Below are 72,089 nucleotides of genomic sequence, written 5' to 3'. Positions count from 1 at the left end.
ATCCCTACCCTCCAGCGTATCTACCTCTCCCCCAGCTTAGTGTCATCTGCAAACTTGCTGAGGGTGCAATTCATCCCATCATCCAGATCATTAATAAAGATGTTGAACAAAACCGGTCCCAGGACCAACCTCTGAGGCGCTCCGCTTGATAACGGCTGCCAACTAGATATCAAGCCGATGATCACTACCCGTTGAGCCTGACAATCTAGTCAGCTTTCTATCCACCTTATAGTCCATACGTCCAATCCATACTTTTTTAACTTCCTGGCAAGAATACTGTGGGAGACCATATCAAAAGCTTTGCTAAAGTCAAGATATATCACATCCGCTGCTTTCCCCATATCCACAGAGCTTGTTATCTCATCATAGAAGGCAATCAGGTTGGTCAGGCATGACATGCCCTTGGTGAATCCATGTTGACTGTTCCTGATCACCTTCCTCTCCTACAAGTGCTTCAAAACAGATTCCTTGAGGACCTGCTCCATGATTTTGCCGGGGACTGAAGTAAGGCTGTAGTTCTCCGGGTTCTCTTTCTTCTCTTTTTCAAATATCGGCACTATATTTGCCTTTTTCCAATCGCCCAGGACCTCCCACGATCACCACAAATTTTCAAAGATAATGGCCAATGGCTCTGCAATCACATTAGCCAAGGGTGCTAAGGGAGTTGGCTGCATTAGATCTGGTCCCATGGACTTGTGCATGTCCAGCTTTTCTAAATAGTCCTAAACCTGTTCTTTCAGCACTGAGGGCTGCTCACCTCCTCCCCATGCTGTGTTGCTCAGTGCAGCAGTCTAGGAGCTGATCTTGTCTGTGAAGACCAAGGCAAAAAAAGCATTGAGTACTTCAGCTTTTTCCACATCATCTGTCACTAGGTTGCCTCTTCCATTCAGTAAGGGTCCCACACTTTTCCTGACCTTCTTGTTGCTAACATACCTGTGGAAACCCTTCTTGTTACCCTTCACTTCCCTTGCTAGCTGCAACTCCAGCTGTGCCTTGGCCTTCCTGATTACACCCCTGCATGCTCAAGCAATATTTTTATACTCTTCTCTAGTCATCTGTCCAAATTTCCACTTCTTGTAAGCTTCCTTTTTGAGTTTAAGCTCACCAAAGATTTCACTATTAAGCCAAGCTGGTCGCCTGCCCTATTTGCTATTCTGGTACAAGTGCTGGAGGAACCAACTAGGGGCCGTACTTTTCTGTGCCTGCGCTACTTGTTTTGTGGAGCTCTCAGGCAGAGACGTTTGGCCTTCTTGAGCCAGCAAGGAGTCCTATCTTTGGGAGCTCTGATGCCTATTACTTTGTCAGCAACTGACAGATTTGGGGGTTCTAAGAAAAAAATGTTACATGGACTCAAGGTACTACAGACCAAAAATGTGGTGCTTCCCCCTGGGGTAAAACCTATACACCAAAACTGTATCACTGTAGGAAAAAATAGCATTGAGTGAATTAAAAATAAATAATAACTCTGAGAAACAAAACACCAACTGGGGGGAGAAACTCAGGTGGTAAAGGTACATTTTCACTTATAAAACAATCATAAAGTCCCCCCAAATAACTCATGTTCTCTAAAACATGTTCCCTAATGATATAAGTTAAAACTAAGGATGGGTAGCAAATATTTAGTGGGATCAACTCTGAATGGAAACTAGCAGAATAACTCTGCTCCCTATACCTCAAAAGCAGAGACACAGCCAAAGCAACCCAGCGCAAACTTCCTAGTGCTTGGCAAATTCATTCCCCCAAGAACTGAATTCCCCTTACAACCCCATTGTGTAATAGTACCCCCACTCTGTGCTCAGACAACCTTGTGGTCATCCCAGCATTCAGCTATATACAGGCCCTCCCAGCATGAACATTTTATTGCTGTTTGATATCTAATCTTTTACATTCCTGAGTACAAATATGTCAAATCAAACAATGAACTCATGGGTACACCTGTAAGAGATGCCAGACTACTACACCACTAGCCTGATTCCTAAGGGGAGTGTCAAGTGTCTGTGTGGGAAATCCATGTTGCTTGGTTTCATTCTAGGTCTCCTTTGAGGTGTTGCACAAACTCCTTTACATTTTTGTCAATTATCTGGATTTTGATGGCTCTGTGACATGCTATCTGGCAGAACCTCGGCTGGATTCCATTTCTCTGCGCTCTAATCATTCCCTGGGACTGGTCACTCAGTTTTGCAGATCTCCCCCAGGTTAATAGCAATCCCTGTCTCAGCGATTAGGTACAATATAGATGAGAACTGATGCCCAAATAAACAATATTTAATAGGTTTTAGCTTTAATTTAGTAGTAAATAAGTGTTGAAAAACTCACCAGAGCCTATTTAGCACTGCCTGTACACTTTTCCCAAGAACAATAGCATCATCCAAGAATAGCCCTGCTTGGACTCTGTCCAAAAGGTGTTGGAATGTTACTAGGGCATTACAAAGTCCAAATAGCCTGATATTCCATTCAAGAAAGTCCTTGTGACTACAGATGTGGCTGCTTTATGTACTCTTGGGGTCCCTGTGACCTATCAGTAACCAGATACCAAATTCGGGGTGGAAAACCAGTGATTGTTAATGTGTTGAAGGTGTATTCCATTTGTGGTGATGGACAGACATCTTTAACTGTACCATCAATGAGAGCCTGGTTTTCGATATACAAGATGAAGATTTTGGTCCTTTTTATCTACTACTCTAGATAGATTCTTATGCCATCCTCAGCACTGTAGCATCTGAGCATCTTTAACTCCACACCATCACTAAGGCCCTTTGTTTTCACTTTTTATAGATTTTCTCCACAAATTCCTGGGATTTTTTAAAAAAAACATTATTTTCACCAAATTTGGGATGCTCCAGAACTTCCTGGACTTAGCTCCCCATTCCAGAAGGAAAGATGACAGCTCAGTCTCCTCTCACGGTGTTCCTGCTCAGAGGAGTGTAACTGCTATGCTGTGGTGGGGGAGCGAGATGAGCAAGGTCACCTGACTGCTGCAGCAACAGACCCGCAAGGAGAAAAAGGTTTCTTCAACTGCTACATCACAGTGAATACCCGGCAACCCCCACCAGTCCCACCTGCCTCCCCCCATGAGAACTGGGCATCCCTTCACTGGCCGGGCACCTGCCAACTGCTGCTTTCCTTGAGTGCTGATTGAAATTTTCAGCCATCATATGAAGTGCAGAAGAAATGGGAATCCTGTTCTTCAACAGACAGAACGTTCTCTAACAAAGGTGTGTGGCATTTTGATCAACAATGTCTCTGTGGAACTTTAGCACAAAGCACATCTGGGGAAAGCCCAGAAAAAAAAACAAATCTTTTCATGTCCTTTTTGCCAGTCAGTGAGCAGGATACGCTCGGAAAGGCTTTCCAAAGACCTTAACGCAGAGCTGTCAAGGAAATGGAAAGCTACTGTCACTCATAATATGTCCCCTGAAGCTCTTTAGAGCAAGCTATCATTCTGGAAAGTCATTGTGCTATTTGATCTCCCATTGCAAAAGGGTGTCCTCTACTGATAAATGTCATGATTATTTTTGTATTGGATTCCCCATGGCTCCTAATGAAAAAAGGGCTAAACTGGAAAGTGAATTCCATGTGCACATGGCGATGCTTCCCTCCAGACAACAGTGACATCACTCCATTTGACATATGGAAAACCCACTGCACCAAATTCCCAAAGCTGAGCCATGCAGTTTCTCACATCCTCACTGTCCTGCCTGGCTCAGCTAACATGGAGAGAATAGTTTTCTGAATTCGGCTACATCCAGGACTGCAGGAGGACGGACCTTGGAAAAGACACTGAAACAACTTGTTGTGAGCCTACACCACACAGGTCTTTTGGAATTCTCACTGAAGCCCTTTCTATCAAGAGTAAGAAACAGAAAACTGTTTTAAAAGGAAGCTTTATTTCTGCAATGGGGATTAGAGAAATGATTTCATAAACTCTTACTTTTCTCTTTTTGTTGCTTTTTTTCTGACCTTCTGTCCCCCAATATTTATCTATAAAACAGTGAAGTTAATTTTTTGCACTGAATATCACCCATTTTCTATTTGTTGTAATAAACACTGATCAACTCCTAGGAAATTTTAAACAAAATAAAAGCCAGTAACAAAGGGCCTTAACCATCACAAATGAAGAAGCCCATATGCTGTTGCTTCTCTGATTCTAAACTAAACTCAGTCTGATCAGCTATATCGTTCTGTTTTTGCTTAGCCACAGTTTCACAGGGAGCTCTCCTAGTTTGTAGGCCATGCTACACTATTCAAATCTTTAGGTCCTGTGGAAAACACTTCAGCATATATTGTGGAGCACCTGAGTCAATCCCAACTGTTCCTTGTAGCAAAGTTCTGTGGAACGGCTTTCCATCATTGTATTCACCAGTGCTCTGGGATAGCAGAGGGATTATCCTTACCATGTTGCTGAACAGTGCTGACAACTATTTCTTCATTGCACCTGTCAGTAAAAATACTTTCCACTTGTTCTATCTCCCTAGCCATAGCAACCTTCATTAAAGTTTATGGCATTGATCACATCTTGTAGATTTTTATAGGAACATTTTTTGCAGTCTATTTGCCAGGGTTCTGGGTTGTAGTACCGTGAAACTCTACATAAAACCTTAAGTAGTGCTGAAAAGAGCCTCATCTTTTACTTGGCCCTGGTAGTAGACATTTCTAGATACTACCTATTCCTCCCACCCCCACCAATAAACCCAAAACTACAGTTCAGACTGTGCAGAGTTGTGGGCTTTTCCTTTGTAGCTAGTGTAAAATTAAGATATTCTCTTCCCATAAAGATTTATTCTGTGATCTCCAAAAATATAACCATATTGTGGACTATATCGGTTCTCTGCAGTAACAGTCACAAGGAAATTTATATTGGCTGTTTGTGTGCCAGTTTGCACTGGCAATTTAATCTTGCCAGCCACCTGAACTGTAGCATGGCTAACAGGGCCGGCTCCAGACCCCAGCGCGCCAAGCGCGTGCTTGGGGCGGCATGCTGCGGGGGGCGCTCTGCCTGTCGCCGGGAGGGCGGCAGGCGGCTCGGGTGGACCTCCCGCAGGCGTGCCTGCGGATGCTCCACCGGAGCCGTGGGACCAGCAGATCCTCCGCAGGCACGTCTGCAGGAGGTCCACCGGAGCCACGGGACCGGCGACCGCCAGCGCGCCCCCCGCGGTGTGCCGCCGTGCTTGGGGCGGCCAAATTGCTAGAGCCGCCCCTGATGGCTAATACCCTAAAGAGGTATCTCCAGAGATCTCTAGCTGACATTTTTGGTAAACTGCAGTAATTTTGGAGGGGAAGCACATTTCTCTCTGCATCACTATCACCACAGAGCATATTTTTCTATCATGAAGTAAAATACGAACCCAACTGGCTAAGCACTGTCCTCTCCATGTCAGGGCAGCATTATTAATCCAGATTTAGGTTTTCATTCTATTTTATTTTATTTCATCTCACAGAAGTTTTTCCGTGAGGGTATTTGTCATAATGCCCTACCCCTGAGTTATGTGGCAAATATTCCTAGATCAGCCCTTATTTCAGCTAAGTGGTAATTAACATCCAAATATTTTGAGTTCTCTCTCTGACATTGTATTTACCTAGGAAAGGGGTTTGATTTTGGCCTACCCTTAACCAGTCTAAAATCAGTGGACACATGTTGAACCTTTGGCTAAAATCAGCAAGACAATTTGTCTCAAGTTTTCTTTCCCTTTGAGGGGATTTTCTGGGCCTCACCACGGGAACTTTATGTTCTGACACACCCTTCCCACTCATGTGGATAAACCAGCTAATCCTTTTCTCGTTTTGCCTAGTAGCTTGAAACTTGTGAAATACTTCACTGGCTTTGGCTAAAGTGCGTGGCTACATATCCTAGTGTGTGTGTGAACTTCTGATCTAAAGTTTCCTGCTAATGTTCAGGCATGTCTCAATACATAATAGAGGCCTTCTGATAACTATCCCAGGGAAATCGAAGCACTCCATGCGACTGAGGAGCTCTCTAACACAATTCTGTTGTTAGGGGCATAGCATGGTTAGAAAGCCAAAATTGGCTTCCCTCTCTGGAACCATCCATTGTAATCCCAAGCATCAGATTGAGAGGTGTAGGGCACACCAGACCCTGCAGCCCCTCACAGACAGTTTTAACTATGTGGCCGTTGTACCAGTAGCTGGTCTTTATGCAGCTTTCAAATCAATAAAGGTGTGATCCTGTGTCAGTGAGGATTCTCTCCTCAAAGGCTGAGTTCTCATCACTGCTATCTGGTGTGGTGTCACTATAATGATTAATCCCATGTCAGTGCTTGATTTGGAACTTTGGTTGGGGACGCTCACAGATCCAGATTAAAGAGGCATGTGCATATTTACAAAACAATTGTGAAGTCTCCCACCAAAAAATACCCATATGCTTCCAAAAATATTCTAATTCAGATCTTTTTACAACTAAAACTAAGGGTGTATGGTTAAGCAACATTTATCAGGATTAAGTCTAGATAGAAACTAACTCGACATGCCTCCTCCTTCTAGATCCCTAGCCCTCAACAAGAGAGGGAGAGAAGGGAACCCAGAGCCCACTTCCTGATGTTCAGCAAATACATTCCCTTCCCACCAAAAAGGTGAACTCCCTCTACAGGCCCAATCAGGTAATATGTTGCAGGGTCCAGTCACCATCAGTCTCTGTCCAGGGACCATGCACTCCCGTCTGCCTGGAGACATAGGTGCTGGAACTAAAGGTGCTGGGGGTGCAGCAGCACTCCCTGGTTTGAAGTGGTGTCCATCATATACAGGGGCGGCTCTAGGCACCAGCAAACCAAGCTGTTGCCTAGGGCGGCCAAATCTAGGGGGCGGCAGGCTGGGCCGGTGGACCTGCCGCAGTCATGCCTGCGGGAGGTCCACCGGAGCCGCGGACGACCGGACCTGCCGCAGGCATGACTGCGGAGGGGGCGCTCGTCCCGCGGCTCGGCTGGACCTCCCGCAGGCATGACTGCGGCAGCTCAAGCGGAGCCGCCGGACCCGCGAACCGTCCGCAGCCGTGCCCGCGGGAGGTCCGCTGTTCCCGCGGCTCCGGTGGAGCTCCCGCAGTCATGCCTGCGGCAGGTCCGCTCGTCCCGGGGCTCCAGTGGACCTGCCGCGGGAGCTCAACCGGAGCCGCGGGAAGAGGGGACCCGCCGCGGGACCGAGGAAGGGCGGCGCAGCGCTCCGCGCTGCCTGGGGCAGCCTAATTTCTAGAGCCGCCCCTGATCATATACAGGGTTTACAGTTTGGTTCAACAGTTTTCAGCACCCCCACTATACAAATTGTTCCAGCACCTATGCCTGGAGTAGGGTTGCCAACCCTCCAGGATTGTCCTAGAGTCTCCAGGAATTAAAGATTAATCTTTAATTAAAGATTAATTCATATGATGAAATCTCCAGGAATTTGTCCAACCAAAGTTGGCAACCCTAGTTCTGGAGACCTGCCTGAAGAAGCTCTACCTTGCAACTCTCCACAGCAGTCTTTCTATCTTCACTTGCAGCTGCCAAGCCACTCCAGAACCTAGGTGTGTGTGGGTCTGAGGCTTCATTCAGAATTGTCCTCTCCTCTCTCAAGTAAGCTTACTCCCGCACTTGGCAGTTTCTCCCAGCTTCTCTGAAGCGTTCCATTTCATGCTACTCCTCCATCCCCAGGAACTCCCAGCAATTCTGCAACAAACACCCATCTGTCCATTACTGGGGCTCTGCAGTGGCAGCCTCCCCACCTGTAGTAAAAGCACTGCCTGCTCCATTCCCTGCATCCTACAATTCCTGGGTGTGGTCTTCTTATAATGCTGGCCCTTCAAGCCCGCTCCCTTTTCCCTTCCAACCTCCACCCCTTTTCTCCACAGCCAGTAGAGGCCAACTACCCATCCTCCTCTCACCACCCACATCTCCTTCCCTTTCCTGCCTGTCAACTTCCCTTTGCACTATAGAGTTGGATTTAGTGGAGGGCAATCAGGATTAGGACTCATTCCCCCTTAATTAGTATCTTCTGCAGAATCAAGTGCTGAGATGTGCCACCAGTTAGCTCCTGACCTGAAATTTTTCATTCTCCACTCCCTTGCCACCTAGGTCATTGAGGTCCCTAAGGGTGGGATCCACAAAAGGACTTAGGTATCGCTGTGCAGAGTGCTGCAGTGCCTAAAATATCACAGGAACAATACGGTAATCCACAAAGCCTGCGTTAGAGGCTAGGCTTCTATATAATGCATGGGGAGACATAAACACCATAGAATGAACTCTGCAAAAACCAGCATGCTGGGTGGGGAGCAGCTAACATAACCAATGGGAGATACCAAGGAGAGGAGCCTGCCCCTCTCTTGGAAATTGGCATCAAATTCTGTTAGTGATCCATGAATTGGAGAGGAAGAGAGGTGCTGAGCCATCTTAAACTGTGTGCAGGACCTGAAACAGGACAGCCAGGAAGGGGGCCCTCCCTTATAATCTTTAGCTTTGTGGTTAGGTAGTCACCCAGGATGTAGGAGACCCACCTTCGCCGCTGATTCAAATCCCTTCCTTGCCAGAGAAGGAGGGACTTGACCAAGGATCAGCCACCTCTACGGTACACGCCCTAGCCACTAGGCTATGGAACAGTCTGATGTGTGTCTTTCTCAATCTCTCACCTTGAAGTTCTTCCACTTTAATTAAACAATGGAACATAGGTGCTGGAACTAGGGGTGTGGTGGGTGCTGCAGCACCCCCTGGCTTGAAGTGGTTTCCCTTATATACAGGGTTTACAATTTGGTCCAATGGCTCTCAGCACCCCCACTATACAAAATTTTCCAGCACCCCTGCGATGGAATATTTAAATATTAATTGGGTCAGAGAAAGAATTAGAATGACACTATTGCCTAGTACTGTCATCTCATGTTAGGGGGGCAGATTCTTATTCAAATCCCTTCTCCCCTTCAGGGGAAGAGGGACTTAAACCAGGGGATTCCATATCCTGGGGGAATACCCTATCCACACAATTTAAAAGGAAGGGCCTTCCCTCCCCTCTTACCTGTTTTGTGTGAACTCCCCTGAGGAGCCTGATCCAGTAGCCATGCTCAGAGGCCACCTAGGCACCTACAGGGTTAGGCAGCAACTGAGCAGGATGTAGGCACTTAAATACCTTTGTGGATCCCAGCCCAAAAATAAGGTCTTTAAAAGAAAGTTTCCCTCCGCCTAAAACCAGATTCCTTTCTCGTCCACTCAGCCATCCTGCATGTTCTGCCCTTCTTCGGCTTCAAGATCCTGGCAGAGCAGGCTGTCAGCCTGCATAGGGAAGGGAAAAACCTCTGTCTCTGTGATATCCCCATTTGAACCAGCTCAGCTATAAGGTAAATCCATGCTATATTCCATGCTATTACATTCTGTAGAATACTGTACTCCTGAAGGAGCCATCTTCTGTGTGGGCCATACAAGAGAGCTCCTAATCACCTTTGATCCCATGACACTTTTTTGAAAGAGTGGGGCGTTAGCCCTGGCATTTTAACCATGTTTCCTGCATGTATGCCAGTACTGGCATTCTGCCTACCTACAGGTCAGAGTCCACAGAGCTCCTAGGCACCAGTAAGTTCCAACCTGCTGCTCACTGACCCATTAACAATCACCAGAACTGGAAACTCAACTCTGACAGAGGACTTCAGTCCTGGGATCTGATTGGTGGAGCTCCAGGGGTCATGATTCTTTCCCTGTGTAACCCATTTGGAGTTTAGAAAGCACGGCCCCTTTAAATCTTTGTCCTGAGGGGTGGGGGGAAGTGCTAATTGTTCCAGGAAGAGGAAGTGCTGGTTTTTGAGGGGTTGGGGGGAAGTGGAGCGAGAGGGAGAGCAACAGGGTATGTGTGTCTGGAGCGCCACGCTGAAAGACTGCAGCAATAGGGTGGCCAGGTGGCCAGTTTTCGACCGGAAAGTCTGGTTGAAAAGTGGACCTGACATGTCCAGTCAGATCTAGTGACTGGACACCCCAAGTCCAGTTACTGCGAGCAGGGAAGGCGGGGAGGAGCAGGGTCATCACCCACTCCAGCCCCTACTCAGCCGAGGCTGCCTCCTACCTTTTGTCGGAGAAAAACTTAGTTCTCACTTTTTGGTTGGGTGCAGCAGAGTCAGATACTTTATTTTCTCTTTACAATTGTATAGCGGGAGGGAGTGCCCAAGGACACAGGGTTGTCCCAGTCCCAGGCAGGCCTCTCTCCAGGTAAACAATTACAGCAAGCATTTATACTTTTTGTTACCTACAATAATGAGCAACAGCTGCATTTTGTTTATACATAGGCTATTTTGTTATCTTCTTTTTCTCACTTCTATTTAGATGCCAATTTACATTCCTTATTATCGACACAAGGTCGCAGCGACTTCTCCCACAGTTCTTTCCCACTCGCTTCACACAATCCTCGCGTTATTAGGGTTACAGCTAGCCTGACTCTTGCTGACAGAGACTGTCATGCATTGAAATCCCTGTCAGTTCTTGCTCTACTTCCACACTTTGTTGGGCAGCTGCAGCTCCCAGCCCCGGCTCCGCAGGTGAGCCCCTCCTGACCCAGGCAGCCAGGGGTGGGAGGGGAAAAGCAATGAGCAACAGGGGGAGGAAGAGAAGGGGACCGGGGCAGGGCCTCGGGAAGAGGCAGGGCAGGGGCAAGAGGTTGGGAGAAGGGGTGGGGCAGGGACAGGACTTTGGGGCAATAGGCTGGGCAGGGGTTAGGCCTGGGGGGAAGAGACAAGGCAGGTGATGTTCCAGCACTCCTGCTGGAGTGTCCGGTTTTTAAATATTATTACCAAGTTGGCACCCCTATGCAGCAAGCAGGCCCTCACAAAGTAAAGCATCCGAGAACCTGCCCGAAGCCTGGGAGGGACAGAGCGGCTGACTGGGGACACCCCAGGACAGGAGCCAAGAGGAGCACTGTGCCAGGGAGGAAATTTCCCAAGAAGGACAAACTGGAGTTGGACCCAGTACCACTGCTGCCCAGAACTGTGAGTACTGGGGCGTGACACCTTGCATTGGGAATAAAAAGGGAGGCTGTTAGCTAGTTAAGTGGGGAGGTTGTCGCTCTGTGCTGGTTTGCAGAAAGTGGCAGAAGATGGCACCAGAAGGGGTTGTTTGTCGGGGAAAGTTTACTGGTGCCCAAGATACCAGGATCACCCAAGACTCACCACTGGATTGCAACTTTGCCCAGGACTCCTAAACTCAGAGTGCAGATGCATTGCTCAGTGTCTGCCCTTTCAGAGTCCACCACTGGACCTATGTGGGCCTCGTGTTGAATGCAACCCAGTTTTACTGTCTTTCCTCTTGTCTTTCCCCCGATGTCTTTCTCCATTCATCCCTCTGTAAATACATATTTCCCTTTCCTATATTCATTGTTCTATTCCGGTGTGTGTGTTCACTCTTGGGTGTGCTGGGGGGAACAGGTGTCCTTGGGGTGGAAGGGACTTTCCCTGCTACATTCCTGCACATGCCTTTTCTTGGTCAGAGCTGCCTGCAGGACAGAGACTCTAGCTTGGTCATGCGGGCACTAAAGTTACACCTGCTTCTGTTTAAACCCAGGAGAGGAACAGGAAGTTGTCTGTGCAACTCCTTAGAAGTGCTTCTGTTGTGCTATCTGCTCCTGCTGTCTGCTCTAACCTACTGGTATCCTAACCCAGCCCCCCAGTCTCAGACTTTGATCTTCTGCTACCTGACATCTGAGTCTGCCCTCTGGCACTGCTGCAGACTCTGATCCTCTGGTATCTGACCCAGCCTGGCTCCTGACTACAGCTTCAGCCATTAGGTCAGACTGCCTGCATCCTGGTAGTGACATAACATTTCTGATGCAATTTTAATTACATTAACTATTCTTGGTGTTCTATCATAAAACCTAACGCCTGGCTTATGTTGTATTGTGCACAAGGCTGGCTGTGTCTCAGTGATGGGAGAAGTGGTTCTCTATATATAATCTGTAGAGCAGTTTAAATTTGTCAAGTGCTTTGTAATCCTCCAGGATGGAAAAATACCATATAAATGTAAAATACTCTGTTATTGTTTATTATTCCATGCATGGTAAGCACCCCTGGGATGTTCTCTTTGCTGTGCATTAGATGTAGTGTGTTATGATGCTGATATGCTACCCAGCATTGCACCTTGCTACAGCAAAAAGAGCTTCACACATGAAGAAATTAGATAAATAAGCCAGCTCTCCACCAGCCAAGCATTTTGCATTTCTTATATCTTGTAGTTTATGCTTCTTAAGGTGTCTGGAACTGACACTCTCATATTCAGTGAATGAAATTCCTCTGCTTTGTCTGTCTTCCTTCAGTCACTGCTGCTCAGTTCGACATGGATGAAAGTAGCCTGTGGTTCTAAATATTTGGGGTGTGCTAGCCTTGAAGCTCTGCTCTGAGAGTGACACTGATGAATTTTTGTTTCTTGCCACAGAAGGGACAAAGGAATGGCAGAGAAACAATATACATTTCAGTTTTAAAATGAAGTTATATGATGTTTTGGAAAACATCTCTGGAACACTTTGTTCTGTTTTGCCATCCCTGGCCTGTGCACATAGGTGAAGCAGTCAGTCTCTACTTCATACAGGTATGTGTTTCAGATGTGGTCTTGTCACATGACGATCCAGGCTTTCATCACTACTAGCCAAGCCCAGCGAGGTCCACCCAGGGCTCAGAGTGAAGGTGGTATGAAAGCTTCAGCTTGTTCAGCAGGCAGATGGCTACCTTTTAGGTCAAACATCCCATGAGATTAGAGTCTATCACATGCTGTGGTTTACAATGACTGTTTACCTCATTTCTAATCAGTTTCAAGTTCCTCGTTCTTATCTTTAAAGTCCTCAATGAAATATTGTTGAGAGAATCTGAGAGAAACCTGTCCACGGGGTTAAAAGATCATGGGGCAGAGTGTTCTGGGTAGGGTACATAAAAACATAAGAAAGGCCATACTGAGTCAGACCAAAGGTCCATCTAGCCCAGTATCCTATCTTCAACAGTAGCCAATGCCAGGTGCCCCAGACAGGGCCGCCCAGAGAATTCCGGGGGCCCGGGGTCTTTGGCGGCGGGGGGCCCCCACTCAGGGGCGGCTCTAGAACCCAGCGCGCCGAAGACCTGGGGGGCGGCATTTGGCTCCGGTTGAGCTCCCGCAGGCATGCCTGCGGCAGGTCGACCGGAGCCCGGGATGAGTGACTGCGGCGGGTGCCGTGGTCCCGCGGCTCCGCTTGACCTGCCGCAGTCATGCCTGCGGGAGGTCCAGCCTAGCCGCGGGACGAGCGCCCCCTCCGCAGTCATGCCTGCGGCAGGTCCACTCATCCGGGCTCCGGTTGAGCTCCCGCAGGCATGCCTGCGGGAGCTCAACCGGAGCCGCAGGGGCCCCGGAAAACACTCGTGGGGGCCCCTGCGGGATGCGGGGCCTGGGGAAAATTGCCCCTCTTGCCCCCCCCTCTGGGCGGCCCTGGCCCCAGAGGGAATGAACAGAACAGGTAATCATCAAGTGATCCATCCCCTGTTGCTCATTCCTGCTTCTGGCAAACAGAGGTTAGGGACACCATCACTGTTCATCCTGGCTAATAGCCATTGATGAACTTATCCTCCATGAACTTATCTAGTTCTTGGTTGAATGTTGGAATGGGTAATGTTGACTATAGAATACCCTGCCAGCAGGGAGCATGATGCACCTAACTCGTGGCACTTTTAGGGAGCAATGTGATACTCCTCTCTCCAGGCCTGATCCAAAGCCCATTGAAGTAATTGAAAAGATTCCCACTGACTCCAAATGGATCAGGCCCGCTGTGGGGCTCTTCAACCTGCTACTGTGAATGCAGCTGCTTGAAGCATTTATCTGGGAGACAAATAACAAGAGGGCTCCCACTTAATAAATGATTGTAAAACAGGGGAAGGGGGGTAGGGGTATGGTCCATTTGGATGGAAACTATAATTATGAGAGTGCCTAGAACTAAACGCAAAACTCACCTCTTTGATTCTGCTTTCCCTCAACAAGTTGCACACACACACACACACACACACACACACACACACACACACACACACACACACACTTATAAAGGAATACAAAACCCACTGCTATTCGAGTTCTTTCTCCTGAAGGCTGAAAAGGAACACAGCTTATTTCTACCATCAATAATATAATAACCTGTGTTGTATGCAGTGTTGTTGTAGCTGTGTTGGTTACAGGATATTAGAGAGACAAGGTGAGTGAGGTCATATCTTTTATTGGGCCAACTTCTGTTGGTGAGAGAAGTAAGTTTTCAAGCTTACATAGAGGTCTTCAGGTCTGGGAAATGTATTCAGAGTGTCACAGCTGAACACAAAGTGCAACAGATTGTTTAGCATAAGTAGCTAGGATATATTTCAAAGGAACAACAAGGTGAAGTGATCTGTTAACACCTCTCCAATCACAAGGGGGTGGGGAATATGCCAACCTCTTCATGAGCCACCTTGAAGAAGAATTTCTGGACAAATACACCACAAAACCAGTGATGTACTTGAGACACATCTATGATATTTCATCCTCTGGATGGATGACCTAAATTCTGTCTTGGATTTCCACCACAACTTCAACAACCACCACCCATCCATTAAACTCTCTCTGGAACACTCCCACACTAGCATCAACTTCCTGGACACCACAGTCAGCTTCAACAGTGGAACCCTACAGACATCTATATACAAGAAACCCACAGATCACCACACCTACCTTCACAGATCTGGTAACACACCAAGAAATCTGTTATCTACAGCCAGTCACTCATACCACAGAATATGCTCTGAGGAGAAAGTCCAGGATATACACCTTAACATTTAAACTGCCTTCACCAAACAAGGACACTCCACCAGAGATGTAGATTGCATTGTGGAACAGATGACCCAAATACCCTAAGAGAACCTGCTTCAATTTAGGAATAAAACCGTCTCCAATCGCACACCCCTAGTTGTCACCTACCATCCAACACTGGAATCCATATGGGGTATCATCAAACAATTACAACCCACACTCAGTGGGGACCACAGCCTGAAAGAAATATTTCCTGGCTCCCTCTTCTGGCCTTCAAACGTCCCCCCAACTGCTCCAAGTATATCATCAAAAGCAAGCTTCCCCTAGATCAGGACACAGCAACTCCTAGCAGCACCAGACGCTGCCAGAACAACAGATGCAAAACCTATAGACATATCTCCTCAGCTAGGATGAAAAACCCACACATAACACACCTTTCAAGATTCATGGGTCACACACATGCCTATCACAACATGTGATGTACCTCATCCAGTGCACTAAATTCCCCAATAAAACTATATGGGTGAAATGTATCACAACACTCTCGTATGAACTCACACAGGAAAATGACAAAAGACAAAAACACCATATCACCTGTGGGTGAACCCTTTTTAACAAGTATCAGAGGGGTAGCCATGTTAGTCTGGATCTGTAAAAGCAGCAAAGAGTCCTGTGGCACCTTATAGACTAACAGACATATTGGAGCATGAGCTTTCGTGGGTGAATACTCAGTTCATCGGATAAAGCTATCACCCTGTATCTGACTTCTCAGTCCTCATCCTCAAAGGAAACCTGCACAATACCTTCAAAAATTTATAACATTGCTAGCCACTAAAAATCATGGCTTGAATAGACAATGAATTTATGGCTTATTACAACAATCTATAACCAGCTACTCTCATACCCCACCTCCCCACTCCCCATGACTGGAAAGCTTGTCTCTCTTGCCCACAGAAGTTGGTCCAATAAAAGATATTTCTTCACCCACCTTGACTCTCTAATAATATAATAACATAGATATAATCTGTTTTATAACTGGCAGGGAAGGAATATGTGCAAAAATGAGGGAGTACAAAGAAGGGAGTAGTAGTCAAATATTACTCCTTCATGGTAGATTTTAATTCATATAGTCCAGTTTTGCTGTCTCTAGGAAATGTGTTGGATTTGGATTGGGAGGCTGGGAAGAGAAGTAGTCTATAAGAGCAGTCCATTATATGAACATTTTTGCAGATTATTTACTTGGGAAGCAAACTCTAATTAATAAAGAAATAGAAGCAAGTAGCAGAAAATATAACGTGGAGATGAGTGAATCCCCTCACATAAGCTACTTGTAAACAGAGTTGGAAAGATTTTTACTTAATACGGTTTTAAAAGTTGCAGCCTATTGATCTGCAAAAGCTTACCCTAGATGTAGTAAATAAGTAGGTACATCAGTTTTCACCCCTTCCAGCTGTTGGACCAGAGAGTGGTAATCATGTAGCATCTTAGTAAAATTAGTAGACTATGATAAAGACAATTTTTTCTTTCAGGAAGCTGATACATAGAAGCAGATTTGACCTTCCTTTATTTTTATGCCCAAGTCACTAAAAGTTTGCACGAATAGTAGGGAATGCCATTAATCCTTAGAGCCATGTGGGCTCAGCTGTGACACTTAGGCATAGCCCTGAGTCAATGTGGCACAGCCCTGTATTGGGGTTGTGAGGAGCTGGCCGGCCCCTGGAGCAGCTCATAAAGGAATTCTCCACAGTGAACAAAAAGAAGCATGCCTTTGTGTGGGCTTTGCAAGTGAGGCAGACTCTCTGCACCATCCCCATCCCCATCCGAGCAAAAAACACACTGACTTTTTATGGCATCCAGATGAATGAATTTAGTATCCATAGAGCTAGAAATTGGTATCCAGAAGCGGTGAGGTAGGCCTAGTTTAGGTGTGTGTCTTGAGTCAGCAAATAGGCCCAAGGTGTTTAGGATGCTGAAGGCATCTTGGTCAACCTGAGAAATGTTCTGGATGAGTGCAGTGTTTAACTGACAGGGTTATGAGCACTTTATCCAGATGTAACACATTTATCCCAGGCTATCTATCTAAGGTATTTATATGGCCCCCATTACCTGAGGATCTGAGTGTCTCACTACCTGTGAGGTAGTGATAATCCCCATTTTACAGATGGGGAACTGAGGAACAGAGAGACTAAATGACTTACCCAAGATCACACAGGAAGTGCAGGGAATAAAATTCAGGTCTCTTAAGGCTAGGCTAGTGCACCTAATCACTAGGCCAGCCTTCCTCTCTAAAGCGTACACCAAACAATTTTTTCCCCTCACTGCCAAAAGCTACATTTACTTTAATAACATTGAATACCCTAAACCTCTTTAAAATATATAAAACTACATGAAAGGTAAATCCCACCAGCCCTTTCCCAGAGTTGATTTTCATTTTGGATCATGCAACAGTGTTCCGGCAGAAACATCCGCAGGGACCTCATTACAATAGTGACAGCAAAATCCTCCCATCAGAGCCAGTCCAGGTATGGCAAATTATCTCAGTCTTAGTGTGAAAATGCTTGTTTTCCAGATGCATCTGTGCTCTAAAATATAGATTTGCAGTGACTGAGCCCTTTCGAATCTGCATTGATAACACTCTGAAAAAGGGTGTGCTTTGTCCAAAAAAAGAATGTTTTTACCTCCATTCCACCTCTGTCACAAGTTCTGCTGAAATGAATATCCTGGGAGGTGCAAAATTCACTGTGACTCTTCATAGGTTCTTTTAGGGTGTCCATAAAAGATGTACAATAGATAGTCCAGATGTGGTGCTACTAGAGCAACAGAATGATGTGCTAGATAGATAGATAGATATGCATGTACAGCACACATCTGTAATGCAGAGCTCGTAAAGCAAACATAAGCCCATATGGTGTATGATAATAGGTAATTGAGAGGGAGGGGGTGGTGGATTAATGTTTCCTGGGAGTTTCCTCTGCTGCCCAATGAAGCAGAGTCCATTAGTACCCTATACTTTGGCCTGCCACATCTTTGGCCTTCATGTTCCATAGCCTGATGTTTTAGAGTTGGTCTTGATAGGCACTCGGGAATCCACCTGGTTTTGTTGTATCAAAATAATCCATTGACTTCAGTGCCTGCTGGATAAGCCCCATAATGAGTGGAAAATATCAGTGATGAGCAAACCACAGAGGTGGCAAAATGTCTCCTTCCAACCTTGAGCTCACTCAAAGCAGTCATTCTGTCACGCAGGAATAAATCACTGTGTTGTATTACTCCATTGCTGCCTGGCTTCTCAGAGCTCGTGGACCAGCAGAAATTGATATTCAGAGCTGAGTGTATTTTGGTCTTACTGTGAACATTACACTTGGGGCTCTTTTCTCCCACTGCAGGACATGTATAACTCCTCCCATTGAAGAATAGAAGTAATGCATGTCCTGCACTGGGAAAATCAGTCCCTCAGGAAATAACCACCACCTGAAACAGAATGAGCCCTGAACTTGAAAGGGAGGGGAGTATAACAGAATGTACACTAGCCCTTTAAAGAAATATATAAGCCAGACATGGCCCCAGGTGGCTGCTGTGCACAACCAGGGCATTGTGGAGGATATAGTCCAAAAGGAATGCTGGGAAATGTAGGCCAGTAACCATATGGCTGGCCTCAGGTGACTGCATGATTACATAATGCCAGCTTTTGACTCTGTTTAGAGAAGTCCAAGATAAAGGGAAGATCCTGAGTAGTGCCTCTTCACTGAGGGAGCTAGCCCAGACAGGACTGTGGTGAAAAGAGCCCATGCTGAGGCCTACAGAGAGGCAGAAGATAAGTCAGGAACCCCAGGGAAGGGTAAAACACATAAAGGAAAGTTACTGGGGCAACAAGATGAGGTCTGTTGTTAGATCCTGGCTTGTGCTTGTTCAGGGGTCGCAGGCTGGAACTTCCAAGATGGGTGGGATGAGGTCCCTACTCATTCCCTTGCATCAGCTTCACCTGAGGCAGACCAAAGAAAGTTAGCCAAGAATAGATATAGCCAAGAATAGGGTCAAAAGGGGACACTGGTGGCTCTGGTCAGCACTGCTGACCAGGCCGTTAAAAGTCTGGTCGGTGATGCACCGGGGGCCCAGGGCTCAGGCAGGCTCCCTGCCTGCCCTAACTCCGCGCAGCTCCCAGAAGCGGCCACCAGGTCCCTGAGGCCCCGAGATGCATGGGCGGCCCCTGCCCTGAGGGACGGCTCCACAATTCCCACTGGCCAGGGACCGTGACCAATGGGAGCTGCGTGAGTGGCGCCTGCGGACTCGAGGGCAGCGCGTGGAGCCTCCCTGGCCACCCATGCATCTAAGGGCTGACCAGGCGGCTGCTTCCCGAGAGCCTCAGTAAGTGCCACCTGGACCCCGCACCCTGAACCCTCTCCTGCACCCCAACCCCCTGCCCCAGATTGGATTCCCCTCCCGCACCCAAACTCCCTCCCAGAGCCCGCACACACCCCAACACCCTGTCTCATCCCCCTCCTGTACCCCAAACCCCTCGTACCCGGCCCCACCCCAGAGCCCACACCCCCAGCCAGAGCCCTCACCCCTCCCCTCCCGCACCCCAACCCCTGCCCCAGTCAAGAGCCCTCTCCATGAACCCCTCATTTCTGCTCCTATGTGGAGCCTGCACCCCCATCCAGAGCCCTCACCCCCCTCCCACACCCCAATGCCCTGCTCTAGCCTGGTGAAAGTGAGTGAGGATGGTGGAGAGCTAGCGATGGAGGGAGGGGAGATGGAGCATGTGGGGGCGGGGGCCTCGGAGAAGGGGCAGGGCAGGTGGCAGGCAGGGGTGTTCGGTTTTGTGCGATTAGAAAGTTGGCAACCCTAGCCAAGAACTTGTTTATCCCTGCATAACAGGGTAAGAGGCTATTTAGGTTTGGTAAGGCTGAAGGACTACGGCGCTCTGTATCAATGGGATGAAAGACTGTTGAACCCAAGTGATTCAAGGACCATTATGTGTTTATGTTTTGGTTTCCCTGGAAGAGGAAGACTTCTCCTTTGGCTCAAGAGTCAAAAGTACTTAAAAAAATCCAAATCAACCCTACCAGAAGAGGGAGTCAGCATACCAGAGGAGAAACTGAGTCACAGCCAACCTGATGCCAGAAAGGTAAGGAGGCCTACAACAGGGATAGACTCTAAACTGAGTATATTACTGTTATCTGGAAATATTGCTTCCACCTCCTGCACTGGGAGGAAAACTCTCAAGACTACCCCTTCCCTCCCAGGCTTCAAGGCCTGAGCTGCTACATCGCCACACCTATTTCTAGAGCACTAGCGAGAGCCATGCTTGTGTGAGTCTGTGGACCTGAGCTGGGAGGCTCACTCCCTATTGCAGTGTAGATGTGCCCTGTAAGAGAGAGAGAGAAAGGGATAAAAAGTCCCTGTAGAGGCTATATTATCAAACTAAGGGAGTACACAACATTGAATATTCACCAAACCCCCTTTTTTTTGCATAGTGTGTTTTCTCTGATGTTCATGTTCTTCACACAAGCCATCTTGGGCCCAAAACTGAGAACAAAGAAGCCCTGTACATCAGAATCATACATGGGCCAGAATTGTTTTGAGTGCCCGAGAGTCCATTTATTTCTAGTTACACTTGTGTGAAAAAAAGTCAAGCTCTTTGTTATGCAAATTCAGCTGCCACAGTCAAATCTGCCTTTGTGTTCAAGGGGACTCCACCACCACCAAATGTAATGAACATCTGTCAGTATACTGTGATTAATAAGCAAAGGTACGGTTGTAGATGCATCTCTCTTGATTCCTGGCCAAATAGGCTAGTTAAGGCTTTGCCTAATAACCTTAGTTTAATTTGACCAGTGTGCTTACTTTCTGCATTAATTGTTACAGTCCTTCCTATCTGACATCTGTACCAGTTAATGCAAGACATCTGAAGTTGGATCTCTCCAAGGTGCAAAACCTGCAAGTTTGCAACAAATTTATAATCTACCTTTTCATGAGAAGTTCTTGAAAAATGTGGTGTCTTGCAAAACTCTTTTCCTTTAGTAATATATTGTGCAAGTAAAATGTGCTTTTGGAATGACATGGGGTAAAAAGCAAACAGCTTTGATCTTCCTCCACCTCAAACTTCATGAAAGGCAGTTAAACCAGGGCCTCCAGAGTCCGAGCAACACACAACAAACCCATTAGAAACTCTCAGAAATATAATCCTTATCTTCTGGCTTCTCATCCTAGACTGATTTCTTTCTTTTCATGCTTCTTGAATTCAGGACTTCCCTTTGTGATAGAAAATAATTTCAGGCAGCATTTGTAGCTGAATTCCTTTTTAAAGGGACAGGCATCTGGCTATCTCCAGTCATTGTGCAAACACTTTTTCATTATTTCGCTGGGAACTCAGCTGCAGAAACATTTAACTGAGCTAGTATTTGGGGAAAAAATATACTCCTTTACTACTACCTGTACAGAGTGTAGTCACAGTACTGATTTTGGGGGTAGGGGCTGGGGGAGGGGAGGCCTCTAGATATTTCCAAATGCCGTTGAAGGATAATTACTAGGGTGACTGGATAGCAACTGTGAAAAAACATGACAGGAGGTGGGGGGTAATAGGCGCCTATATAAGAAAAAGTCCCAAAAAATGGGACTGTCCCTTTAAAAATGGGACATCTGGTCACCGTAATAACTACCCAATAGCTATCTACGTGGGAGTGGGGAGGGGGTGTGAGAGAGAGATGCACATAAAAATCCCCAAAATTACCATAGTAATTAAAAACCCATTGAAGATGCAGTAAATATATCATAAATTCCAATTCATATTGCAACATGAAACATTTATATACAGCTTATAACTTGGTACACATTAAGAAATATAACAACCCACAGGAGTCTGGTAAGGTTAAAACCTGATAGCAAAACATGACTATTAAGCCAGGTGTATTACGATGTTATGAAAACATTTGAAAACTGAAAATCATCCCTTCCCCCAACTCATGTTAAATCAATCTCCACTACCAGACGGTTGGCTTGTCTTTGTTAAAGCTTGTTTGAAATCTGTTTTAACCACTGAACAAAGCATACAGTACATTCTGTAGATGGTGAGCCAGGCTTTCCTGGGCTTGGAGCGTTGTTGCTTGCATACTTGGTTCTGGCTGTTTTTATGACGATACCCAAGTGAGTGTGTAAGTGTTTCCTCTGGATTCTGATGAGACAATATTTTGACTTTCTTCTTGCCTTATTGAGATAGCAGCCGGGTTGACTGTTAACTTTTTGAAGTTGAATGCTAGGGTTTTAGGGGGTTATTTTTTTGTATTTTGGGGGGAGGGGAATTTTCTTTTTGTCATCTTAAATTACTCTTTGGATCCTCTTCTCCACTTCACTGTCAGCTTCAATGAGATCAACTTCATTCTAGTTATAAAAGACAAAGTTAAAATTTTTGTGTTTTCTTTAAAAAGGTATTAGAGAAGCATGTTAATAGCAGCACTAAAACATACCATATAAAAGTAACTTTTCTAGTGCTTGCTACTACTGAGGTGACTCTGGGCCATGCTTTTTCTTTTCCATAATAGATCATTATATTTAATGATTCGCTGCGCCTTCTCATTTCATACATACTGTAAGTGGCATTCACCCATTGTACTTCTGCCAGTACTGGTATTCAATCTTGTGCCACCGATATTTGACTGGCCATTCTTCCCATGTGTGGAAATCTTTGCAACCTCCACCCCTCCTTTAATTATGAAATCATGTATAAATTTCAATCTGAAATAGAATTTTGCCTGACCAGTCTCATCTAATGTAGCATGAGCTGCAGTTTTGGGGTTAGAAATCCTGCAACTGGCAGATGTCACACAGGGACTGTCACAGCGGGATCTGGCTGGTGCATCAGAGGTCTTAATCTGATAAAGTAGCATAATTGCCTAAAAGCCAAAGAATCACTGATCTGCACCTTCTGTAAAATTTGACCGTCGAACTTACAGGAGACTGAGCTGTCTCGTCACATCATCCATTAAAATGCATGTGTTAATGTATAGATGCCAAGATCAGGGGCAGGATGAGAGTGATCTGTTTGGAGTTCAGGCCTGGTATGTCTCTGCTGATCATAGATTATTAGGGTTGGAAGGGACCTCAAAAGATCATCTAATCCAACTCCCTGCTCAAAGCAGGACCAATCCCCAAATGGCCCCCTCAAGATTAAACTCATAACCCTGGGTTTAGCAGGCCAATGCTGAAACCACTGAGCTATCATGATGGATGAAAGAAAGCAGAAGTGATATCTGCTCCTTTGATTGAAAGGGTTTGCCTTTCTTTTGTTGCTTAAGTTTACAATGTGATTGGGTTTCTAGGACCTAATAGGAGGCCAGATAATAGGAGAGACCAATAACATTTATTTCTTCCATCTATAACTGACCACGAGGGTATAACCTCTTCTTTTGGATGCAGGCCTTGCCACAATCATTCATGCTTCAGACTGGATTATTGAGATGTGTTCTATACAAGGATACTACTGAAGACCATTAAAATACTTGAGCTGGAGCAAAATGCAGTAGCTCAACCTATTAACACTATTTTTCTCGCTTGTATTAACTGCTTTAGCTTTCAGTCCATTGAAGCATGCAACTCAAGCAGCTGGTTCTAACCTATAAAATCCTTTGAGTCCTGTGTTTCTCGGGCTGTGTCTACATTTTCAGCTGGAGGTGTACATTCAAGCTGGAGGAGAAATCTCCACTCTAGCTCTGATTGAGCTAGCATGCTAGAAATAGAGTGTAGCTGAGGTGGTGCGAGCAGCGGGAGGGCTAGCTGCCCCAAGTATATGCCCTAGTGAAGGAAAAGGGCTGAGAAATTTATTTTAATAACAAAAACTGAAATTCTCCTTAAATTCTAGGATTCCCAAATTAGGGGTCTCTGCAGCTGCATTGGGTCCAGTTGTCATATCTGATCTGTGAAGTATGTTTCTAAAATAGAATTTTTAAAGAATGTGCTCTCTAAAAGTGTTATATAGCAGGTGAGCATTAACTAGATCTAATCATGCTTGGATAATTTGGAGATAATTGTAAATTTGGGAGACCAATGGGTGTAGTTTTTGCTCTTGGACAGAGAGGTGTTTGGAAAGAGCATTTTTATATTGTTTCCCTGCTTTGGGTTGCCACAGTTACAGAGCTGGCTGCATCTCAGTCCTTCTGGAGGTTTGAGTGTACCCCCTCAATGCCCAGGCGTCCTGCCTTCATCTCTCCAGGGATGTAATTCTGCAATTCTCCCACTCTTAGACCAGGCCCCATGCTACAGTGCACTGTGTATCAGCCTGTGCTTACCCAGCAGGTCTGACTGGGTTCAGCACCTGAGATCCTTTGCTTTGGGAGTCTGTGATCAGCTGTGTATACAGTGATCAAACATCCTTTTGAAAACAACGGAGTATTATTATTTTTAATGGTAGGAACAAACCATCAAAGGCACAAATGGCGCTAAGGTTCAAACTGACATTTGCACCTCTGAAAACCTCCCTCATAATCACTACAACACTCAAGCCTCTTGCTACATACACATCAGATAACTATAAACTTTTGGTTACTGCTAACCTGGCCTGGATTTGGATCAGCAATCTAGATTTTGGCAATAGCAAATTCCATCTAATTCCCTGAGTGCAAATACAAATGGGTAGAAAATAGAGATAATCAGTTAGTAGTTTCATTTGTTTTCCATTGTTCATAGAGTAGGGTAAGAGCTTCACAGAACAACTAAACTACATATGGACACAGTATGTAATAGAATCCAGTGCAATTATTTGTTATAAAAAGTCAATACGGAAAAAAAGATCAATACAGAAAGACTACGAAGTCTTCAGTTAAATGGATTCAGACTGATGTCTCAATAAGCTGGTCTTACCATGAGGCAACCGTCTCAGGTGTCAGACTGGGGCGAGGGGCACCAATAGGACCCACAGTGTAGAAAGTTGTGTCTGCTGCTGGTGCATGAGTATTCTCTCTGCTCTAGATGCACAGAGATGGTGGAATGCTATGCTGGAGGAAGGAGGGCACAAGAGACATAACAGGCAGGCAGGAGAAAAGGTGAGAGGGAATAACAGAAAGCAGCAGGAGCTGCAGGGAGAGAGAGGAGGAGGAGCCTCTTATGTACCTCTCTAGCACTCCCAGGAGCCTAGACTGATGAACACCAGCTTCTCAGGGAGCTTCCTGTTTCCTGCTGCTTCCCTGAACCCACTTGGGGAGAACAGGCAGTCAACTGAAGTAGTAGGAGCCAGTTAGGCTCTTAAGACGCTGATATCTTCCCTCACTCAGGCCCTGCTACCAGCCTGCTTATTTGTTCCCTTCAACTGAGTGTTGAGAGCCACTTTAGCTGGCATAGGAACAGCAGTCATGAGTGAAAGAAGAAAATGCCCCTCTGGGGCAGCATTCAGAAAAGAAAGAAAGCAAAGGAAGCTTTTCTATCTAAGCAGGAAGGAGCTCTCCTGAGATACATAGACACAAATGTTCACGGTGAGCCTTCCGGCCCCTGTGAGGATGTGAGTGGTGAGGAGATGCCTGATCTTCCAGTTAGTCAGAGTGCAGGTGACCTGGCAGCTACTGCAGCATCCATATCTCCATCTCAAATGGATGTAACCAGGCACATTCCTGAAGAAATGTGTAGATCAGAGAAGAGTGTGGTGGAGGCGCAAGAAACAGCTGCTGCTGAGTTTAGTTCCTTAAGTCTAGATGATCCAGGACTGTGGACCCACTTGAGCAGTAGCCTGAGGGACTTGTACTGCATGGGCCACAGCAAGTGAAAAACTTCCTGTTCCCCAAAGACAATGAATATAGAAGTTTCCATCCAACACATTACTGGTGTGAAATCCCCAATGGTGACAAAATGGAGAGGCCATGGCTTATGTACTCAAAAACCCAGAATGCTGCATACTGTTTTTGTGTCAAACTCTTCCAGTCTAATGTTCCAGTCACATTGGGTTCTACAGGAACAAAAGACTGGAAAAATCTGGCATTCCATGAGAAGGCAGCAAATCACCAGAGAGCATTCCATAGGTGGAAAGAGCTTGAGATGAGACTAAGGTTAAAGGCCACCATAAATGATTAACATCAAGAGAAGATTGCATCAGAGTCTCTTTACTGGCAAAATGTTCTGAAAAGGCTCATTGCCATTGTGAGAATGCTTGCTACCCAAAACCTATCATTGTGTGGCACTTCAGATCATCTGTATGTGCCAAACAATGGAAACGTCCTTAAAATTGTGGAGCTGATGGCTGAGTTTGATGCTGTACTCCAGGAGCATCTAAGAAGAGTCACCACCCAAGAAATGTACACACACCACTACCTTGGAAAAACAATTCAAAATGAGATCATACAAAAGTTACTGGCAGCAAAAGTCAAACAGAAGATTGTGGCAGATCTGAAGTCAGCAAGATATTACTCTGTTATTCTGGACTGTACACCTGACATCAGCCATATGGAACAAATGACTTTAATGGTGCATTTTGTAACAACAACAGAACCTAGTGAAAATGTCCCTGCAATGGTGACTGTCAGAGAGCATCTTCTAGAATTTATTGACATTGATGATACTACAGGAGCTGGTATGACAAATGTGCTTCTTAAAAAGCTGGAAGATACAGGAATTGTGATAGCTGACATGAGAGGTCAGGGCTACGATAATGGTGCCAACATGAGAGGAAAGAACAGAGGAGTGCAGACATGGATCTGAGAGTTAAACCCTCAAGCTTTTTTTGTCCCATGCAGTTCTCATTCATTGAACTTGGTGGTCAGTGATGCAGCATCAGCTTCTAGTGAGGCTGCTGAATTTTTTAATGTAATTCAAAGCATCTATGTATTTTTCTCTGCATCAACTCATCGATGGCAAATTTTGAAGCAACATCTGGGAACATCCTCTCTGACACTGAAACCACTGAGTGCCACACAATGGGAAAGTCGAGTGGAGGCGATAAAGCCTATCAGACACCAAATTGGGAAGATAGATGATGCCATAGTTGCCATTATGGAGGATAATGCTATGACAGGAACTGTTCATGGGAGAACAGTGGCAGAAGGAAATGGAATCACCAGAAATATACATAACTTCAAATTTCTGTGTGGCTTAGTGTTGTGGCATGACATACTGTTTGAAATAAATGTTGTAAGCAAGAGACTCCAATGTGTTGACTTTGATATATCTGGAGCAATGGAACAGCTGGACAAAGCAAAGTCATATCTACAGTCTTACCTGTCAGATGAGGGATTTCAAAATGTTCTGAAAAGTGCACAGAAGTTGGAAGAGGAACTTCACACTGAAAATATTTTCCCACCCATTCAAGAATACAAGAGTCACCGAAGAAGAAGACATTTTGATTACGAGGCATGGGATAATCCCATAAGAGACCCCAAACAACAATTCAAAGTTGAATTCTTTAACCGGGTGCTAGATTGTGCAATACAGGCAGTTGAGAACGTTTCATGCAGCTCAGGGAATACAGCAGTATATTTGGGATGTTGTATGATATTCCAAAACTCCTCACTATACTTGAAGAAGAGCTACACCAGCAATGCAGGGCACTAGAGACAGTGTTGACACATGATGACATGCGTGATATTGATGCGAGTGATTTAGGTGATGAACTGAAACCCTTTCAAGATACACTTCAGCAGGATCAACTCCAAAGGCTGTTCTGGAATATATGTGCACAAATAAGATGACCGCCCTCTTTCCAAATGCTTCCAGAGGATTCAGGGGGCCTGCGGCAAAGCGGGGGAGCTGCGGTGCTTGTACTCACCCGGCAGCGGTCTGGGACTTTGGCGGCGGGGAGTTCCCTTCAGTCTCTCTGCATCATCGGCAGCACTGAAGGGCCTCCTGCCACCGAAATGCTGCCGAAGACCCAGACCGCCACCGGGCCAGGACTCACAGGGCCCGGGGCCTGGGGCAAATTGCCCCACTTGCCCTCCCCCTCCGCCCCCCCCGGGCAGGCCTGGCCTCAGGTGCCAAAATGTTGTGGGCCGGCCCTGCAATAAGTCTTCCCAATATTTCATTAAATGTATTTTTAAGAGGAAAAATAAACAATATAGTACTGCCTGTAAAAATGGACCTCCTGCACAATAATTAGAATCATCTGTTTCATTAGCTAAGCCTAGGACCAAATTACACAACTGAATTAGGCCCTCTGGAATTTAGTTCAATCAAATCCCAGCAAAACTAAGTCCTTGAAGATAGATAATCTGGCAACAGTAAGTCCTTAATTGTTCTACAGCAGTGACTGAGGAAAGTCAAGGAAAGTGTGGGCCCCTTGCTGAATGAGGGAGGGAACCTAGTGTACTCAATGCTTTTTTTGCCTCTGTCTTCACAGACAAGGTCAGCTCCCAGACAGCTGCACTCTGCAGCACGGTATGGGGAGGAGGTGACCAGCTCTCTGTGGAGAAAGAAGTAGTTCGGGACTATTTAGGAAAGCTGGACGAGCACAAGTCCATGGGGCCGGATGCGCTGCATCCGAGGGTGCTAAAGGAGTTGGCCGATGAGATTGCAGAGCCATTGGCCATTATCTTTGAAAAATCATGGCGATCGGGGGAGGTCCCGGACAACTGGAAAAAAGCTAATGTAGTGCCCATCTTTAAAAAAGGGAAGAAGGAAGATCCGGGGAACTACAGGCCAGACAGTCTCACCTCAGTCCCTGGAAAAATCATGGAACAGGTCCTCAAGGAATCAATCCTGAACCACTTAAAGGAGGGGAAAGTGATCAGGAACAGTCAGCATGGATTCACCACAGGCAAGTCATGCCTGACTAACCTAATTGTCTTCTATGATGAGATAACCGGCTCTGTGGATGAGGGGAAAGCAGTGGATGTGCTATTTCTGGACTTTAGCAAAGCTTTTGATACAATCTCCCACAGTATTCTTGCCAGCAAGTTAAAGAAGTATGGGCTGGATGAATGGACGGTAAAGTGGATAGAAAACTGGCTAGATGGTCGGGCTCAACAGGTAGTGATCAATGGTTCCATGTCTAGTTGGCAGCCGGTATCAAGTGGAGTGCCCCAAGGGTCGGTGCTGGGGCCGGTTTTATTCAATATCTTCATTAACGATCTGGAGGATGGTGTGGACTGCACCCTTAGCAAGTTTGCAGATGACACTAAACTGGGAGGAGTGGTTGATACGCTGGAGGGTAGGGATAGGATACAGAGGGACCTAGACAAATTAGAGGATTGCGCCAAAAGAAATATGATGAGGTTCAACAAGGACAAGTGCAGAGTCCTGCACTTAGGACGGAAGAATCCCATGCACTGTTACAGACTAGGGACCGAAAGGCTGGGCAGCAGTTCTGCAGAAAAGGACCTAGGGGTTACGGTGGACGAAAAGCTGAATATGAGTCAACAGTGTGCCCTTGTTGCCAAGAAGGCTAATGGCATTTTGGGTTGTATAAGTAGGGGCATTTCCATCAGATCGAGGGATGTGATCATTCCCCTCTACTCAGCTCTGGTGAGGCCTCATCTGGAGTACTGTGTCCAGTTTTGGGCCCCACACTACAAGAAGGATGTGGATAAATTGGAGAGAGTCCAGCGGAGGGCAACAAAAATGATTAGGGGGCTGGAGCACATGACTTATGAGGAGAGGCTGAGGGAACTGGGATGGTTTAGTCTGCAGAAGAGAAGAATAAGGGGGGATTTGATAGCTGCTTTCAACTACCTGAAAGGGGGTTCCAAAGAGGATGGATCTAAACTGTTCTCAGTGGTAGAAGATGACAGAACAAGGAGTAATGGTCTCAAGTTGCAGAGGGGGAGGTTTAGGTTGGACATTAGGAAAAACTTTTTCACTAGTAGGGTGGTGAAGAACTGGAATGGGTTACCTAGGGAGGTAGTGGAATCTCCTTCCTTAGAGGTTTTTAAGGTCAGGCTTGACAAAGCCCTGGCTGGGATGATTTAGTTGGGTTTGGTCCTGCTTTGAGCAGGGGGTTGGACTAGATGACCTCCTGAGGTCCTTTCCAACCCTGAGATTCTATGATTCTATGACTATATTTGGTTCTTCTTTAAGGTAGAAAGAGATATGTTGCAAATAAGGAATCTTTTTTAGCCCAATCATCTTCATTAAAAATTCAGTCCTACACTCAGTTTTGCTGTCTAGGACACCACCTTTTGAGTTCTAATTTGAGAAAATTCTGCTCTGAGGTAATTTAAGTGTTTTATCTTCTAATTTAGTTCTGATAGGACAAGTCCTGGAACATGTTCATATGTTGGCCCTAATATAGTTGGGATAGATTGTATCTTAGGCAAAGTTCTGAACAAAATGTGGTGTGTAAGCTGCACATCGTGTCAGTGGCTGCTCTGGGAGACACTGGGTACCAGAAGAATGTCTGAAGTACAAATTCTTTCCTCTTTTTCCCTGCATTGTTCTTGGGCAAGGAGGGTGGGAGGCTAAGTGGGGCTCTCACTTCCTCTTCCTTCTCTGCATGATTATTAAAGGCTAGACTGTGACTTACTGATGGCTCTTTCACAATGCTAGGTATTTTCAAATCTGTATGATCTTTTTTTAATAAGTGGTTCATTCAGTCATAGAATTGTGGAATATCAGGGTTGGAAGGGACCTCAGGTGGTCATCTAGTCCAACCCTCTGCTCAAAGCAGGACCAATCCCCAAAGACTACTTAGGTCAATAGAAGTGCTTCTGTTAATTCAGTGGGTTATAGATCAGACGCAAACTAATGAAAACTATCTACAAATATTACTAGGAAGTTTCATTTGGTCTCATCTGCTTTAGGGGCACCTGCTGTCTTGCCAGCGATGATATATTTTCCCACTTAAAAGGATAGTTCAGTGTCAGGCAGAGTCTTCAACTGTTGTCTGCAACTTAAGGCTTTTAGTTCTTGCCTTGATTTCCATGAAGTCTCTCTACATGCCAAATAGAAAAACAACAACAACCACCTTACAGTAAGATGAAGCTAAGGTTGAAAGTACATAATCGAAAGATAAAAAGGCATACAGAGATGTTGGAACTATCCCAAAACATTACCAACTCAGGAAATTCTAAATTAAGGTTACACTTAAAAGACATCCAAATATGTTAGGATATGAAAATGCACAAATAGGGAACTCAAACTACCTTAACTCTGCTCTGTCATGACACTTTAGACCTGTAAGAGTAGGGGATTTTAGTGTGTTTGATGCAACTGACTTTTAAAGACACATTAAGCTTTTTATATTTCCCCACTCCAGGGTGAGCTAAGGTGGTTTAAATGCCTTAACTGTGTATTTTCATAGCTTAATGTGTTTAGACTTCTTTAAATTGTAACCTGCTCTCTGAATTTATTTTTAACATCCCTGTCTGGCAATGAGATCTGCTTCTGTGCTTAGCCCCATTGACTTCAGGTAGACACAGGGATCCCTCCTAACAAAGAATATTGTAGGATGTGGCCTTTGTCTAAAAACTCTCCAGAGAAGTGGCTTTCAGATGGGGTAAATGTCAATGAAGCCATGACCACTTACATTGGGGGTAGCACTTTAGCTGGTCCATGTTCTTAGTAGTAATGAGAGAGAAAAATGTGTCTGCTGTGAGGTAGGCTGCTTATGAATGTGAAATGGCAGTTGCCAACATAGCAGAGAATAGGGCCTATTTAATTTTAATGGTACAGCAGACGGGAAACCAGTCAAACAGGTGCAAGGCACAAACACCACACTTACCTTTTGTTTGCTACCAAGTACAATACATAGTGGTTGTCTCTAACTAGAAAGTTAAGCAAACATGATTAAACCCAGTATCAGAGCTGCATCTTGGAGACTTTGATTTTCAGCACCTCAGTGACATGCAAAACTGTGTTCAGTGAAACTTTTGATGAAAACTGAACTGCAGCACTCAAGGGTGAGGTGGGACGGGGGCTGCGAGGCCTTGTCAGACAGACAATGGTACCCTTGAAGTGTGAGAAGCAGGATTCTGAAATGTGTCAAGAGGGCTCTGCAGATGCTTTCAAATATTTCCTAGTCTGTAGGTGATAGGAAAGTTCAAACTTCTCCTAGTAAAAACAGCAAAATACCAAGGATCCTGAAAGACAAAGCAAGCTAATATGAAGGGAGACCGGTGGCCTTAGGGCACAGCCTACACCTTTGAGGCTGCTGGGGGTTTTAACATGAGATTCATTCGGAGCAGAATTGTGTCCATAGTCCTTGCTCAGGCTGACCCAACCGTAGCACTGCTGAGATACTTGGGTTGCCCCTGGTAACTCAGATGTATTGATCTAATTGAGTAAAATGTATATGGCTGTGAATCTTTTAATATCCTTCTGATCAGAACCTCTAGCACAGAATAACTGTTACCTCGAGCTATATTTCCTCTTTGAACAAGGAGTGTTAATGGCTTTATAAAGATGAAATAAAACAATTCATTTAGTGTTTTGATGTTATTCAGCATTTGCTCAAACTCCTTGATGTAGAAATAAAAGATTTACATAATTATGAACCCCCCCCCCCAAAGGGTTAAGACAGCAAAAAGAGAAAAAAAAGAGAACATTAAAGATTCTCTTCCTTAATCAGTATTCTTTTATCTGCCACCACACTGGATTATATGTATCTATGGAGAATTACAGGCATGTATAGTGATTCTTGCATATTACTGGGTCTACTTCTGAATTCCTCAGGCACACCAGGAATTAAAGCAGGCGGCAGTTCTTTTTAACTCTCTGCTTTTCATTCTGACCACGAAGAGAACAGAAATAGGTTAATGGTGGGGAAAGGTTCTCTAATTTTCCACTGACCCTTTGTGTATCTGTTTTAAAAGATTTGCCAGTGGGAGATCACTGAAGTTAAATAAATAGTTTAAAAGCCATTTCTTGTAAGCTACCCATTTTAAACAAAACATCATTAATGTGCTGACCCAAGCCAATTACTGCATTTTACTCTTTCACGGCTAATATGGCAGGCTTTTAATGCCAACTGAAAATGAGCATTAATATTGGATTATCAAAGTATTTGTAACACAACTTCAGGAGTCTTTCAAATACGGCATCATTATAATTTATATAAAACAGATACGTGCATTAAGGGCCAGACTGTGATACCTTTACTCACATTAGGTATGGAATAGATGACCTCTTGAGGTCCCTTCCAGCTCTACATTTCTATGACTATTTTCCTCTACAAATAGCTCCCATGGAAGTCAAATTGTGACGTAAGTAAGGGTGTTGCAGTCTTTGGCCCTAATGTAATATATTAATAATATGTTTAGTATTTAGGATACACTTCTCAAGAGTGGCAAACCATGATCTCAAATGAGTGCTGATAAAAACTAACACCATGTTACCCCACCATAAATTCTGTAGTTGTCATGTTACAGAAACTGTTTTAGCAACATTAACTCTTCTGTAAAGATTTTGTTAAAAATGTTATTGGGATTTGCATCCGTTAGCTTCTAAAGTCAGGTGTATTCGTTATCATCACAATTCAGGGCATGCCCGTGAATCTGAATCATTCTTTTATCCAGTTTGAGCCTCTGGTTTGTTCCTCATGTAATAAGTGATCAGCAGACAAAGGCTTTCTTCGCAGGGCACAGCTTCAAAAGAATGGGTCCGGAGGTGAGAAGTTTGCTTCCTCCCAAGTATTTCCCGGGAATCCCACTTAATTTCTTTTGTCTGGCACATTAGTTCAAAGAGGACTCTGAAGCTCCTAACATTTCCCAAGGTTTACATTAGTCAGATCTCCTCCCTAGAGACACTACATATAATCCCACCAGTAATAAAAAAAAATGCATTTTTAATACAATGAGCTCCTAAGATACTTAAACTTAATTCAATAAGATTTGCCCAGAGTATTGCTGGAAATTGCCATATCTGTCTCAACTACTACTAAACTTTCAACATTGCGTTCTTAAAATTTGAAAAGCTTGGCCTAGGCGTCCAAAGTGACCACTGATTTTTGGGGTGCCTCAACTTTTCGGTGTCTCTAGTTGGATATCTTATAGGGGCAGAATTTTTAGAAAGTGCTGAGCATCCATCCCCTGAAAATTGGGCCCTTTCAAGGTGTCTCAATCGGGGAACAAACAAGGTGGTGCGTAATGAATGCAGACGGTCCCCTCCTCCCCTACCCATAACTCTCCCTGCCTGCCCCTACTGCTTAATCCCCTCTTCTGCTCCTGCCTCCTTGAGCCCTAATTGTCCCTCCTGCCCTACATGTATCTTCTCCCATCTCCCCTACTTGTTGCCCCCCAGCCTTCTCTCCCTGCCTCCTTCTAATGCCCTGTTCACCCACTCCACAGCACCCCTTCTACCCACCACTCCCCTTACACTTCCTTCTGCCTTCTGCCCTTGCCCCCACTTACAGTTCCTACATCCCTGCCTATCCCCAGCCCTCTGAATCCACCTAACACCCTCTAGACCCCTCCTCCACTCCTGCCTCCCCCTGCATCTAACACTTCCTCTGCCTGCCTAGCCCTGCCTCTGCCCCCGTCTCTGTCCCTCCTTTCACTCTGACTCCCCCCCACCCGACCCACAGACTCCTCGTCCCCTGGGTCTACTGTGGTGACAGCTCCTGTTCTCTGCCCCTTTCCCCCCCTTGTATGTTGTTCCCCAGACCCCAACCCTCCAGCTTGCCCTGGATCCCCCAATCTCTGACCCGTTTTCCCATCTCTTTCCCCAGCATGCTGCTAGAGGAGGAGCAGGCAGGATGGGACCGAGCAGGCTTGAGCTAATCTCTGCAGAGTACAGGCGCCGATTTTCTATTTTCCTCTGGGATGCTCAATCCCCACTCCACCCCAGGCCCCACTCTTACCGCTCTGCCTCTTCCAGGCCCCTGCTCCACCTGTGCTCCATTTATTCCCACCCCCGTCCCGCCTCTTCTCACCCTGTTATGCCCCTCCCTGGGTAGGAGGCACTGAGGGGAGAGGGAGGAGCTGATCGGTGTGGCCACTGATGGGTGCTGAACACCCACTATTTTTTTCCCTTGGGTGCTCCAGCCACCAAGTCGGCGCCTATGCTGCAGAGCCACTGGCCAGGGCACTGGGCAGAGTCTCTTGCTTCCTGCTGTGATGAACGGGCTTCCTCACACTGGGGCGTCGGAGCTTGGTTTCTGCTAGTGAAGCACCAAACCCAGACAGGAGGACCTGGTGTGGACCTCACCCCAACAGAGCAGAAGCACTAGAGCTCTGATCGCTTTGGTGGCCTCCCCCTCTCTCCAAGGCCCATCCCTTCACTGCAACCTGATTATCCCTCCGCCCCCATAGGGTGGTGGCACCTGCCTCTGCTGCTGGCCATGCAGGGAGAAGTAAGGGATCCAAAACCAGGCCCCCCAGTGCCTTTGAATGTCAAAAATGGTATAGCCCCTAAAAATAGTATGGATCCTCTCCTGCTTCTCCTGTAATTTGAGCACTGACCTCAAGTTGAGCACTAGTCCCTTTTGAAAATCTTGGTCTTATTTTTACTTGAGGTATCTAAATATAGATTTATCCTGATTTGTTCCCCGAGGTGATAAGCATACAAAACTGAGCTGCTTGGTAGCTCTGAAAATCAGGCTACTTCTAGTTTGAAAATTTTGGCCTTTGACTTCAACTGGCTAACTTCTTTAAAGAACCTAAAATAGCTTTCCTAGACTTAAAAATGTCACAGCTCTAATTTGCAATGGTATAAATGACTCCTGCAGAGCCATGAGCTACTGGACTTTGAAGCTATAAGACTTTAATATATAGAAAGTCTGTTATTGGTAGAGGAGCTGAATCTTATCTGACATGAGCCTCTGGGTAGGGTAATTTGGAAGCAAGTTCTGTATTTGTGGGGAGAAGGAGACAACATTTTAGTAGCAGGCTGGCTACATGAAGTTGCCCAAATTTTGAAATATTTGCAGAGAGAGAGAGCAGAAAATGGTACATCTTATTCATCACAAGGCTCTTCTATTTATTACATGCTTTCTCTATCAAATAGATACTATCTCAATGTACTTGATATATTCACTACATATAGTCTCACACGTTTATATTTAAAATAACTTGTTGAAAATGCTAGTGTATATTTCTGTTTGCAGTGGCGTTGTAGCTGTGTTGGTCCCAGGGTATTAGAGAGACAAGGTGGGTGAGGTAATGTCTTTTATTGGACCAATTCCCGTTGATGAATGAGACAAGTTTTTGAGCTACACAGAGTTGGGCCAATGAAAGATATTACCTCACCCACTTGTCTCTCTAGTACATCTGTCTATGATTGTTCTACATGTAGAACAGACACTTGGCCAGTACATTTACAGACAATAAACCTGGGGAATTAATACAGGGTTCTTTTTTTAAAAGATGTGGGAAATTAATACAGGGTGTACTGTAAGATTTGCATAATATAGCATCACAGTTTCAGGGTAACTAACATGTATCCCCTCCGTTCTGTGGTCCACTCCAGGAATATCCAGTCAGGTCTTAGGCCTCCAGTCATCACAAGAGTGAGCAAGGACCCTTGTCTCTCTGGGCGGTTTAAGGCTGCACGGCTGCCTGCTTTACACTGTGATGTTCCCATGGTGGCGGATGAAGCTTTCCCTGGGGGAGACTAGTTCCCTGTCCTGCCTCTTCCACCCTCAGCCCTACCCACACTCGACCCCTGCCCCACCTTAGGCCCCGACACTGGTCAGGCCCCCCCTCCTGCCACTGCATCCGTCCTCACCCCACCCAGGGTGAGACCCTCCCACCTGCCGCTCGCTGCGTCCCTCCTCACCCCCCTGCCACGAGCCCCCCCACCTGCTGTTCACTGCATTCCTCCTCACTACCCTGCCAGCCCCCACCTGCCTGCCATGAGTCCCACGCGCGCCACTCTCCTCCTCACTCCCCTGCCAGATCCACCCCTCCCTGCCCACAGCAAGACCCCCACCAGCCCCCGCATCCCTCCTCACACACACCTCGCCCACCGCTGGCCTCCTCACTCCCCTGCCAGACTCCCCGACCTGCAGCAAGACCCCCGCGCCCACCCACCACTTGCCTGCTACCCAGCCACCAAACTCCTCCTACCCACAGCAAGAAACCCGCATACCTGCCGCTCGCCTCCTCACTTCCCCGCCTGTCATGGGACCCCCTCTGCTGGCTCGCTACTTGCCTCATCACCCCCGCGCCTGCTTGCCACTTGCCTCCTCACTACTCCACCAGACCCCCCCTGCACACCGCGAGCCTCCCCCCTGCTGGCTTGCCACTCCCTTCCTCACCCCCATGCCTGCCCGCCACTCACCTCCTCACTCCCTCATCAGACCCCCTGCCCACAAAGGAGGGCCACAGTGAGCAGCAGGACCTCCAGATTGGGGGGGGGGTGGAGTGGAGGAAAACTTACCAGGCAGGTAGCAGCAGCAGCAGCAGGTGGTGGGGGCCTCAGGGAAGGGGTGCAGCAAGGAGGGGAAGAGGCAGGGCCCCCATGGCCCAGGTGTCTGGCGGTGGGCCTATTATACCCCCTGCCCATGGATATTCCTGACAAGCCACCCTGCCTAAAGGACAGTGACTGTGCTTTGCTTTCTCACAGAGGGCTATGAAGCAGTTGCAAGTTACCACACAGCTCTTTCTAAGCATGCAGCTATATTCTTAAAGTACAAGCATTACAGAGAAAACATAACAATAAAAGTTCCTATATCATGCTAATAGCTTCCCATCGGTGTTATGGTGCCCTTGTAAGCCAATGTCTTTCCAACTCGTTTGCAGGGGTTGGTGCCCTTGGACAGAAGGTCCTGTCTATTTTCTGGATCGGAAAGGAGGCCCCAAGTCAATTTAAACGCAGAATTTTTATATCAAAACCTGTGTCTGTTGGTCTCTGGAAATCCCAGTTTGAATCAGTATATGCAAGCAATTCTCTGACGGTGTGACAGTCCGATCCACCTTAATCACACACACACTCTCTCTGTCTCTCTCTCTCTCTCTCTCTTGTTCCTAGAGGAGCTGTGGTCACCCTCTGCCCTGGAGATGTAAGCAATCCCTGGCCCACAGCGTTACATAGACTTAATACAATCAGGTTCCCCAAAGATATTGCATGGGGTTGAAATATCTCTCACACCCAGTTCTTTAAATGCTTTGTATCAATAGTGTATAAGCTCTGCACTCCATTTTTCCTTGTCTTTCCCCTAGAAGTGTGTATGGTGTGGTTCTGCTGTTGGTTCAGCAAAGACGGAACACATTACTGAACAAGATCTCTAATTCACAGTCAACGTACAATTAAAAAGCTTTAGCAGAAATGAGTGGTTCAGAGGACTGGTATCTCATTTCACCGTAGGTCACTGATTTGATCTATCCAGCTAGGTAGTGAATTGGAGTCATTGCTATCTGAAGCCTGTACAGTGCTCCTCCTGAAGTGAGCTAGGGTACATCTACACAGCAAGTGGCAGCCTGTGGCAGGAAGTCTCCAAGCCCAGGTTGACAGGCTCAGGCTTGCAGGGCTCATGGTATTGCACTGAAAATTGTTGTGTAGACATTGTGGCTCGGACTCTGAGGTCCAGCGAGGAGAGGTCACCCAGTGGTGACTATTGTGGAAATCAAACAGGACCTTTTTGTCCAAGGTCAGACTAGCCAGTGTGTCTATACAACCAACCAATACTATTCTCTCGGCACCAGTCTGCTCAACTGAAATTAACATGATGCTCTGAAGAGTATTAACCTTATCAAGCTTCAGAGTTTGCAACTTGCACTCCTACCCACTCTGCTCACTCCCCCACCCTGAGCTTGCAGAGGTGAAAGGAATTAAATGAACCAGGGCTAATATGCTTCTGGTTCTCTTCGGCTTTGCTGCTGGAGCAGAGCAGTGTGTAGAGGAAAGTGCGGGGAGGGGTAGAACAGCGCTATGGGAAACGGGATAACAGAGGAGATGGGGCTAGAGGGAACAAAGACAGGGAAATGTAGAAAGGAAAGGGAAGAGTCCAAGGGGGAGGGAAATATGGAGGTGGTCAGTGATCATGCACCGACTTCAGTGGGAGTTAGGCAGCTAAATACCTTTGTGAATTCCACTCTCTGTGCATAAGGTACTTGCAAGAGCTCTTTGTTCTGTCTGAATTCTAATTGATCAGCATTGCATAACACAGACCTCTGCATAACATAACAACTGGTTCCAACTGGCTCATGCAGACTCTTACAGATACAGTTTTCCCATAGAAGGTGAAGGGGCACTGAAGGAGGAGCCAGAAAACAGAAGAGAAGAAGAGGGCAAAGACAGATGACCAAATGACATTGTCATTAGAACAACGCTTCCTCAGCTCTCGTCCCCTTACGCCCCTACTCCACTTGCACTACACTGATGACATCTTCATCATCTGGACCCATGGGAAGGAGGCCCTTGAGGAATTCCACCAAGATTTCAACAATTTCCACCCCACCATCAACCTCAGCCTGGACCAGTCCACACCAGAGATCCACTTCCTAGACACTACAGTGCTAATAAGCAATGATCACATAAACACCACCCTATACCGGAAACCTACTGACTGCTATACTTACCTACATGCCTCCAGCTTTCATCCAGACCACATCACATGATCCATTGTCTACAGCTAAGCTCTAAGATACAACTGCATTTGCTCCGATCCCTCAGACAGAGACAAACACCTACAGGATCTCTATTAAGCCTTCTTAAAACTACAGTATCCACCTGGTAAAGTGAAGAAACAGATTGACAGCACCAGAAGAGTACCCAGAAGTCACCTATTACAAGACAGACCCAACAAAGGAAGTAACAGAATGCCACTAGCCGTCACCTTCAGCCCCCAACTAAAACTTCTCCAGTGCAGCATCAGGGCTCTAAAACCTATCCTGAAGAACAATCCCTCACTCTCACAGACCTTGGGGGACAGGCCAGTCCTTGCTTACAGACAGCCCCCCAACCTGAAGTAAATACTCACCAGCAACTACACACCACACAACAAAAACACCAACCCAGGAATCAAACCCTGCAACAAAGCCTGTTGCCAACTCTGTCCACATATCTATTCAAGGGACACCATCATAGGACCTAACCACACCATCAGGGGCTCATTTACCTGCACATCTACCAATGTGATATATGTCATCATGTGCCAGCAATGCCCCTCTGCCATGTACATTGGCCAAACCGGACAGTCTCTACGCAAAAGAATAAATGGACACAAATCTGACATCAGGAATCATAACATTCAAAAACCAGTAGGAGAGCACTTCAGTCTCCCTGGTCATTCAGTAACAGACCTAAAAGTGGCAATTCTTCAACAACAAAACTTCAAAATCAGACTCCAACGTGAAACTGCAGAACTGGAATTAATTTGCAAACTGGACACCATCAGATTAGGCCTGAATAAAGACTGGGAGTAGTTGGGTCATTATAAAACCTAAACCTAATTTCCACAATACTAATTTGCCCCTACTGTTACTCACACCTTCTTGTCAACGGTCTGAAATGGGCCATTCTCATTACCATTTCAAAAGCTATTTTTCCTCCTTTGGTAGCCTGCTGTTAATTGAATTGTCTCGTTAGACTGACCTCACACTTGGTAAGGCAACTCCCATCTTTTCATGTGCTGTGTATTTATACCTGCTCGTGTATTTTCCACTGCATTTGTCTGATGAAGTGGGTTCTAGCCCACGAAAGCTTATGCCCAAATAAATGTGTTAGTCTTTAAGGTGTCACAAGGACACCTCATTGTTATTGCATACACTGTTATGTCTTCCCCAGAAGTCTTCTCTCATCCACCCACCTTTGCTTACTAATAAAATAACAGTGCAGTAAAATCAATAAGGCAATAGAGGGCAGCACAGTCCAGGAAACAAAGCATGGGATGTGAAGTCAGGAGGCCTAGGTTATATTCCTGGCTCTGATGCTGACTTGCTTTGGGGACACTAAACTTCTTTGTGCCTCAGTTTCCCCATCTGTAAAAAGGGTAATGATTATACCTCTACTTGTAGAGGACTTGGGATCTATGGATGAGAGTTATTTAAGAGTTGGCGCTGTACAAAGTAAACTGCCAGCAGTTTCTATGCTAACAAAACTTTAGATGAGCCAAACGGGGGAGACTTTTTTTGTTTTTTAATCCAAAGGTTAGCTACCAGTATACGCCATTCAAGTCTTACTATGATAAGGAAAAAGAAGAAGAGCAGGCTATGAAACCACCTTGGAAGGCATCTATACAAATGAGCAATGATAAAGGGACAGATTTTTTCACAATTATTTTTTAACTCCACTGCCTTTAAATGAGTCACTCCTGATTTACACTGATGTAAATTAGATTAGAATCAGGCCCAAATGATCTATAAAGAAAATCTCATGAAGCCAAAAATGCTCTACATCCTCTTTTGCTGGGAAGACAGAGAATGTAAGAAGGGAAGGGCAGTTTGGGTAAATGTCCATCATGGTAGAGAAGAAAGAGGTGGCAATTAATGATAAATCAGATGATTTGCTTGGGGCTGCTGGACATGGATAGGAATCCGTAGTTCTCTCTTGCTCTCTAGTTCCCACAGTAACACTCTGCTGTCTAGATTCATCACAACTAGTATCATTCCTATATCTTGCATGGGCTAAGCACTCATGAAGAAGGCTGCTGATTACACTACACGTTAGTGCAGGGGTTCCCAAACTTTTGTCCCTGAAGCCCACCTATGTAGCAGCAATAGCCACTGTGGTCCACTATTAACATGCGTGTGGCCGGGAGAGGGGGCCCCTGGGGCGTGCCCAGCCCCTCACCTCAGGAGGGACCAGGGTCAGCGAGAGGGCAAAGGGGCCAGGCAAGTGCTGCAGCCAGTCCCTGCCAATACCCTCTGCCTCAGCAGCACATTGAGTGCCTTGAGTTGGTCACCCGGCAGACCTGCCCACCAACCCAGCACCCTGGTGTGCCTCACAGATACCCCCTACCTGGGAACAAGGGAGGGGTTCAGGGCCGGGAAGAGGCAGGTGCTGGAGCCCGGGCCAGGCGTTACCTTGACAGTCCCAGTCACGGCATAGTCCAGGCAGAAACGGAGCAGCACCACTGAGCCCCAGTCCCTGGGGCGAGAGGAGGCAGGGCCAATACTCCAGGGGACCCAACAGCCCCAGATTCCGGGATACGGTGGCTCAGAGTGGGAATGGCCGTGAGCAGCTGCCTCTTGGGGCCAGACCCTTCTCCTCACCCAGCAGCTCCGCTTCACCCTCTGCTGCCCACTAGGGGTGCTGAGCTCCTCCAGCGCTGGACAGGGGCTATTGCAAGACACCACTCTGCCAACATGCACAGTTTGGGGGGGCAACACCCGACATGGCCCCTCAACTCCACCCGTGGCGGCCCAGCTGGGACTGTCTTGCGGCCCACCTTTGGGCCATGGCCCACAGTTTGGTGTGCTTTAGTGGATATGAAAATTCACTGTTTTGTTTAAAGGGACCCTGCTTAGTTCAAATTTTACCTTAAAATTTAGCTTTAAAAACATAGACAAAAGCTAATATTAATATCAACTTTTTCTTTAATTTCAATGAAAACTTAAAGCAAAAAAAATTACCTTGGCTATCCAGCTAGTACCTAAGACAAAGAGTGAAAATAATTAGCAACTGAGTACAAACAACAGAGAAAACAACTAGTCCATTTTCATTGTCTGAAGAAATGCAATGAACGGTAAAGATACGACCCACTAAAATCTCTGACGTGAACCCCTCTCCTCCCAGACTTTGGAGAAGATTTAGCATCTCAGTCCAGATCTAAATCTCACAGCTGGCCCCTACATCTATTTAAAGAAGAATCTAAGCTCCATTGCCCTGCTTCAAAGTTAGGTGGTTTGAAATTCAAGTCAGATGCCATTTTTGCAGCTTGGGCACATCACTAAAAAAAGTGCAAAGCAAATTCATTTTTAAATGTCTATCTGTTATTATACCCTAAATTATTAATTGTAACAAAATAAATATGTTTTTTTTAAATATCTTTATCCTGAAATCTCTTCAATATATAAGCAACAACAACCGTAACCTCTAGGGCAACCCATATTTGTGAAACTGACCTCCCTAGAAGAATCTGAAATCTTTTCTCAAATACTGCAGCGAGTCTCCCTGCCGTGTCATCATTAGAGTCACTCATCAGCAAGTGTCCCCATGATTGAGGCTACGTCCTTTTTACTGAGATGTTCAGAACTTTTTTACGCTAATATAGTATCTAGCGTAACAGCCACAGAACAATCTTATTTCTTAGATGAAGTTGGTCCTTATTAAAAGTATGTGTTTTGGTCTTTGTTAAATTCCACTCCCAGGAAGGGAAACCGGAGTTCTTCATTTATCCAGGAAACAGCTAAAGCCCAGGCAATGGCAGTTCCAGCTTCCACATACCACACCACAAAGTGCTTAATTCTAGAGCAGGGTTGGATGGTTTTGGTGATGACAGTAAAGATTCTGCTGCTGCAGTGGCTGGGACCTTAGCCCACTCAGGGAAAGGAGAAAGTGACGTAAATGTGTCATTATCCCAATTCTCTGTGCCATTAGCAGCCGTTCTGTGCAAAGCAGCTGCCTCGGAGCCCCGGGATGTGCAAGCTCCAGTAGGAGTCTCCAAAGCAGCAGCAGCTTAATTGAACAACTTGGCAGCCACAGCAGGGCACAGATGGGCATTTAAAAAACTGCCCTTTAATTAACGAACACGTGTGCAGCTGTGGGAAATTACAGCTAAATTGGTGACTTAGAGCCACCACTGGGCAGGAAGCTGAACCCACCCAAGCCAGCCGCATATGTCCCTGCTAAACAGCGTCAGAGTTTGGATTTGGCATTTGTAGGCAGAACGTGGTAGAGGGTGGAAGCACTGATGGAAAGGGGACACTGAAGTTTGTGCAGCCTCAGTGGAGGTGTGTGTGTGGGGGGGGTGTCTGTTCTGTTCTAAATAGTTTTTTATAATGTGTTCGTCACCGTAGTATCTGAGCATCTTCCTGCAGTGCATTAAGTAATGCAGCTACAAATCTGTCATGTGTTTGTTCTCTCATCCTCTTCCCAGGGGGAGAAGGAAGGTTCTCTTGGCCTGCAATGCAGACTCAGCATAGGCTTGAAGCAATTTATGTTTCATCCTGTTTGTATCAGCCTTCATTTTCTGCCATCGGTGCTTGAGCCTCTGCCCCCTCTTCATCTGTCACAGGGTGTGAGAAAACCAAGGAGATTTGTGTGGACAATGGGGAAGAAGGCCCATTGGAGGGCAGGATGTGATGACCAAGATTACCATATAATGATGATTCACCAGATCCTCAAGTCCTCATTCTGTGGATGAAGTGGTGCTGCCCATTAGCAGGCTCTGGAATTTGATGGAGTCCATGAGTCTTCACAGTTGAATCAGGATCATGGGGCGGTCTTGTTGCCTGGAGCTGGAAAAGGCCTGACTGCTGCCTTAGTAAGGTGGTGGAATGCCAAACACAGTGGCTGGGTTTTGATGTCCTTGACATAGACACTTAGGCCAAAAATGAGGTCCAGGGTGTAACCAGCCATTTGGATTGGACCAGAGATGACCTGTGAAAGTCTTAGGGAGGCAAATAAAGAGATGAGTTTTTTGACATTTGCACATGTGACCTTTTTGACATGCATGTTGAAGTCCCACCGGAAGAGCAAGCCCTTTGGAACTGTAACGTAGTTGAGTCCTGGTAGTGGGTGGAGCTGAAGCAGTGTGTTCCTAGAGCAGTGGTGGGTGTGCTGGAAGCATGGTGGCATAACAACACTGGAAATAATAATAATGACAATAATAATAGGTAGTGACGGGCCCAGCAAAAAGGAGAGATGTCAATGGCATCAGACATCCACTTACTTAAAATACGCTGTCCATGTTGTCATGACATATTTGTTGCTCTTACCTGCTTTGGGAGAGAGATGGATAGAAAATGGGAAGGGAGACTTCTCTTATCTTTAGTAATGTCTGTTACAGGTGTAAAGTGATCCATATGTCACTGCTGGTTGTGGGGAGGTGGGTGAGAGATGGCCAGGGAGTTGGAGGACTCAGTCATAGGTGATTTAAATCTCACCTAGGTGTAGTGACTTTTCAAGGAAGCTTCAGGCAAGTGCTTTGGGCTTTAGCTTTGGAGAGACAAGTTTGTGAAACTCTCCTCAATGTTTTAGATTGACATGGGGCCAGATTCAGAGGTCCCTGTGACAGAGGTGGTGGGGAGGGAAGGTAAATGCCGCATTGTTTCCCCACCATTGAATTTTTCACAAATCCCTGTGTTGGGAGAGCAGGGTTTGTACCTCTGTTTTCTGGGAATCTATCAGAGGCACAAGGCCTTTCATATTGGAGCTCTGCCTCCGCACCTGCCCCAGAGTTCCCTTTCTCTCAGTCTGCCTCCAGGCAGCTTGGCTCCCAGGGCTTCTCCTGCCAGCAGACACCCCTAAAACACCCTGTAGTGGGGGCGTTTGTACAGTGCAGAGGGGGATCCATGGAAAAATTAATGTAGTCTCAGTGCCAAGCATGTGTTGCACTGACCTAAAGGGGGATTTGTAACAATGGGCACACGCAGTGGGCAAACCATGATGCATGTCTAAAGCTGCCAGCTCCCTGTAGCTGTGGCAATGCTAGTCCCATTAACACAAACAATTCATCCACCCATGCATTCCTCTGAGATGCACGATAAGCGATCATTGGAAATTATATTCACCTTAGGACAGAATTCATCTTTTTGTGGCTCCCTAGCCTGACATCTTGAGTACTAAAAATGTATGAGAATCACTCAGAGAACAGATCTCACCTGGCTGGACAAAGAAGAACAGCTTTACTATCTAAGCTATTAAAAAACCTACATCCCTATGCACGCATCATGGTTTTGACCAATGCTGAGACCCACTTCACTCTACTGTTATACATGAAAACTATATTGAAAATTAGAGGGTGGATGGGGATGGTGTTTCACATGTAATCACTTGATTGCATTGAACAAGAAAATTAAATATCTTTTAGATTATATTATTCAAAATAAAGCAATGCTTCACTGTTATACAGCATTACAACAAAATAGTGCCTTATAAAACATACAAATCCTTAAGGCATCCTGTTCTGCCTCAATCTTCTGTGTCAAACTGCCCCCCAGAAAAACCGCCCCTAGAGATCCCCGCTGTATTGAAATGATTGTTGTCCTGAGTGTGACATAAATGAACATCTATATTTTTTTCTTTAGCCCTATATTGCAAGCTATCATGACATAGCATGTAGCAGCTCTCATCATGGTTTGAATTTTCAGTATCCCATATTAAACCAAATCAATCATACTGTCAGTAATGATCACCTGTAAATAGGGATTTAGAAGTAGCATCACAATTTTTTTAAATTACAATATTAGGTTCTGATGGTAATGTGAAGTAGTGTAATGATTAAAAAATATAGGCATCATTTTGAATGCAATAATCCAAAAGGTATAATTTCCTTGATCAATGTGTCTGTGACCATATGTGACAAATTTTCCCTCCATGCACCTATTACTCACCCATTTACTTTTCATGACAGCCCTTTCAACTTGCATCAGCTGTTTTGTTTCAGAATTCCAAATGTCTGAGGTCATTTTGCTAATTGTTGAAGGGACTAAATAAGAGGTGGAATCCTGGGATATGGCCAAATTTCTACCCTGACTATAGGGTCATACTCTTCAGTGCTGCTGTAGGCCAAACTGATTGCACACAGCCGGGGGCTTCTGCCATCCTTCCATTCCCCCCACCACCCACAAGCTCTCTGTGTGTCACCCCCACAAGCCCCTCCATTTCAGGGACTCCCTATCACTTCCCATTCTCCTTCCACCCCCTTCCAGGGTTCCCGTTTGTCTCCCATGCCCCCTACATTCCTCCCTCCATCACATACCATTGGTACTGTGTGCCCCCACATCTCCCTTCTATCTCATACCATTGCTCCCCATTTCCCTCTATGACTTTCTCCCTTCCAGGGTCTGTGTGCCTTCCATTACCTCTGTCCCCCTCTACTATTGCAAACTATTGCATGCTGAAACTTGCAAAGAATTATGGGCATTTCACACATCAGCCTAGGACATTGCAGTGTCTCAGGCCTACCACCGGCTGCATAAAAAGTGCACATTCTCTACAATGTTTCTCTACAGATGGGTTCCCACCCCCCGTGTGCGCCTGGAAGAATCACAAAGGGCAATGACGGGGACTGTGAGGCATTAAAAATTTTATTATTGTCTAAAGCAGAGAAAATCTCACTCCCTGACTCTGCACACACCCTGGCTCTTCAAGGTCCTGTATTCTCTGTCAGCCTCTCAAATCTTACACAAATAAGTTATAGAGGCTTTTATCATTGTTACCACTGATATTTTTTTACTCATTTATAGAAAATGTAAAGGAGTCGTGGACATTTTTTACTTTGCGAAGCAGTCACCAACCTGAAAAGGTTTAGAAACACTGCTCTGCAGGTGAGTGTGTAATCCAAAGGGACACAGAGTTTGAAAAGACTGAATAGGTTTTGCGTCAATTCCCCTCACAAGATAGGCGATTATCCCCCAAGAAGAGGGACACATCATATGCTACAGCAATACCACACTTGACTTTAACCAAAAGATAATATTACCCTTCTGTCTGGAGCGCCAGGGGTTCCTCTTAACATTTGCAAATACTCTGACTTGACCCCCAGAAACCAGAGCAAACAAAATACCTTCCCTTGGGCCTCCTTATCAGGCTGTACTTCCCCTCCTGCAACCACTGAGTCTGTGTATATAACAAGGAAAATTATATTAAGGCGGAAAGGAACCGGCATTAATATGGGCAAAAACAACAATAACAAATCAACAGTACATGTAAACAAATAATGAAAACACCACCCCCTCATCTTTAGCAGTAAACATTTGCCTCAGTTTCCCCCATCTGCTGATGTGAGTGTCTGATAGACAAAAGTTCCCTTTAACACACCACTTCCCCCACCCCTTCCCTCCACTGCACCTCATTCATGGTTTGTTGTCAGTGTTTAGGGGAGCCCTAGAATTACTGATTGTCCTCAGGCAGGTCCACCTCTAGTCCCTAGAGATGCTGTCTGACTTCCATGACAAGATGCCGTGATGCCTCCTCTGTGTTCGCTTATGGTGGGTGTTGCATCTACACCATCTCTTACCACGATGTTGGCTCTATTGTCAGTTCAGTCTAGGACTCTAACACCTCATCTAGCTATAGCAGCTGAATGTCTTTAGCCACCTCTATATTACCTCTTATAGTAATACCCCCTTAATATTATCTCCTGCCATAATACCAATTGTAGATTCTCACATACCATCTAACCTTGTCATAAAAACTTCTTTTCCAGTAGCATAAGATAGGAGAATTGTTTCCAGAATTTGCTCAACTCTACTATTATACTGTGGAAGAAGTTCACAAGTGTATAAAACTCTCAGATAAGCTCCCTATCATGAAGCAGGCAGTAATATAGAAAAATATGCACACATTCACTCTTTCTTCTCTCTGGCTTGTGTCCAAGTTCCTTTACCAAGCCATGCAAGACTGAGACTTTAGTTATAGTGACTTCTCATTCAGGAACTATTCAGTACGTTTCTGCTGCCCTTTTGTCATGCAATAAGATAACATTTCACTACCCCGACACCCAAAATTTAAATGATTTTTTTAAAGGGACCATAATGTTCACACTGGGATAATAGGTAACAATCTTGCAATAAGGTGTGACTCATTCTCTGACTCTTTGTCCACTTCATCAAGGGATGACTGCAGAAATCTCCTCCCCGCTAGAGATTTAGACCACATAGTGTTACAGTAAAATGAAAATGATTCTTTTAAAAATACTCCCCCCACCCATTTTCAGAAACACAAATATGGACAGAGAGCATATCCAGGTTCTTATATGTCTCCCATCACCACTGTAATATCTGAGTCTCTGTTCGCAGCTGGGGTTTAATCTTTAATAGACACATAAGCATCACAAATGGCATTCTCTTAGAGTGGACTCCCTTGATTGTTTTTGCTAGTTCTCAAAGAGACGTTCTCATCCTCACTGTAACTCATACAAAAGGAAAGAAAAAAGGATCCTCCTAATTAGCACTTAAACTTGCTTTTGTCCCATATGGAACAGTCATAATTAAAGCTGAGCTGTGACAATTAGCGCAATGCAAAACTTTTACAAGTAGATATCGGAAGTCATACTTCATGATTCTTCTCAGCAAAGTTTGGTGAAACTTGCTTGTTCCCTTGGAGTGGCTAATATGTATCATTTCACAGAGATGTCCAGCCTCCTCCAATTTTATTTCAATAGCATTGTACCTAAGTCTTTAGGCATATGATACTGTTGTGACTTTAGCATAACTTTTACTTTTTTCCTTCCTCAATAATTTAGAAAAATGCTATACTATTTTCTGCTTTTATTAAATTGAATCCCTCCAGCCTGACTGCTGGAGAATATCTACAGGCTCTCTTAACCATGTCCCGTATTGCTATGCCAATAAATAATTCAGGAATCTTAGGTTTTGAAGTGGGCACTAATTATAGAGCTTAGCTTTCATCTAAAAAAGTACACAGGGAAATTTGAATAGAACGCCTTTCTTTTACTTGAGTTGAAATCTTGGGGATGAACTTTTAGAAGAGGAAAATGTGACTGAAGCCAAAGAACAGCTGTAAATGCTGATTTCAGAATATAAGCCTGATTTTTCAGTGCCTTTCCCTGTGTTTCATCATTTACTCCTGGGCAAATGCAGGGTAAAATGCTATCACTGATGTAAGCCAGGGTCTAAATGAACTCTCCCCTAACATCTAGTGACCAACTGAGGGAAAATGAGGGGGGACTTCAGGAGCTGACTGTACAGGATAGAGCTGCTTTGCCAAACTGATCAATTTTGGCTGTTTTGGGTTAAAATTCACTTTAGTGCTGAATGCAGGGGTAATGACATGTGATTATCCTGATTGTATGAGTAAATGGCAGCAGACTATTTAGCAAGCACTAATTGAGGGGGTCACCCTAATTTTAAACTCACTCACCAAGTAGGGGGTAGTGATGCCAAATCCAAGTAAAAGTCAAGAGGTGGAGGATGGGGGTTCTCATCTGATGGTGTGGCCTTGCTGAAAATGTTCTGTAAGATATTTAATGCTTCTCCCATCCAATGTGTAAAAACAGAGCTGTTTAAATTCTTTGAAAGTCTTGGTTTTTTCTCAGTGATAATCTAATCTAATGTGACTAAGCTTTAGACAGTGGCTGTGAAAGACAATGCAGAAGAGGTAACCACAGAGATTATTAAAGAGCTGGTATCACTGAGAACATGATTAAATGATAGAATCTCTGAACTCAGCAATGTGGCAAGAGGTAGCAGTGATAGTAGCACCCCTGAGAAGCTGCAGGCACACTAATAAGCACAAGTAGAGGCATCACTCAACTGCCTGCTCCTCTCAAGAATGGGAGGTGAACCCTCCAAAATGCATCCCCCGATTCTGGAGATGTTGCTGACCTTGGATAACAAACTCTGAGTGGGGTGCAGCAGAGGGAAAAGAGAAGTCATGTCCCTTTTTTAGACTTTCACACCACAAGGTGGGTAACTGAGTCAAAGGACACTGCCCTACGCACGGTAGGGTGGATGTTTACTTGCGGTTTACATGCTTTTGAATCACTGTTCCAGTATTTTCCCAAATTAATGCTGAGTTCCCTCTCCCTTTTAATCAATGTTTTATTTTGTTATACAGAGGCTCAGGGCAAGTCTACACTAGAGTGTTACAGCGCTCAGCTGTACCGATGCAGTTGCGCTTCTGTAGTGCGCCTGGTTAAGATGCGCTATGCTGATGGGAGAGTGCTCTCCTGTCAGCAGAATTAATCCACCTCCACAAGAGGCGGAAGTTATATCAGTGGGAGAATGTCTTCCATGGACACAGCACCAGTGTGGCCAGCGCTTAGGTCACTCTAACTTGCATTACTCGGGTGGGTGTCTTTTTCACACCCGTAAGGGATGTAAATTACATTGACTTTAGCGGTAGTGTGGATCAACCCTCGGTGCTTGTGAGTGGGGAAGAATTGCCTTTTAGAGGTGCACAGTGGCGATGTTAAGTTTTCTCAGATTATGGGGCCAGTTCTGTTTTGTATTGTTGAGAGGAACCCCTAGATAGTGAACTCAGCCCTTGTTGCTGTAGACTTCACCTGGCAGAAGGGTTACACTTAAATTTACAGAGTTTTTTCCCCACCTTCCACAGGTATAAATGACAACACAAGGCACTGAAGAATGAAATATTGTATGTCTGCATGAGTCACAAGTTCATCTTCAAAATAGTTGCCAGTCAGCCTTAGAGAGGCTCCGCTAACCTTTTGCATTTTTCCTTAGTCCATTGGTGTCTCTCTATATTCCATACATAGTGCTTTGGAATGGAAAAGCTTGACCTTCTCTGACTGTAGTGCTTTATGAAGCCATAGGACAAATATCTTCAAACTCTGAGGGAAACTCAGAATTGAAACCTTGATCCAAGACCAGTTCTTGCAAATAGCCTCTCTTTTTACACTGTGCCAAACCAAAACCTCAGATCCAAATATTCCTTTAAAGCTCTGAGGTGTTCAAATTAGGACATTAATTTTGCAGCTTGGGTTTGTCACTAAATGTACAGTTTAATGGGCATTTGGTTTTATGTTAGCATTCAGCAACTGCTTACTCTCCAGAATTATTAGCACTTTCAGTGTTCAGCTATTGGCCTGTGCTTTTTATTTATAGAACATGCCAACATGCAGACTTTTATTCATTAGAAACTAGATTAGAGCACATACTGCACTGCATTACTAAGTAGGGTTATCTAAACTTAACTTGTGCCATAGGTGGGTGGAATTGTTATGCATAATTTCAATAAAAATGTGGGTAAATTAGATTAGCCCTAAAAGTCTCCTTTTCCATTACTGCCATTAAGACGTGAGTAACAGTGCATCACATAGTGTATGCTGGTCATTTTCTATTACACCAAAGCACTTTCCTCCCTCTCCCTGGCTTTCAGTCACGTTTGCTTCACTGTTACTAACTCCCTAGTTTCTCTTGATGCATCTCAATTGCCTAAGGACTCAATGAACCCTGCATTGTGGGCAGTTTGTAGCTGCACAGTCACCATCGGATTCATAAGATGCATCTGAATTCATTAGCTACCAATCTTCCCCTGTACTGTGCGTGCAGGATCTGAAATGGCAGATGTAGCCAAGTTCAGGAGTGGGTTCTATTCGAGTCAGCTTTTCCAGTGCTTCCACTCATTCATGTCTGTTAATTGAGCCTGTGAGAAACTACTGGCACCAGAAAAGCCCCTTCAGCCTTGAACCACAATGTCTACCGAAGGGGTGTCTGCTACAGAAACATTGTCTCAAGAAGCCCAGTGTGGAGCAGTGATTGCATGGGGTGGTTGTAGGTCAGCCCAGAGTCTGGGCCTCTGGCCCTACCCTGTACTGGGTTGGGTGATGTTAACAACAATTTCTCCGTTTGTTTGTGCTGAGATCTGGGGATTTGCTTTGAGCCCCCTCTAGTAAGAAAGTGGCTCAGAAAAGATACATGTGCTCACAGCCAAATTAATCTTCTCTCATTGCTGAAGATTGTGTATCAATTGACACCCCTTGGCAAGCCCCACAACCAAAGAGTATGTGTTTTGGAACCTTCTTTTCAAATGGCAGAGTGGCAGACTGCCAAGCCAGCTCTTCTCTTGGAAAAATTCGTTAAAGGGAGCGTGCTGTCTGGAACCTGCAGATATAAAAATATCAGTGTCCTTAGGCAAGGAAATACCACCTGACTAAAGCATGACAAAGAAGCAAATCAACTTTGTAATCACACAGCAATGCTGGAGATCAAGTGTCCGATGGACAAAAACTTTCCCAAGTGCAGATTATGGGTCAGACCATCAGCTATCAGCCTCAGACATCAAAGTAAAACTTAAAAAGATACAGTGTTGGATGGATCCATTGTGTTTGGACTTGTCAAGAATCAGCAAAAATTATGGAACTTCTCTCAAGAATGGATTTGAGGCATCAGCATAGGTGACAGAGGGGAATAACCTCAAGCACACATTCTGAAAAGTCAGTATTGGACCACACCATGATTAACGGGGAAGGTGTTTGAGCTGGCAGAAAAATGACACAGAGTGGATGAGAACAGCGTAGAGACAGAAGAACGTAAGAGAGATTATAAAATGAGCAGACAGATTCAAAGGCAGACTAGACAAGACAAGAGCAGATATATAAGGGCAAAATGTATGGAACTTGAAAATTATAAAGGGAGTAATAATACAAAATGTATGTTCAAATGGTTGGACTTCTTACAAAAGATTTTCCCTGTGATCAAACATAATAAAAGAACATGATGGCAGACTGCCCACTAAGAATGATGATATTAGATGCAGGTGGCGAGCTTAGTATGACAATATGTATGCCTCACCAGAGCCACTCATACTACAGGATAACAGAAAAGAGAGCATGGAGCCAGAGCTATCAATCCTGCGACAGGAAGCAGGGCATGCTATTAAGAAAATGAAGCATCAGGGTAGATAATGTGCCAGCAATATTATCAAAAGCAGTTGGTAAAGCAGTACTGATCTTATGTGGAAAATTTGTAATGACGTATAGATGACTAGATATTGGCCAGAGGACTGGACAAAGGGACTTTTTCTACCCTTACTAAAGAAAGGAGACAGAGTGTAGGAACTATTGTGCCATCTCCGTATGTCACACAGATGAAGTTCTGCTCTACATAATCCAGAATCACATGAAATGAAGGGTAAAAGCAGAACTAGCACCACAACAAGTGGTGTCAGGGAGGGCCCAGGCACATGTGACAAAATCAAAAATATCTGTCACATCATTGAAAAATGCAGAGAGTACAATCACCCACTGATTATGTGCTTCATCAACTGCTCAAAAGCATTTGATACCGTCTGACACAACCTTCTTTGGAGGACACTGGCAGACATGAGAATTCCAAAGCATCCCACTGAACTCGTCGCAAGCCTCTACCACCAACAAACCACAGTGCGAACAGTAATAGGCAACAAGTAGTTTTCCACTGGGCAGGGTGTGAGAAAAGGGCGTATTTTGTCCCCAAGCCTCTTTAACAGAATTTATTACAAGACAAGCCTTGGAAGGTTTAGACAAGTGGAAGGAGCTGGGATTTCCATTGGTTGTCACCTCTTAACCAACCTCAGACATGCTGATGACATAATGCTCTTTGCTACAATGACCAATGCAATGCAACAAATGTTGGTGTCATAGGTTTCACCCCCACTCTGAACTGTAGGGTACAGATGTGGGGACCTGCATGAGAAGCCCTAAGCTTAATTACCAGCTCAGATCTGGCTGCTGCCACCACCCAAATCATTTAAAACAGCTGTTTATGAGTCATTTGGGAAACTCTGTCTTCCCCCCGAAAATCTCTCCCTCCCAAATACTGTAACCTTTCCCTGGGTAACCTTGAGAGACTTCCCCATCAATTTCCTGGTGAACACTGATCCAAACCCCTTGGATCTTAAAACAAGGAAAAAATCAATCAGGTTCTTAAAAAGAAAGCTTTTAATTAAAGAAAAAGAAAGGTGAAATGAAAACCTCTGTGAGATTAACATGCAAGGAAATCTCACAGACAACAGATTCAAAACACAGAGGATGCTCCCCTGGGCAAAACCTTAGTTACACAAAAGAAAACCCAATTTGATTATCCCTCTAATGTAAAAAGACAAAGTCACAAAAGGAAATAAACATAAGCTAATTCATTCCTTCTCTAATACTCACTACCTTGGGTGATTCCTTGATCTTTTTCACTCTAGCACAGAACGTAATGGATTGAACAAAGGAAGAACATTCCTCCTTCCTCTTGAAAAATCTTGTCCCCCCCTTGGTTCCTCTGGTCAGGTGTCAGCTAGGCTAAGTGAACTTCTTAACCCTTTACTGTTTGTTTATGACAGTTGGAGTCTGTAAAAACAGTTAGTGAGGAATATGGAGTATTCCAGAATCTAATGAAAACAAAATGAATATACATTGACACAACTAACGAAAACAGGATGCAAGTGGACATCACAATTAATGGACAAGCTGTAAAGGCAATATATAAATTTAATTATCTGGGATCATATATGACCGACCAATGTGACTATTCCAAAAAAATTGGAAGAAGACTAGGGATGGCTCACTCAGCTCTGGCCTCCCCTCAGAAACTGGAAAAAACATGGCATCTCCCAAAGAATGAAGGTGTAATTGATGAAATGCCTAATTTTTTCCATAGCCATTTATGGACGTGAATAGTGGGAAGTTAATGCTGCTGACAAGAAGAAAATTGAAGCTTTTGAAGTGTGGTGCTGGCATACACTTTTGCATATCTCCTGGGTGGAAAAAAAGGATGAATGCCTATGTGAGAAATATGACTGGAGAGAAACAGACCTGGATAGTGGAAATCAACCGATGCAAAATTATGTACTTTGGTCACATTAGGCATAGAGATGAAAATAACCTCAGAAATAACTTTCAGAAAGTTATCATGGAAGGAATGGTGGAGGGTCATCACAGTACAGGGCAACCAGCAAGGAGATGGGTGTGTGGATGGATGGATGATGTGCAGCAGAATGCTGAAAGGTCACTGCTGATTGCTTGAAGCTAGCGATGGAGGCTGAAGGCTTCTGAAAATTCTGCTATGGTGTCACCGACTTTCAGACATGAATACATTGAGTTATACTTACTAAAGCAGTGCCTAGGAACATCCCCTCCATGTTCCTAACCAGGACTTTGGAACAACTGAGGACCCCCAGGTGGACTTATCTAAATGAGCAATTTAAATCATGATTTGAATCACCAAGTGGAAAGCCTAGATTTAAATTATCGACTTTAATCAACTTTTTCATTTGTACTTCAGTTATTTTCTTAAGAAAGGTGCATTCTCATAGGTTGATATAACCATTAAAACATTTATTTACAACTAAATAGAGCTTCTACTCTATATTTGGTACATCTTTTTGCTATTTAGGAGGGTACACTATAACTATATAGATTTATTTAAGCAATTATATAGCTTAATATTATCAGATTCTTACTAATTGTAAATTTTAATATGTTAATAAATGGTGAATGATATATTGTTTATTTACTAGATAATTAACTTTTTGCTCATGATGTGTGTCAAGCAGCATTAGGATGGTAATTGGAATTTAATTAAACCCACAAAACAGCATATAAATTTTTATTTAAAAAATGACCTGACATTTTATGGATATATAAACTTCTCTTCTCAAAACATATTTCAAATTTACAGCTAGATGATTCATTATAGGAACAGAAGGACTAACTGTAGTCAGTGAATTAAATATGCCTAAGTGAAAGTGACCAGAACTTAAGTTCCTAGTCACCAAAGTCACTTGAAAATGAGACAACTACTAAGTTTATATATGTAGGGTTGGCTCGGGTGCCCCCTGGCAGGGCCAACTCCAGCGTTTTTGCTGCCTCAAGCAGCAAAAAAAAAAAAAAAAAAAGCCACAATCAGCAGCAATTTGGGGGCAGGTCCTTCCCTCCAAGAGGGACTGAGGGACCTGCCGCCGAATTGCCGGTGAAGAGCCGGATGTGCCGCTCCTTTCCATTGGCTGCCCCAAGCACCTGCTTGCTGCGCTGGTGCCTGGAGCTGGTCCTGACCCCTGGAGTGGTGCCTCCATGGCACCCTATATAGGGGCCCGCCGACCCTCCACCCCCTCAGTTCCTTCTTACCACCGGTGATGGCTAGCTGGAACTTTGCTCACTCTCACAGCAAGCCTAGCAGAAGGAGACAACACCCATCTGCGGGACAATCTTCAGGCCAACCGCGGCCTCCATCAGGGCCTAGATCCCAAATTTGCTGGTGTGGTCAAGGACGACCTACCAGTTAGAACTCTGGCTCCTACCAACCTTACCTTTTCGTCCCGTCTCTCCCCGTTCTTCCATGCCTGGTCCCGAATCACGTTGGACCGCTGGGTGCTCCGCACGGTAGAGAGGGGATATTCTATCCAGTTTTCCCCCTCCTGCCGCACCAGCCCCCCTCCCCATCCCTCTTCAGGGACCCCTCTCACGAGCAACTTCTAATTCAGGAAGTGCAGTCCCTCCTCGCTGTAGGGGCCATGGAGGAAGTTCTGCAGGAACTCAGGGGCAGGGGGTTCTACTCCTGGTGTTTCCTAATACCGAAGGTGAAAGTGGGCCTCGGACCCATTCTGGATTTGTGGCGTCTGAACAAGTTTGAAAGAAACACAAGTTCCGCATGGTCTCACTGTCCTCGATCATTCCCTCCATGGATCCAGGAGACTGGTACGCCGCCCTCGACTTGAAGGATGCGTATTTTCATATTGCGATAATACCTCAACAGAGACGTTACCTCAGATTTGTGGTGGGCAACGCCCACCTACAGTTTGCAGTCCTGCCATTCTGCCTGTCAATGGCCCCGAGAGTCTTAGCAAAGTGCATGGCAGTCGTAGCAGCTTTCCTGCGCAAGCACCAGATTCAGGTGTTTCCCTACCTGGATGATTGGCTCATCCAGGGCCGCTCCAAGGTACATGTGGAGGCTCAGGTGGTCTTTATCAGACAAACCTTCCTAGAGCTCAACCTCCTGCTAAACGAGGCCAAGTCTACCCTGTCCCCCTCCAGTGGATAGAGTTCATAGGGGCAGTCCTGGACTCGACTCAAGCCAGAGCATACCTCCCAGAGTCCAGGTTTTGGCACATATCCAACATCATTCTCGGTCTCCGGCGTTTTCCTACCACTACAGCAAGGAACTGCCTCAAGTTGTTGGGGCATATGGCCGCGTGCACCTATGTGATGAATCATTCCAGGCTCAGATTGCACCCTCTCCAGTCCTGGTTAACGATTGTGTACCTACCAGCCAGGGACACGCTGGACTCTGTGGTGATGCTTCCCCAAGTGGTGCTAGACTCCCTACAGCGGTGGCTCAACCCGAGGGAGGTCTGTGCAGAAGTACCCTTTGCCAGACCTCAGCCATCCCTATCCTTGGTAACAGATGTGTTGGATCTGGGGTGGGGGGTGCATCTGGGGAACCTCAGAACCCAGGACCTTTGGTCCTCGGAGGACTTCTCCTTGCACATCAACGTCAGGGAACTGCGGGCGGTGCGTCTTGCCTGCCAGACTTTCAGCTCTCACTTGGCAGGCAGGTGTGTTGAGGTCCACATGGACAATACCTCGGTGATGTTCTATATCAACAAACGGGGGTGCACGCTCCTCTCCCCTGTGCCGGGAAGCCCTCGCATTATGGGACTTTTGCGTGCAGAATGCAATTCACCTGATGGCATCGTACCTCCCGGGGGTGCAGAATGGCCTAGCAGACACCCTCAGGCACTCGTTCCATGGTCACGAGTGGTCCCTCCACTGGGATGTGGTACATTCAATCTTCCATCTCTGCGGCTATTCCCGGATAGACCTGTTTGTCTCGCAGGACAACAGGAAGCGTCAACAGTTCTGCTCCCTCATGAGGCGCAGTCCAGGGTTGCTCGCAGATGCCTTCCTCCTCTCATGGGAAGGTGGCCTGCTCTATGCCTTCCCTCCGATTCCGTTGGTCTACAGGGTACTCCTCAAGATCCGCAGGGATTGCGCTTGAGTCATTCTGATAGCGCCGGCATGCCCGCGCCCGCATTGGTTCATATCGTTGCTTCAGATGTCAGTACAGGTGCCCCTCACGTTGTCCCTGCTCCCGGACCTGATCACACAGGATCAAGGCTGCCTCTAGCACCCGAACCTGGAGTCACTTGACCTCACAGCCTGGATGCTCCATGGCTGAACCCGGTAGAAATGCGATACTCACAACGGGTTAGGCAAGTCCTCCTTGGTAGCAGGAAACCCTCCACCAGGTCCACCTACATGGACAAGTGGAAATGGTTTTCCATCTGGGCAGAACAGCAGGGACAGGCTCCGTTGCTCACCGCGATCCCACTCATAGTAGACTACCTACTTCATCTGAAACAGCAGGGACTCTCCCTCTCCTCGGTTCAGGTCCACTTGGCTGCCATCTCTGTGTTCCACCCAGGAGCTGACGGTGTTTCAGTCTTTGCAAACCCACTGGTTAGTCGCTTCCTCAAGGGCCTGGATAGACTCTTCCCGCATAAGCGACTACCTGTCCCGGCCTGGGACCTTAATTTGGTCCTCTCTGCTCTCACGGGGCCCCCCTTTGAGCCCCTGGCTATGTGCTCACTTCTGTATCTCTCTTATAAGGTCGCATTCCTCATAGCTATCACCTCGGCTACGAGGATATCAGAGCTCAGAGCCCTGATGTCCAAGACTCCCTTCACTGTCTTTCACAAGGACAAGGTCCAACTCAGGCCACTCCTGGCATTCCTTTCTAAGGTGATCTCCCAATTCCACTTGGGACAGGATATTTTTCTCCCTGTGTTCTATCCTAAGCCACATTCCTCCAGCATGGAGCATAGGCTGCATTCCCTGGACGTTCGCAGGGCCCTGGCGTTCTATATTGAAAGAACCAAACCATTCAGGAAGCCAGTCCTACTCTTCATAGCTGTGGCCAACAGGATGAAGGGGCTCCCCGTCTCATCACAGCGTATCTCCTCATGGATCACGGCCTGCATCCGTGAATGCTACAATCAGGCTAAGGTGCCTGCTCCGCCGACTACAGCCTACTCCACAAGGGCACAGGCCTCTTCTGCAGCATTCCTGGCTCAGGTCCCAACACAGGAAATATGCAGAGCTGCCACATGGTCTTCAATCCATACATTCACATTGCACTATGCCATCACACATCAGGCCAGAGACAATACAGCCTTTGGCCACGCAGTGCTTCAAGCTGCAGTGAATTCCGACTCCACCACATAAACTCAGGCTTGTGAGTCACCTGCTTGGAATGGACATGAACAATCACTCAAAGAAGAAAAAACAGTTACTCACCTTCTCGTAACTGAGATGTGTTGTTCATGTCCATTCCAATACCCACCCTGCTGCCCCTCTGTTGGAGTGCCAGCAAGAAGGAACTGAGGGGGTGGAGGGTCGGCAGAGCCCTATATAGGGCACCTTGGAGGCACCACTCCTGGGGGTGCCCAGGCCAACCCGACAGATACTGCTAAGGGAAAATCTTCCAGCTGGCATGCACGCGGCGCACACAAACCTGCTTGGAATGGACATGAACAACACATCTCAAAGAACAACAGTTACAAGAAGGTGAGTAACTGGTTTTTTTCCTGGTTTTTCAATTCCCAATCAATTTCTCAACTTTGAATTAATTCATCCAAATGAAGAAAATATTTTTTCTGTGCCTGCAGATGAGGCTACTGCTGTCAAAAGATTGGTTAGCTAGTGATTTCCAACAGTTCAGTAGTGTGACTTTCTGTAAAACATCAGCAAACGTATACTGCTTACATGGTTTGTCTCCAGCCCTGAAATTTATTATGGTTGGCATGTTTGATGGGTGATTATTAAATGCCATGTCATAGAAGCATCTTCTTCTACAGCAGTAAGGCATCTCCTGTGGTACTTTGGGTTGGGAATATTGGCAAGAAAATGAAGTGGCGTAAGTGCTTGATCAATCTGCTTCTTTACAGCCTGCAATTTAACTTTGTTGTTGGGTATTTCTTTCTTCAATGTCTCTTGAAATTCTTTCCTAATTTCAATGGCATCAGCAATACAGAAGTCATCTTCTTGTCTGTCCAAGGCTATGGAAATATGTTTGAGTATATTCAGCATATCTTTAATTCTCTTTAGCTAGATGTTGACGACTTTGGCTGTGATAGTTCCATCTATTTTCATGGGTGCCAGGTTCATATCATTTTTGGTGGTGCCCAGAATGGGTCCAAGCAGAGCTGTCCTGTCCATAGGATGGAACAGGACAACCACCCTGGGCCCCACACTTTGGGGGGGCCCTGTGCTTAAGGGGGACATGGGGCTTAGGGTGGCCTGGGGAGTTAGTGGGAGGCCTGGTGCTGGCAGCAGCAAGTGACCCGGCCCCAGCCCACCCTGCTCCACTGGCTCCCGGCATCACTCATGGGAGGGAGCGGAAGCAGAAAAGAGGTGAGGAAATGGGTGGAGTGGAGGCAGGGTGGAAGCAGAGCAGGGTTGGGAAGAGACGGAGGCTTGGGGGAAGGGATGGAATGGGGGTGGGGGCAGATCAGGGTGGCTGGGGCCAGGTCGCTCACTGCTGCCAGCCCCAGGCCCCCTGCTAACCCCACAGGCCGCCCTGGACCCTGCGTTCCCCTGAATCGCAGGGCCCCCTCAAAGCGCAGGGCACAGGGTGGTTGCCCCGGTCCATCCTATGGATGGGACAGCTCTGAAAATATAAGCCCAAAGATTGGTGGAGCCGGGCCCATGTTCCTGAATATTGGTGGAGCATGGGTACCATGGGCTCATATAACTCGCCACCTATGTCTATTTTGTCACAATTTTCTTCACAAATTATCATCAGAATAGGTCAGTTGTTAATGAATAGCACAAAACACTCAACCACTAAATTTCATTGTACGTCCTGGGAGAGAATTAGTTGGGATCCTCCTGCTCTCTTCAGTCAAGCTGAAGTAAAGTGATTGTTACAGAAGTATTTGGCCATTTCAGCAACATTTTCCTTTATTCCTGGAGCATCAGATGAACACTGTATCCATATGTTATAAGTTTCAGGTTCCCTTCCTTATGCTCCTCAATATTTCTTCTCATCTTTGCTACATTTGCAGCATTGTCTATGAAAAAGCTATGCACTTGACACTTGAATTTTTGTTCACAGTTTGTCATAGCTTTTACTGCTACTTCTTTAAAGTATTCTGCTGTAAAGGCATTTCCTGATGTATCAGTTGTTTCTGTAAGATAGAGAGCCCCATTTTCTGTTGTCACACAAGCACATACTCTGAGTCATTGTGTACATTGCACCAGCCATCAAGACTCAGATTAAAGAATTTCCCACCAATTTTTTTTTTCACGCACTGTTCAATTTCCTTCTCACACACTGTATCCAACAGCCTTCCAGCAAAGAGTGTGGCCTGGTCATAATGACAGAACCACGTAAACGAAATGTTTGTTCTGAACAAGACAAAAAGGAGAATTCGTTGCATAAATGAACTGAGCAATCTTTTCATCTGCTGAGTCTTGCTGGCATTTGCTGGTCCTGATTATGAACTATCCATGGTTGATGAAGAAAGTTTATTTTTATACAGATAATTTACTGTACAGTGAGGTGGCAAAATTTGGAGATGATACAGAATTACTCAGGATAGTTAAGTCCAAAGAAGTCTGCGAAGAATTACAAGGGGACCTCACAAAACTGGGTGACTGGGCAACAAAATGGCAGATGAAATTCAATGTTGATAAATGCAAAGTAATGCACATTGGAAAACATAATCCCAACAATACATATAAAATGATGAGTTCTAAATTAGCTGTTATCACTCAAGAAAGAGCTCTTGGAGTCTTTGTGGATAATTCTCTGAAAACATCCACTCAATGTGCAGTGGCAGTCAAAAAAGCTAACAGAATGTTGAGAATCATTAGGAAAGGGATAGATAATAAGACAGAAAATATTGTATTGTCTGTATATAAATCCATGGTACGCCCACATCTTGAATACTGCGTGCACATCTGATGCATATCTCACAAAAGATATATTGGAATTGGAAAAGGGCAACAAAAATTATTAGGGGTATGGAACAGCTTCCATATCAGGAGAGATTAATAAGACTGGACTTTTCAGCTTTGAAAAGAGATGACTAAGGGGGGGATATGATAGAGGTCTATAAAATAATGACTGGTGTGGAGAAAGTAAATAAGGAAATGTTATTTACTCCTTCCCATAACACAAGAACTAGGGGTCACCAAATGAAATTAATAAGCACCAGGCTTAAAATTAACAAAAGGTAGCATTTCTTCACACAGAGTACCGTCAACCTGTGGAACTCTTTGCCAGAGGATGTTATGAAACCAAGACTATAACAGGTTTCAAAAAAAGAACTAGATAAGTTCATGGAGGGATAGGTCCATCAATGGCTGTTAGCCAGAATGGGCAGGGATGGTATCCATAGCCTGTTTGCCAGAAGCTGGGAATGGGCACCAGGGGATGGATCACTGGATGATTACCTGTTCTGTTCATTCCCTCTGAAGCATTGGCCACTGTTGGAAGACAGGATACTGGGCTAGATGGACCTTTGGTCTGACCCTGTGTCATATATAAACAGATCAGGGTTAAGGTCTCTTTTACCTGTAAAGGGTTAACAAGCTCAGTAACCTGATGAACACCTGACCAGAGGACCAATCAAGGGACAAGATAATTTCAAATCTCTGTGGAGGGAAGTCTTTGTCTGTGTTTCTTTGTTTGGAGTTAGTCTCTTTTTGGATTTAAGAGAGGCCAGTCATATCCTTCAAGTTCTCCAAGTTTCCTGAAATAGTCTCTTCTATTCAATATAGTGAGTATTAGTTAAAAAAGCGGATTAGTCTTTTGAGTTGCTTTCTGTATTTGCAATTGTGTGTTTGCTGGAAAAGTTCTTTATTTCTGTTTGCTGTTACTGATTATTCTGAGGAGGAGGGAGGGGGAAGTCTCTCCAGGTTTATAAGTCAGACCCTGTGATATTTTTCCATCCTGGTATTACAGAGATAGTGTACTTTCTTTCTTTCTTTCTTTTTAATAAAATCTTTTCTTTTTAGAACTTGATTGATTTCTTCCCTTGTTTGGATTTTCAGGGGAAGGGGAGGGGGGAAAAGTGAATCCCTCTTTGGTTTGATTCAAGGAATTTGAATCCAGGTATCTCTTCTAAGCACTAGGAGAGGGGAGGAGGGAAATGGTTTGTTTCCCTTTGTGTTGAGATTCAAGTTTGAATCTGTGTTCCCCAGGGAAAGTTTTGGGGGAACAGGGAGTGTGTCAGACACTTAAAAACTGACTGGTGGCAGCAAGAACCAGATCTAAACTAGGATTTTAGTTTAGAGGAGTACATGCAGGTCCCCATCTTGTGAACGCTGAAGTTCAAAGTGGGGAATAAACCTATGACACCCTGTAAGGCCATTCTTATGTTCTTATGGACTGTCTGATGTATGCTGAGTGGCAGTACTGCTGGTGGTACCAGCAGATGACTCTGAAGTGGTAGAATTGTGATGATGGATGTTCATAACCCCTTATGTCTAAGCTAAACAGTGAAACTAAATGTTTTTTAAAAAGTCACTCTGACTCACTATTACTCAAAAAAAAAAGTTTGTAAATGAAAGATTCCTCCTACTGCAGCTGTTTGTACTACTGATTAAATTATATCATTTATTCTAAGCACAATTTTATAGAAAAAATAATTAATAAATCATAAGGATTATCTAAATCTATTTCAACCTTGGCTCTAGCAACATACCAAACAGCTTGAAAAAAAATTAAATGTTAAAATTCATACATCCCTAATAAAACTTTACTATTAAACAGGAGATCTTCACCTAGGATGTTTGATTATATTGAGCAAGCAAAAAATCATTTCAGACATCCAGCAGTAACAGCAAAAATGTAATTGATAAATACTCTCACAACTAAGATACCAATTATATTTTGAGCACAAACATTTTGAAATTCATTAATAAGTAATCCACCCAAAACACAAATGTAGGACAATAATCTAAAACAATCTCCCCCTGCTAAACCAGTTTCTCTGAGCAAGGACGAGTCTTTTGCCTAGAGCAGTGGTTCCCAAACTTGGTTCGCGGCTTGTTCAGGGTAAGCCTCTGGCGGGCCACAAGACGCTTTGTTTACCTGAGCGTCCGCAGCTATGGCCGCTCCCAGCTCCCAGTGGCTGCAGTCTGCCATTCCTGGCCAATAGGAGCTGCGGGAAGCAACGTGGGCCTAGAGTGAACAGATTTCTAATGATTGGGTACTTAAGAGTCATCTCTCCTCTACTGCTGTTCTTTTGTCACCAGCCTTTTGAATTTTTAACACAACATGGAGGCAAACAGACCACAGGGAACTGAAAGCAACAGGCTACTCCTTCACAATGGAGTTTGCAGCCTGTGACGGGGTATACAAATCCTGCACCAGTAAAGAAGGGGTTAAGCAGCTGCTCTGGGCCCAGGCAACCCCACCACATGTGCAACACATGCCTGGCTTGGAGGAGGAGCTCAAAAGGAGAGCAGCCCATTCAGGGGGGCAGCAGACAGAAGGTGGAGGTGAAGTCACCTGCACTCTGAGCTCCTGCTGCCTGAGTCCTGGCTATAGGGACCATGCCAAACTCAAGGGGAAGAGATCTGTGAGTCTCAGAAGATCTGAGACTTTATCTTTGATTCCAGGTACTTTATCTGTTGGGAAAGAGGGATCTGGTATGAAATAATCCAGGGAGGCAGCAGTAGAACACTTCGTTGGTGAAAGACTTAGCTGCTTACACAGGGCCCTGGATCATAGCCCAGAGGAGAGGGTGCGGCCTGGGTTCCCCAGCTAGCCTGGAGGGGTTGCTGAAGGCAGAAGCTGACCATGATATGGGGAGTCTAGGGGCGGTCAAGATCCCGAGGCCTCATTTAAGGGGGGAGACCCAGAGCCCCCTTGTGATGGCCTGTACTATTATCTTCACCAGTTTTACAAGACTATGATATGTTTTGTACAAATTATACTTTGTGATGTATCATGCGAATTGTCATAATCTGCTGAATATCATTATCGTTATGGAATATTTGTAGCAACACTATATGTGAAGTTACAAGATTCTACTGTATGACTGTTACTGAAATGTGCTGTAATTCTGGGTAACACCCACAATCCAGTTTTTCAGAGACCGACATATTGGCCCAGCCATGTGTTAAAGGACTATCACTTGTTTAAGTAGCCATTTTCCAGCTGGGGGAAGATGTGAATAAGAAATTTACATTTCATCACAGGGCCAGTTCAACTCTCACATCCACAAGCTGGGGTTAATCCTCAAAGTGGAGAGAGGTATATAAGAATGAGAGACAGTGGCCTTCACTTCACTTCTCTCTCTCCTCCCATCTCCACTCACAGCAACTACAACCCTCAAAAGACAAAAAAAAGCATCATTGACATGGGGGAGGGGTGGTTCTAATTGGAAGGCTCTCCTGCTAGTACAGACTGCAGTATGCTTATGGTGAGACAAACCTTTTTCCTTTTAATTTCACTTAGTTTGTTAAGTATTAACTTGCATTTTACTTTATTTTCTTTTATAACCAATCCTGACTGTTATGCATCATCTCTTGTAATCACTTAAAATCTATCATTCTGTAGTTAACAAACTTACCTTATTGTTTTATCTTAACCAGTGTATTTGGATAAAAGTGTGCAGGGAAACTCCATTTTGGATAGCCAGGCTTGTGCATTATCATTTTTCTTTGACGAAATGACGGACTTCCTATGAGCTTATACTGTTCAGAAATACTGTACTGTGCAGTACAAGATGCACATTTCTGCTGGGACAAGGCTGGGACAAGGAATTTGCGGGTGTTACCCTGTATGTAATTCATGAGTGACTGGTCAGAGTGCTCATGTGTTTAGCTGGGAGTGAATTTGCATGCTGAAGGCTGTGTGAGCAGGCCAGGAGTGGATGTTCTGACAGCATAGCAGTGTAAAAGGCAGCCCCAGATTAGAGAATTAAGGGGACACAGCTGTTCAACAATCTAGATTGTACCCTGGGGAAGGTCACATTTCTCACCTAAGTCAGGAGCCTATCCCCTTGCTGGACTCTTTATATATGCTGAAAGGAGTGGGGATAAAACACATGACCTTGGAGGGGTGCTTAGTATCAGAAGGGGACCCACTGCAGGACCAGAGTGGCTGTCAGGAAAGAAAAGACCTGCTACACCCTGCCTGACCACTCTGCAGTGAGTGACCGCCTTCACACAGCTTGCCACAGACCCATCTAGTTCATAATCTCACACAGTTATTAACTGTCTAGACATAGTCCCAATTCATTGCAAAAGAACAAGCTGCTCAACCTCCAGAAGTATTATCCTACTCCCAGGCCTTCCCTTACATAATATTTCAGAACACGTTTTTTACTGTTGAGAGCTTTACATAGAGACATATATCGGGGTAAGATTTCCCCTCCTCCATCATACCAAGAATGGCCACATTTTTCTCTTTCTGGATTGACAGATCACTGCATTGATATTTAGTTATACTGCAGCAGTGCCTAGTTGCCCCAGTCAATATCAGGGCCCCACTGTTTTAGGTTCTGTACAAACATATTAAAACACAATCTCTTTCCCAAAAAGCTTTCATCTTAAATAGAAAGGATTTACTAAGGGAGTAGTAGTATCTCCATTTTACAGATGAGGAACTGAGTCACAGAGAGATTAAATGCTGGGAGCAAAGTCACACAGAAATTTTATCAGAGAGCCAGGAACTGAACCCAAGTTCCCTGAGTATCAGTTCAGTGGTTTAATCACAGGATCGTCCTCTTCCTCTGACCAGTTTTGATTTATTGCCCAAGCAGGACAGGGTGCAGAAAGTAAAGAAAATGTACCAAGAGTGAAAAGCTGGTTATGTCTGAATAAGGATTTCAGTTTTGTGGTCTAAACTGTTGTTAGTAACAGAGGCAGAACATTTGGTTGTATTTGTAGAATAAGGTTTTGAGCCTCATATTCTCACTGGACTAAATTGACTTCCATTTTGATAGGTTTTTTTCCCCATTAGGTTAATGTTGAAGTTGTATTGTATGTAGTGTAGTATATGTAGTATAGTGTAGCGTATGTAGTGTATGCACATTCACAGCAATGGAGCTGCATGGGGTATCCTACATGATAGAGACACATGTCAACTGACAGAGTTATTAGATATAGCGTAGTCACTCAGAAAGCTTGACAAAAGCATGTCAGCCCTGGTACCTGAATCTCAAGAACAATCACTTTGAAAGGATTCATGCACTTTGGCATTGAGCTACAAGAGACCATGCCTGATGCTGCTGACTCTTTAGGTGCAATGTCATTATCACCTGATGACTTCTGATCTCTCACAGCCCATACACAGTATATGTTGACTTGGTTGAAGATTTCCATCCAAATTCTCTGACTCTTCTGTGGGTGTTTTTTTATCACGCATGGTGGTTTTGGCTCAGTTCAGGGAGGTGCAAGTCTTTTCTTTCTTCTTCCTTGTGATCAGCCAGTATCTTTCTATCAGGTGAGGCAGACTGTAGTACGCAGCCTATAGTATGCAGCAGGTGCTAAGGGTGCAAGTAAACCCACCCAAAACAACATATAGCAGAGATGAGTGAGGTTAGGTAGGAGGAATGAAATGATCCAGAGCAGTCTAATGTGCCTTTGTCCAGTTTTTCTCTCTGGCTCTCACCCACAGCCCCAAAGCGCTGCTAAAAAGAAATTATCCAAGTGACAGCAAGAGCCAGAAGAATACGACCGCACACGCTGCACACTGCTCCACTGGTCTTTCAGCAATTCTGTTAAATATCAGCATTGTTTTATTTCCTTTGGCAAAAAGCCATTTAAGAAAACAAGCCAAAGCCACTCAAATAGCACAGCAGCTGGCTCTCTGTAGGTCAGCACAAACAGCAGGAGCAATCTGGGCTTTGACAGCTCCCTCACAATCCCTGGCTTGTTTCCCTTTCCCGTGGAGATGGCAGTTTTGTCTCCAGTGTTTGGGTCTTATGTCCTCAAGTGTCTAACTCCTCCCCGTTGCTTCTCCTCCCTCCAGTTAGAGACATTATCCTGATTTCTCTCTTCGCAACATAGGCTTTGTAACTCTCAGGAGATATATTTGCCCAGTTACCGCTGTGGAACCCCAGTCCAAGTTCCTCCACCGCGCTTGAAGTCCCTCATTTGGGGACTCTGCTGGACACACAGCAGCCATGCAGGGGTGGCTTTGTGCCCTGTGTGATGCGGAAAGGGTCTCACTGCACAGGCCAACATGGAGGACAGTGATGGGGGTCTGGGGAAGGATCCATATTTACACAGATTCTGTGGCCCACACACTATGCCACTGCTGCACAGCAGCTCCAATTGCTACTCCAGCACATAGACAGCCACATACTCCATCCCTGAATTTGGGAGGATTTCATGAGGGATGGATTTCATCTTCCCCACTGCTTCTCCTGCAGCTTAAATCTTCCTTCTTATGCTCAGCGACTTACATTGTTATACAGACTGATTTGGAAAGGGGAACAATTCATTCCCTGTAAGCACAAGGTTAATAATGCCCCACCCCACCCTGCGGTGTGGAAGGAGCAGCAGAATCACTGTTGTTACCAAATCACTCTCTGCTTAGGGTTGCCAGGAATCTGTTTTCGACTGGAATATCAGGTCGAAAAGGGACCTTGGCAGCTCTGGTCAGCACAGCTGACCAGGCCGCAAAAAGTCTGACTGGATGCAGCGGCCAGCTCCGCACAACTCCCGGAAGCAGCCAGCATGTCCCTTTGGCTCCTAGGCACAGGAACAGCCAGGGGTCTCTGCACACTCTCCCTGGCCGCAGGCACAGCTCCTGTAGCTCCCACTGGCCACAGTTCCCAGCCAATGGGAGCTGCAGAGCTGGCGCTCACGGCAGCGCCTGCAATACGGACAGGGGCAGCGTGTGGAGCCCCCTGTACCTAGGAGCTGGAGAGACATACTGGCTGCTTCCAGGATCCTCCTGAGGTAAGCACACCCCGAACCTCTTCCCGTGCCCCAATCCCCTGTCCCAGCCCTGAGGCCACCCCCGCAACCAACTCCCTCCCAGAGCCCTCACCCTGCACCCCCCCCCGCACTCCAAATCCCCTGCCCAGCCCTGAGCCCGCTCCCACACCCAAACTGCCTCCTGGAGCCCACACCCTGCACCCCCTCCTGTACTCCAAATCCCCTGCCCAGCTCTGAGCGTGCTCCTACACCCAAACTCCCTCCTGGAGCCCACACCCCCTCCCATACCCCAGCCCCCTGCCCCAGTCCTGAGTCTCCTCCCACACTCTGAACCCCTTGGCCCCACCCCCCAGCCCAGAGCCCCCTCCTGCACCCCAACCTCTCATCCCCAGCACCACTCCAGAGCCTGCACCCCCAGCCAGAGCCTTCACCCCCACACCTGAACCCCCTATGCCAGCCTGGAACCCTCTCCTGCACCCTGAACCTCTCATTTCTGGCCCCACCCTGAGCCCACGCCCCCAGCCAAAGCCCTCACCCCCTCCCGCACCCCACCTCCCTGCCCCAGCCTGCGGTGAATATGAGCGAGTGAGCAAGGGTGAGGAAGAGCAAACAACTGAGGGAGGGGGGATGGAGTGAGTGAAGGCAGGGTGGGGCGGGGCCTCAGGGAAGGGGCAGGGAAGGAGGTGGGACAAAGGTGTTCAGTTTTCTGCGATAAGAAAGTTAGCAACCCTATCTCTGTTCCTTAGTGTGTAATTGCTACACTAAGGCTATTTCTCCATTGCAGGCAGGGGTGAGGAGTGCTGCTCATGTAGATGTACCTGCACTAGCTTTAATCTGACTAGCATGCTAAAATTAGCAGCAAGGACATGGTGGTGCCAGCTGCAGCGCATGCTAGCAATGCAAGTATGTACCCCGGGGGATGGGCCTCCTTGCTGTTATTTTTTAAAGCTAGCCCAGGTATGTCAAACAAGCTGCAAATTACACCTCCGGTTGCAGGATAGGGGTAGTCTAAGATGAGGACAAGGGAATCAATCAAGAACTAGCTGCATAAACTCCTCAAAACAGACCACTCTGAGCAAGCCATACCAATAAGATAGGATGCATATTAGTAGGTTATCAGTGTGCTTTGCAGGCAGTCTGCCTTTGGCCTCGTGTCTCTACAGGTATGTCTACACTACAAAAAAAGATCTGTTCTTAACCCAGGTTACCTAACATGCCAAAACTGCATTGAAGACACAGCAACCTTGCTTTTAACTCAGGTTAGCAGCTCAAGTTAACACCTATATGGGAGGCTGGGGTTGAATTTGCATTGCTAATCCAAGTTAAACTCAGTGTCTTTGCTGCTATTTTAATATGGGTTAGCTACCTGAGTTAAGATCACACTTTTTCTTTGTATTTAATCCATTAATTAATTTGCTGTATAGACATACTTTACAAGACACCCAAGACCTACCAGAACACATAATCTTCTGGCTGATTATGATGTTTACTCTCTGACTTTTTTTGCAGGAAGATATGTGTAAGACTCCTTTGGGAGCTGTCTCTGGACAGGATGCATTTACTGCAATACTCGTTATTTTCAAATAAAAATACCATTTACAGCAGAACGCCTATTTTAGAAACGAACGAGGGATTGAGAAGCTCATAAAATCAAAAGTCTCAGAATGACGATAGATATGGTGCAGAAGCGGAAGTATGGAGGCCTGCAAGGCTTTCTTCTTGTTCTTCAAATCACTGCAAAGTGATTTCCAGTGCACTGAAGGCATCAGAATGTGACAGGATGTTGATTTGTTCTCCATCAACATCACTTTTGGTATGTGATTTCTCTCCTCTCTTCCCCGCATCCCCTGGGCAGGAAATTGGTTTGTACAACTGGCCATTGGTAAGACTGGTGTTCATAAAATCAAAGCTGTACTGTATCTCTATTCGTGGTATAATAATTAGAGGGGCTTCACTGTCAGACACCTGGATTTGGTCACTGACTTGCTGTATGATCCCGGGAAAACCACTTTTAGGCCGCATTTCAGTATTGACTTTAAACACTTCATTGACTTCTGAGCAGTCTCCTTTCAGTCAGTGGACTGCCCCTGAGCTTAAAGTTAAGCAGGTGCTTACGTGTTTTGCTGAATGCGAGCCTTAACCTCTCCATGTTTTAGTTTTCTCGTTTGTAAAATGGGAATAATGATATTTTTGAATCTTTTCAAGGAGTGTGGAGATCCCAGGGGTGGCTCTAGGAATTTGGCCGCCCCAAGCATGGCGGCATGCTGCAGGGGGCGTGCTGCCGGTCGCCGGTCCCGCAGCTCCGGGGGACCTCTTGCAGATGTGCCTGCGGAGGGTGCGCTGGTCCCGCGGCTCCGGTGGAGCATCCGCAGGCACGCCTGCGGGAGGTCCACCCGAGCTGCAGGACCAGCGAACCCTCCGCAGTCATGCCTGCGGGAGGTCCGCTGGTCCCGCGGCTCCGGTGGACCTCCCGCAGGCATGACTGCGGAAGGTCCGCCGGAGCCGCCTGCCGCCCTCCCGGCAAAATGCCGCCCCAAGCGCGCGCTTGGCGCGCTGGGGTCTGGAGCTGGCCCTGGGAGATCCTCAGATGAAAAAGTGCTACGGTAGCATATTTTTATAATAAACAGGCCTCACAAATTCCAGCAAGTAGGATGGTAATGGATAACCAGAGCTGTACAATTATGGCAGATCCTTCACCGGGGTTAACACCACCAGCCCACGTATCCAAACACAGAGTTTGAAGTCATTTTAAATGTCTCGGCCTCTTGTTTTTAATCTCTTTACAATATAGTTTATTCTGTGAATACTGTCAGCGCTCTGGGATGTGCATCCTCCCATAATCCAATTTCGCAGGTGGTTGAAGGCCCTCAAGCCTTGTATCCCAGTGTACCAATACAGCACAACACAGCAGTGCCTTACTGCTCAGTCATGCCATTTGGACCTCCTGATGCTACATACTGAGAACCTGTGGGAAACCCAGCAGCTATCAGCATGGTGCTCAGAATGGTTCCAGAGGCAAGGAACTGATCGTTCTGGAATGACAAGCATACGCTCTTCTGGCACATGGCTGCTGGGACTCTATAGTTGAAGCTTGCTATGTTGGTTCTGTA

At 45.6% G+C, this 72,089-nt stretch overlaps 1 long non-coding RNA gene across 2 annotated transcripts; it reads right to left on the bottom strand.

Moving 5' to 3' along the window:
* Positions 1–21,555: 21,555 nt before the first annotated feature.
* LOC120396625 lies at positions 21,556–54,403 on the bottom strand. Of its 2 annotated transcripts, XR_005593257.1 has the most exons (4): positions 54,250–54,403; positions 47,191–47,243; positions 42,092–42,111; positions 21,556–22,115 (listed from the first exon to the last, which is right to left on the bottom strand). It is a non-coding gene; the product is annotated as an uncharacterized LOC120396625 (long non-coding RNA). The 2 variants fall into 2 exon arrangements; XR_005593258.1 differs by lacking the exon at positions 47,191–47,243.
* Positions 54,404–72,089: the final 17,686 nt, after the last annotated feature.

The sequence above is a fragment of the Mauremys reevesii genome, linkage group 2 (genome assembly GCF_016161935.1).
Source record: "Mauremys reevesii isolate NIE-2019 linkage group 2, ASM1616193v1, whole genome shotgun sequence".
In the NCBI taxonomy this organism is placed as follows: domain Eukaryota; kingdom Metazoa; phylum Chordata; order Testudines; family Geoemydidae; genus Mauremys; species Mauremys reevesii.
The sequence above is the reverse complement of the archived record's forward strand: the minus strand, read 5'-3'. Positions and strand labels throughout refer to the sequence as shown.